At 39.4% G+C, this 72,089-nt stretch overlaps 1 protein-coding gene across 4 annotated transcripts; it reads right to left on the reverse strand.

The window, feature by feature from the left end:
• Positions 1–7,941: 7,941 nt before the first annotated feature.
• Positions 7,942–27,164, reverse strand: LOC124149727 (orexin receptor type 2-like). 4 transcript variants are annotated; one of them, XM_048392122.1, is made up of 2 exons: positions 27,047–27,164; positions 7,942–10,320 (listed from the first exon to the last, which is right to left on the reverse strand). In XM_048392122.1, exon 2 carries the CDS (start codon positions 10,304–10,306, stop codon positions 9,110–9,112), a length of 1,197 nt encoding a protein of 398 aa, XP_048248079.1. In that variant the 5' UTR covers positions 10,307–10,320; positions 27,047–27,164; the 3' UTR covers positions 7,942–9,109. The 4 variants fall into 4 exon arrangements, with proteins under 4 accessions (XP_048248079.1, XP_048248083.1, XP_048248081.1 ...); XM_048392126.1 differs by lacking the exon at positions 27,047–27,164 and adding an exon at positions 21,458–21,537; XM_048392124.1 differs by lacking the exon at positions 27,047–27,164 and adding an exon at positions 21,008–21,316.
• Between the last annotated feature and the right edge of the window lie 44,925 nt (positions 27,165–72,089).

Raw genomic sequence — 72,089 nt, forward strand, 5'->3', positions numbered from 1 at the left:
ATGCAGTGTTTCATCGCGTATAATTACATTACACATCTGTCCACGACGGGATGTCAATGAAATGAAATAAAAACATCAATGACTATAACTCAGCAATAAAGCATTGAAATCCTTCAGAGATAATGCAGTTTGATATCAAATAGCATCATTAATAAATATGTGCAAATTTGCATCAAAGACTTTGGCCAGTACCAACATCTCCCTGAGAGACACTGAAGCTTTAACAATTAAATATGATTGTGGAATGTTGATCACAGACCTGTTCAGCCCATAAAGGGTCAGCAAGGAAGAAGGGACACGCATAAGAACATGTGGCATGATCGTTAAAGGAAGCCATCGAGTGATTCCCAAAAGTTGGAACACCTTAAATAACACGTGACCTAGATACGACACAGTGGGTTATGTTTCTGCAAAAAATACAGCTTAGGACTTATATGTATATATAATAAGTGTTGAATTTGGGATAACACTTTCTTAGTAAAGTACAGATTATAGTACTATTTTGGATTATCCCAAATATAACATTTGTTACATTTGACCACTTTCTAAATGGCATTGTGTGTTCATAGCTTTCGGCCATGGGAGCCGTGCCAATTTACACTTGTCAGAGGGGTACCCAAAGTACGTGATCTAGACTACCAGTTGTCGGACTTCCATTTTCATTTTTTGTTTGTTTGGAAGCCTTGGTAGCTGGGTGTGTTAGATCGCTGATTTTGTGTGCTGGCGATTAGGTGATTCACTCTGGCAGTGTGGGTTCGAATACCGGATGTGACTCAACCCCCAAAAGTACTAGAATATGTATTTTACTAAGATAGTGTTATCCCAAATATAACATTTGCTACATTTTACCACTTTCTAAATGGCATTGTGTGTTTATATAAATATAAAACATCATCTCCAGAGCCTCGATTATCTGAATAAACTGACTCCATTGGGCGTAAGAGGCAAAATAGAGGTGAAAAATACATGAAGGGATCACTGAAAATCAGTAAGACCAGGTGTTGGAGTAAAGGGTACGCATGCCATGCCCATCCGTCACCACGTCTACTCAGATAAACAGATTGATGCTATAAAACAGGACGATAATATAAGCTTCGATATTAAGCAGCGCTTTGTATGGGTGCCCAATGCTTTCCTTTGAAGAAATACAAGGCTCAGTCGGTGGCAGCGCTTTTGGTGAGAGTCGTTCAAAGTCTACGTTGTTTGTCTGCGAACTAAAATATATATGATGTGTGTCATTTTAGCATTTAAATGACAATCCAGAGTACGCTGAGATTCAATATCTCACCACACTACACCGCCTATGTCGAGACTTGATATGGACGCCAGGGCTTTGTTCATGGTAAAGTATGAAAGTGGCACGGGTATAATATGAACTGACAGCTCACAAATCTCCCGGAGCCGCGTAAATAAGACATACAGGACATACAGAGTCGTGAGTGAGTGCGTTTCGTTTAAGGCCGCATCGAACTGTTTCAGTATTATCTAGGTGTTTCAGCTTGATGTGGGAGGACAACACGGAGTGATGCTTATCTAGGCATGTATCACGTCTTGTCGTGGTTCGAGTCGATTTGTCTATTGTATTTCAAAGAATTAACTGCACATGTCTTGGACACAAATGTGGAGATGATAAATTGTAATTATCTTAAAAAGTCCAAGTATTTGTCACATTACTGGAAGCTGCCAAATATCGATTTGCATTGGGAAATGGACTGTGACTGTGTTTGGTATCTTATCCCGCACGAGATGAACCTACAATTTAGAGTTTACACTGTGTTATACTTAGACAAAACGTATTTATTTACAGTGTGTCCTTCAGACACAAACAATGTCATAAACCGAAACTAAAAACAGATTTTCCCCACGGAACAAACAGAAGCAAAAGAGGATACATTCCGTGGAGAGGTGCAACTCACAACGCCCAACAGGAGAGGTGCAACTCCTAACGCCCAACAGGAGAGATGCAACTCACAACGCCCAACACGAAGGGTGCGACTCACAACGCCAAACAGGAGAGGTGCAACTCACAACACCAAACAAGAGAGGTGCAACTCACAACGCCACACATGAGAGGTGCAACTCACAACGCCACACAAGAGAGGTGCAACTCACAACGCCACACATGAGAGGTGCAACTCACAACGCCAAACAGGAGAGGTGCAACTCACAACATCACACAAGAGAGGTGCAACTCACAACGCCACACAAGAGAGGTGCAACTCACAGCGCCACACATGAGAGGTGCAACTCACAACACCACACAGGACAGGTACGACTCACAACGCCCAACAGGAGAGTTGCAACTCACAACGCCACACAGGAGGAGAACTCACAAAGCCACACAGGAGAGGTGCAACTCACAACACCACACAGGACAGGTACAACTCACAACGCCCAATAGTATAGATACAACTCACAACACAACACATTCGAGGTGCGACTCACAATGCCCAACAGGAGAGGTACGACTCACAGCACCACACAGGAGAGGTGCGACTCACCACACCACACAGGAGAGGTACAACTCACAACGCCCAACAGTATAGATACAGCTCACAACACCACACATGAAACTTGACCTCACAATCAGTTTCACCTGTTTTCCATTTCTTTTCGATTTCGGGAAACTAATCTAACAACTGAACCGACAGTCTGATCTTTGACTTTGTGGAACGTAGATCTGTCTATGCCGAAGTGAGGAATGGCGTTGCATTCCTGATAACGATGTATCTTTTTACCTTGAAGGTGTACATTCAAAAGCTGGCATGTTGACGCCAAAGTTGCAAGTAGTTCATACCTCATTTGCTTTTCTAACAGAAGAAGTAGAAAGAATCCTAGATTTCTGAGATGTTAGTTAGGTTTTCTTTGGGAAATCATGAAAATCTGTTGAATCCAGGAATAGAATAAACGAGACCCAACTTTCGGAATCAACAAATTTGAGTGATTTCACTGACTTAAACCATGTTCTGGTTGATGTACAATTTCTCTACAATAGTTGCGTCAGTTTTACACAAAATGCGCGTTCAGAATAGCCAGTGAGTTCCTGACTCAGAATATCAACTGCAAGAGTAATAGCGTGACGTCATCATAATGATATAACAGAGTTTCATGTGCACAGATCCTGATCACTCTGTTTATTCCCTATGGTATGTCAGCACCAGGTTCGTGCTCGTGGGTTTCAAGTCGGGAAGGAGTTCCACCTGTGGCAATGCTGGTTCTCCCACACACCAAGACGACACGGCGTGACGAGATTCAGACACCGTTGGTTTTAATCCCAGCTCACTAAATCACTTTCCACAAAACAGATGCGGCGAAATAAATACTTCATACATTAAACGTGAGTCCACACTAAGAAAACATAGATTCTCATTTAGAACAAGTACGAAAACTGATAGAGCGTTGATCAGTACTGGAGTAAGATGAATGGTAGGTGAGAGAATTGAAGATTAGTATTTATGTTCATAAAACGCGGATGCTCACTGAGAAAAAGAAGGTATATGTGGAGATATCATGGGTTCGTTTTGGGATGAGTTGGATGCACACACAGCGCAGATGCATATTTTAATGGCGCGATGCATAAGAGTGTTGGTGCATACTGCAGAAGCGCAGATGAATACTGTTGCAGCGTGGGTGCATACCATGATTGAGCAGATGCATACTGTAATAGGATGAGTGCATACTGTAAATGCATGAGTGCAAAATGTAATAGCGGAAGTGCAAAATGTAATAATGATGATACATACTGCAATGGCGTGAGTGCATAATGTAATTGCGTGATTGCATACTCTGTTATGCACAAATACGTATTTTTAGTGCGCGGATACATACTGTGGTAGCGCGGATGCAAAAGGTAATGGCGTGGATGCAAACTGCAACACCCACGGACGAACACTGGGATACCATGGGCACATACTAAGATAACATGGAGATAGCATGGAGAGCTACTGTGATAGCGAAGGTACATACCGGGATGACTTGGACTTATACTGAAATATCAACGACATATACTGAACGAACGAAGACCTACATAACTTCTTTGCGAGGCATTCATGTACAGCAAATGCAAAATGAAGTATCACACCCATACCCACGGTGTAAATCCAATTTGGTGTCTGGAATCTGCTGAAATGGGCATTACATCCACACGTTCTGATTTACACGGGCATTCCAGTACGTATGCGCAAACACGTGTTTCTGATATGTTTATGCTTTGTGGTGACACTCATCTTGTAGTCCACACAAACATGTTGGTAGACTAATCCAGCGAGCACAAACATAGCACTGACGTGGATTTGAGGAGACAACGATAACAAACAATTATTGGAGGAGACAGCTTTTAGCCAGAAATGCGTAACACGCAGCTAACGGTTTGTTGGAATTCTGAAAGTACCTAATGTGTCATGCTGTCTTCACACCGGCGTACAAGTACCTCTGTCTGTGTTGGTACAGAAGGAGTTGTAGACGGGAGTTGGATGTCTCGTGTGTGTGGTCTTGGAAATCTTCAGATAATTTATATTTCTGATTCCGACCAGGGTTATTTTTATCAAGTTGCATGTAGCTTTTGTTTGTACTTACAACATGCATCGGTGATATTTTCTAGCATCAGGCCCGTACAGAGGCCCAGCTGAAATATTACTCCCCACCACCCTACTGATTGTCGTGGGGGGCGATTCTTATTGAGATCACGCGGTCAGTCTTATTTAACTGCTCGTCTCGTATCCCGACAGCTTGTTTCATAATATCAACTACTAGCTTTACAGGCCTCCGTGAATAATGCTGAAATATTCTTGACTGTGCCTTCACGAACAGTTTCAAAGAAAGTAATCTTTGAAGCTGTTACTGAGTATATTAGACCTCCGCGTTTGAATGTTTAACGTACAAAGCTAACGACTCAGAAATAGTCCAGTTGTCGACGGGGTCAATTACTCCCGGCCTTCGTGACTCAGTGTAGTCATATACCGCGCAATTTTGTGACAAAGTATTTTCGAACTCACTTTCGAACTCAATTTATTCATTAGTTTATGATGGCTCATCGCCGTAAATGATAATGAGAATACTCAAAGTGCACCGGCTCCTATGTTTTCAAGAGCGAAATGGTGACTTGTTTAGCATAGGTTTAGTTAGAAAGATTAGAAACTTTGAAGTGAGATAATGTTTGATAGAGTCTCAAAAAAGGAAACACCATTACAGAACATGATTGGAGTCTTATGATTGATAAGAAACCCTCAAATGAACTAGACGTACGTATTGTCTTTCTTCGTTTCAGAGTCTAGCTACATTCAGCCAAATATAGACCATATTTTTGTGCTACATACCCAGATCACCATGACATTATTAATCATTGTATTATGTTTTCTAGAGAGGCATTCAATTAAGCCTGCGGATTGTTTGCCAATCCAGTATCAAATTTATTTTGGTAACAAATATGTTTAGCACAAATATAGATTGCTTGTTAGCGAAACTAATTGCACAGTATTGTTGTATTCAGCGCGTTTTTCTGACAGTGTTCTGAATTTCCAAAGCCCCCATCAATCTGCTACAAATGGACAAATGCACAATGATGGATGGACTGGAATTCAAGGCACGGATATGGTAAGCATGTGATCCGATTACAGTGTTAACGCATCTTTATGTGAAGAAGATGTGTTCTCTATCTCAATCTGTTTGCATTTTTTACATTGTTATGTTTTGATTATTATTGGTCAGACTGTTTGTGAGTAAAATCAGGACTTGGCTAAAAGAAAACTCTCTGAAGCTATAGAAATCCGCCGTCACGAACCTTTGATCAACAGAGATACAGGGTATTACATCTCGTCTGCCAATGATGATCTAATCAAGCAATAGACTAAAAAGTACCAATCAACTTGGACATTTTTTAAATCCTTATCTTTACTGTACATCTTACTTCATTACCTATGTGCTATTTGTTATTCCTACTGTAATATGTCTTCATCCAATTATCTGTGTGCTACTTGTTATCTGTTAATCGTTGTTAATGTTAATCTGCTGCTTATCAGAACGCATACATACCCCTCATCACTTGGTTGTAGTCAATCCAGCCTTACAACGGTGTAAGAATATACGTCGAAACGTCACTAGACGCAATAAACCAGAAGTTTTTAATCCATAAATTTGTATATGTTCTTATTTGAGGCATCAGTGGCTAAAATTATGTCCGATGCAATTGCTATTCTGACTTGTATCACATGCTCTCGGGTTTTGTCAGGTTAATTGACTTTCCTTTGCAAGTGTTTCTGACGGATGCCTCCATCGGGGCAGGTTAGGCTCACCTTTTCGCGAATACCTCGCGTTATCACTAGAAGTGATTCATAAACACATGCGTATGATATAGTCGAAATCGTACAATGGACTATGCTTTCAGCAAATATTTCTTATCATCATGTTATGGGTTTTGTCGCTTTTATTATCACAGCAACCCACACCATCGGTAACTAGTTTCGAAATGATATTATTATTACATAAATTGCCGAGCAAAAGAAAGTATACACTTGAAAATGGAATTTGACCAAAAAATACAAACGTTAATATCAAAACGTTACTAGGCTCGCCTTAAGTGAGATTCTCATTGACATGATACATGGTCTAATGTCGCCTATGATACCCATATGCCATGGAATTACCATTTCGTGTTTGTTTCATTTTTAGCAACTATCAAACATGGGTGAATACTTTCTTTTGCCCGTCAGTTTATAAACGCATCATACAAAGTCCTTTCTTTTTGAAATACACCGAGACAATTCTGTTTCATTTATTAAGTTTGGAAAATAATTATCGAGATTCTTCGATAGAAATGTCGGAAATGTGACACTGACAGATAGTAGACACGGCCCCTGAAGATCTTGACTGTCAAGAGGATTGTCAATAACCATATTCTGTGGGTTAATCATTCCGTCACATTATGAAAATCAATAGTCAAAGGTTGGCGTTGAAGACATGATGACGATGGCCACTACTGGAACGTGACAAAGTGTTACCCAATGTGCAGTGCAGGCAATAAATGAAACCTAAATACATCATTGACAGAGGCCACAGAATGTAATTATGTTGACAATTATGGATATCCGGATGAATGGATCACATTTATCAGATTTGAATTTGATAGAACAATGTAGATATTTGTTTGAATGATAATTATAAACTGACAGTGTTCTTATTATCACATTGTGCATTTGTCAGACACCTACACCTCAAAGCTCTTCTCTGTGGTGAGTGAGTGAGACAAATTTACAGTCGCATTGTCATCGGGTAATACAGATCCGGGTTGTCCTGGTCACTAAGTACGAGGGAGTGAGTGAGTATGGTTTTAAGCCGCTTTTAGCAATCTTCCAGCAATATCACGGCGGGGGACACCAGAAATGGGCTTCACACATTGTACCTATGTCGGGAATCGAACCCGGGTCTTCGGCGTGACGAGCGAACGCTTTAACCACTAGGCTACCCGACCGCCCCACACTAAGTACGTGGAAACGCACAGAAAAGTATGGTCGTCTCGTTTGCCTGGTTCAGTTTCATTTCAATTTAGCTGCATATTACAGAACTTAGCAGGTGTTAGTTTATATCATTTTAGATACACGCGCTACCTGTTAATATTTTCAACAATATATTTACAGTATTGAGAAAAGATGTTTTTAATAACTGCATAGTACCGACCGATATGTTTGGATTTTAATATAATTCTTAATTTCATACCCCATTAAAGGTATACATCAGTTTCATATGGTAGGAAACTCAAAACCTGCATAAAAATGACATCAAGCATCCCTTGCCTGCGACAAGTTCCTCGTTCGGCACATACTCAATCTGTAACGCGCCACATGTGTCAAGAATTCAGCAATAGCCTGGATCTCCGTCAAAGACGACATAATTCCATCAGAAAGCCGCAAAAGGGACGTAAATTATGAGAGAAATCCCACGACCGATATCAGCAGCATCACAACCATGCTCCAATTTTATTATACAGGTGATCAATGATGTATGAAATATGATTTATGTTTCATGACTTGTTACGCCTATGGACAATTGGATTTACTTCAGACATATCAATTACGAACAAGGAACAAGCTGCTGAAACTGTTATTGTGATCAGGAAATAATGCGAACAACGACGTGTATACGTGTGTATTGGAGACACTTTATAACGGCATCTTCCCAAAATGTCAAAGAATATAATATTACGTGTATAATGATAGTGTTGCGCTTAGATTGAATCTTTTTCTTTAAGGAGTGGGTGAGTTGAGTTTTGTACTGACTCCGAGACAAGAAGTTCATGTCGTGTCTCCTTAACGCCGAACGCCAGTCAGGGTAGCAACAAGTACAATCTTTTCACGTCTTTTGGTGTGATGCGGCCAGGGGCTCGAACTACCGACGTTTCGCTCGAATAATGAACCAGGTGCCAGTTTAATGATGGAGGAAAGCCTAAAGTGAAACCACGAGCATCGTAAGGTTGCTGTCAGACCAAGGATCATAATCAGGACGAATCTAGGAAACGAATCTGAAACCTGCGGATCCTGACAATGTTAAAGGACGCACAGCAAATATGGCGTCTTTCACCTGTAGACATGATTAAGATGATGTCATTACAATACAGAGATCTTAATTGTTGCTACATACATACGAACTATAATGAACCATTATAATATTATATCAATATACAACGACAAACACAAGAGAATAATCAGTCTCCATTCTCTGCCGAAATAGATTCCATTGGACATAAAAAACAAAATAGCGGCGAACATTGCAAGAATGGATCACTGATAAATCAGTAATGACACTAGGTGTTCGCGAAAATAATACTAAGTACCTGATAATGTTATTTTGATATATGACTGCAGTTTATTAGCATCGGGTTGATAAATTGCAGATTACAAGCGTGATCCCGAAAACATTTAATAACATATTTATAATCGAATAAAAGTATTTAGTAAAGAAATAATATGTGATGTTAACATTAAGCCGAAATGATACGCTTCATCGACAGAGCAAAATATTTGATCAACAATTGTTTTGATACATTCATAACGTACAAATAGCCAAATCCATCCGTCTGTGTATATATTTATAGAAATGTTTGTAAATAAATAAATAATCATTTGTTCGCCTTGAAGCGTGATGACATACAAAACAATTTACTGAGAAGGGCTTTGCATTCAGCCCTGAACTTATCGTTGCAGAAGCTGTAGATGATGGGGTTGGAGCTGCAGTTGATGAAGTAGGAACGAAGAAAGAGTTTAAAGGCCACTAACGCCGCTGGAGAACAATGAATCTTTGTCACGTACCCTGGAGAAAGGATGGACAATATCTGCAATGCAAAATGAGGAATGAAGCTTATTATAAACACCAGCGTTACCAGAAATAACATCACTGTTGTCTTTATCGTTTGCTTTTGCTGGACTTTGGACCTTTGCTTCGCTTCAGGGTTCAATAGCCGAATATCAAAAGCAGAACCGTTCTCAGGTAGCTCCGTTTCCGCTTCTACAGTTTTCACTGTAAGACAGTCCTTCTTTTTTGCTGCCTCGGCCAATGATGCAGTGGATGACGTCACTGGTGGATTCCCTTTCATAGTAAGCATATACATCCTTTTCCGTTTCTGTCTTTGTTTCCACACTTTTACAACAATGAAAACATACAAAACGATAAGTATGACGAATGAAAGCAAACACAGGGCGCCAGTAATTCCAAGATACACTTTAGGGAATAAAGTATCTCTATACTTTTTGTCGAAGGAACAATCGGATGTTTCAACACCTGCAATAGTTCCCGATTTCTGTCCGTATAACAGTATAGCCGGGAGTGCAAGTGACAGGGCCACACCGACAGCAAGACCTATCCAAAGTTTTGTTTCCTTTAAGCTCATCTGGTTCTCAAATGGTCGGCATATTTTCCGATATCTATCCACAGCTATAGCGACGAGGAGGACCACAGACGCACACGTACTTAAGGTGATTGTGAATCTCATCACCCTACAAAAGGTTGGGATGTTGAAGTGATAGTCAAATCTCAGGTCTATTATCTCCCCTGGTAGGGCTATGGTGCAGCTTAGGAGGTCAAATATCGCCAGACTCATGATGAAGTACTTGGACGTGCTGGGTGCGAATTTTAGATGGTATACAATACATACTAATATGTTGCCAAGGAAACCGACTAACAACACGATGCCTATGAACAATATGGCGGCCAGTTTTTGCTTGGCCTCGTTGTTTTCCAGATCCCACACCATCCTCTCAGCATCCTCGTCTGAAAGGTTCAGTCCGGAGACGTTCAGTCGGAACAGCTCACAAGACATCTTGCTTTCACCAACTACAAAGATATAAAATTCAAAACGTTAACGCCAGAGAAAAATCGGTCTCTGTTTACCACCGAAACAGATTCCACTGGGTCTAAAAGGGAAAATAGAGATGAAATATAGATGAATGGATCCTTGAAAATCTACGATGACACCAGATGTTCGCAAAAAGGGTAACAATGTCCTGTTCTACCATCTTCCCGAGACAAGAGAGTTAACTTACTATAAAAGTCCCGTTTCCACCCTTGGCGAGCTAGGCTGGTATTATGGAGTTACATTTTGGCTGGACTAACGAGTCTATCCATAGTCCAATCAAAATCGCACAACGAAATCGAAATCCGGTTCGTAAAATGTCGTTCAGATTTCGGTCGATTGCAGGATTAGCAAAGCATGTGCAAGGCCAACTTGTTGTCAACAGATATTTTCCAACCCTTTTCATGTTTGTTATCAAGGCCCTCGCGTGAGTTGATGCACTTCGCGAAGTAAGACCCGTTTTATCACAATATAAATCATGATTATCGATGAGATCGTCTTGACTTGGCGCCGCCATTTTGTTTTAAACAAATGCAAGTGATGGAATCGGATTGGTCTATAGGAGAGGCTCAGAAGGACATAATCATAATAACCACTGGTGGCGCTACGATCGAGCCCAGGAATTCCAGCCTAGTTCGACAAGGGTGGAAACTGGACTTTCAAAGTCAGTTAACTCTCTTGCCTCGGGAAGATATGTTCTACCGGTAGCACCCGCCACTCACACAATTTGCATAAAAGAGTGTAACGCCGCGCTATTTGCATTATTTGAAACTTGATTGGAATGCACACAGTTTTTAGTAATTATGTAACTTTAGTTTGGCTAGAACAAGGGACCAGGTCATCGGTTCACGCTAATTACAAAGGGCTACGATTGAAGCATGTTATGTACAATAATATGCACTAATTTACATAACACAGCGCTTTTGTTTGCTGTAAAAGGCGACTAACGGGATCGGGTGGTCAGGCTCCCTGACTTGGTTGATGCATGCCATCGATCCCAATTGCATGGATCGATGCTCATGTTGTCAATCACTTGATTGTCTGGTCCAGACTCGATTACTTACAGACTACCTCCATATAGCTGGAATATTGCTTGAGTGCGACGTTAAAGAACAAACAAACAAACTGTTAAAGTCAAATAATAGTTGGTGTTTTGTAACGAATATGCGATTTTTTATTGACATTTCCTCGAGTAATCAGTTTTAATCCAGACATATTTATTTCATACATGTATATCAGATACATAGTTACATATAGGTAGACGTTCGGATGGTATTATTGTGCGTGATGGTGTTAAAGCAGTAAATACCATCAACAATTTCGATAACATAGTATCCACATTTACCGCAGATCTGTGAGTTTGATCAAGCCGGCAGATCGACAAGCGATGATGAACATGGAAGCAAGTAGCCACGACAAGGCGGGGTGAGTGTGAGGGGACAACGTGGGTAAATCAATCAGTTGATGTGACGTTTTACTGTCGACTGTGGGTCAAAGGAATGATTGAGGGTCTCCCTTTTATAACATTGCTACAATTAATTGCATACCCTCGACTGTGGTCTTAACGCTACTTTGTACTACCGACAGGTCAAATCAAAGCGACAAAACTCGTTCCACATTCATAAGCAATATCTACTCAAAGCAAAGTCGATTCTACGATTCTGATTTTATCATTAAAATATGCTTATGAATCACTATCACGTAGTGAGGATACCAAGTGTTCGCAAAAAGGTGAACGTTTCCTGTGCAACAGGTGGCATCCGTTACAAACACATGCAATGGCAAGTCAATTGTTCACATGAAATAAAAACACGAGAATATAATTATGTTAAGGTCAAAATAGGGAATTGCATCGGACACCATTTTTGTCACTGACGCATGGAATTTGGAAATGTTTCCACATTTCTACATAAAACTTGTTGATAGCTCTCCTAAGCACTTGAATGTTGTAATCTTTATCAAACAAGTTAGAGCACGAGTCTTATGACGCCCTTTTAAATCTTCGTAGAGAGGACATGCTCGATTGTACCTCAAAAGTTGTAGTCATCAGCAGTAAAATCTTTCAACGCGGACCCGTGAAGATTCCGGGGTAGAATAGGTCTTCAGCAACCCATGCTTGCCGTAAAAGGTGACTATGCTTGTCGTAAAAGGCGACTAACGGGATCGGGTGGTCAGGCTCGCTGACTTGGTTGATGCATGTCATCGATCCCAATTGCGTGGATTGATGCTCATGATATTAATCACTGGATTGTCTGGTCCAGACTCGATTACCTACAGACCGCCGTCATATAGCTGGAATATTGCTGAGTGCGGCGTTAAACAACAAACCAACCAATCAAAAGTTGTAGAAATATAGACACCAAAGGCTGGAGCTGCTGGAATATTGCTCGACTAAAAAAGGGAAAGTTTGTGAACCATCTTGTCATACAGTCTTGTGGAGGGTGCATTGCCACTCCGAATCTTTATGCATATATCCTACTACGAAACAGACGAGGCGGTCTCACTGGCCTTCTTTGTTTCTTGTTCAGGTGGGTAATCAGTGGAAGGGAATGCCTATTTGATGGTAATTGAACAATATCAGATCATCCATATTCCTCATGCAGTACAACAAAAAGAGGAACACAATTGGGAGCCCATTGGATGCCTACGTGTACATGTATATTTTGCCAAAACCCCCCCCCCCCCCCCCCCACACACACACACACACCCCTCCCTCAATTTTTAACACAGATGTTATCAATGAGGAAGTCAAAAATTTTACATACTGATTTCGTAGGGATGTCAGGCGACTTGTTAATAGGAGCAGTATCTCTCACAGAACATGCAAAGTGTCTGGATTATGAGGTGAGGTGAAATTGGGTTTAACGTCGCGTCCACTGGATTATGATGTAAAAAAACAAAACAACGTGTTTTAATAACGTTCATTTTATCCATGACACGGTGCAGACGCTTGATTGTAACAGCGGAACCACGTAATACGGACTGTATTACTGTTTTACGGACTGTTTAACACCGCAATAGTCTATATGACGGCGGGCTGTAAATAATAAAGTCTGGACTAGAACCCCAGTGATTGACATCATGAGCATCGGTCCACGTAATACAGGGACACAATGACATGCAATCAACCAAGTCACCGTGTCTGACCACCCCACACATTTAGTCGCCCTTCAGGACAAGCACAGGTTGCTCGGGACGTATGTTCTTTCCCGGATCACCACAGATTCATGCTTAATGGACTCGCCCTGAATACACAGTATCAAGAAACTTGGGTACATTGCAGTTATGTCCCTTCTATTGTATATGACCATCTTGAACCGTCCATATATGGTGAAAGGGGTTCATCTGGTTGCAGGGGACCGACCATTTCATATTCTTTGGGGTCCTGGAATTTTGTAGGAAGATTAGATATTTTTTTCAGAACCAGATTATTCCTTAAATAAAACTATGAGCCTTAATATTTTGGTATCTTGCAAAATGTGATTTTTGTGGCAGACATCTTTTTCAACAGTCTGAGGCATAATTAGTTTTATCATGAATTTTCTGGGACAATAATGCTTTCAATATAATCCCAGAAAACCCAACCCCATCCAGCACACCAGAACGCGTAAGTTGCCGTCATGATAGCGACTAATCGGGTGATTCTGCAATTCGAACCACTGAGCAGCGGATCCTGGCACAGCTGGTTACGCAACTCTGGTTCCCAAATTGTACGAGACCCATTGACCACTAATTGACGTCTTTCAACCCAAGTACGTCAATCACATTTACAATTCCCAGCAATGGATCATTTACGGCAAGTTATTGAAACTGTATCGGCTGAAAACGTAAGAGCGTACTTTACAGAAAAGTCGACAACAAGGTGGCAATCTCCTGTTACAATACAAGCCTCGGTTTGTCTAAAGGAAATATGTTCTTTCACCCATGTAGAAAAGAACTCGCGAACTAAATCCCAGTGAACCCGCATACCAAAATAAACCTGAAACGGAGAGGTTAATCTCTACAAGAAATTTGCTAACTCCATGCCAGAAATACTAGTAGTACGATGAAAGGGGAAAAAGAAGTCTTAGACGATTTGATGTTTTGTGTTGGAAGCGGGGTCAAATTACACAACTGACTCTGAATTACCTGACACTGGTGCTAGGAAGAGTTACAGCTGGCACCAGAACGAACCTGGGACGTGGTCAGAGGCGCGGGCGTCGATGAAGCAGATTTACACGTACAATGTACACACTTGGCGTGTCGAAATTGTTGTTTTGTGTGGGTGTTTCAATACCCAATGGGCAGGAAAATACCAGAAACACGTTAATAGTTGAGTCTGGGTCAGAAAATGAAAGTGGCCGATAGCATGATTAAAGCCCCACGTCGGTGTACACACAGTACACACAGAACCTGACGATTCCATCACCATTTTCGCTGACTCGCACATATAAAGCAATCTGGGAAATATTCTATCGCCGACTACTTATAGATTATTGATTATAAGACTACTTACTATACGTATATATGTGGCTATAAAGTATATAGAGAATCTCACCCAAGTGTCTTTTGATATCAAATATATCAACGCAAGTTGATAAACGTGGAAAAACTCCGAGGCTTGCCGAGGGTTTCCACTTTTATCAACGAGTGTTGATATATTTGATATCAAAGGACACTCGGGTGAGATTTTATTTATCGTACAACATCATTCTTCCAACTTTTTCAGTTGTAGACAGTTATAAGCAGTGTCTTAAGTGTAAAAAGTACTGCTAACAGCTTCAGTAGCAGAGCCATTAGTGATGACATTTGATCACAATTTCATTGCAGCGATATCTCCTGTGGGAGCCAGTTTTGGATGATAAATAGAGAATCTCACCCGAGTGTTCATTTGATATCAAATATATCAACACGAGTTGATAAACGTGGAAAAACACCGAGCCTTGCCGAGGAGTTTTTCCACTTTTATCAACGAGTGTTGATATATTTGGTATCAAAAGACACGAGGGTGAGATTCTATTTATCATGCATCATCATTCTTCCAACTTTTTCAGTTTGTGGACAGTAATAAGCAGTGTCTAAAGTGTAAAAAGTAATGCTTGCAGCTTCAGTAGCAGAGCCATTTGTGATGTCATTTGATTGTGACGTCATGGTAACAATGACGTCACAATGGTCTGCAAAGCATTGTGATGCAATTTTTCGCTTGATCTCACCCACGCGATATCTCCTGTGGGAGCAAGTTTTGGATGATAATATATTTTTCGATCCTGCAACCGTGGACTTTGTCGTTTAAATGGTTTGTCTTCACGAATCTGACACACACTGTGACCTTCCAATCCTCCAATAAGCATAGGGTAATGGAACCTATTTCCTCAAGGGGTTCAGCGGTGTGGTCATATCTTGGCGTGCTGACCACTTGACCAAAGTAAACCCATACAATAACATGACCACAAGTGAGACACGACTCACCAATCGGAATTGCATGAGGACCATGAATGGCGTAATGTGTGAGAATATTTTCTGTCATGAGATTTGGAGATGGCCTTGACTAGAACTGGTCAGTGAGTTAATATACTAGTATTTCGTGGCATGAACACTTTCCCAGTTACATTGTGACGAGAGCAAGTTCTTTGCTTGAACATGCAAAAAAGCAAACCAAACTTTTAAATAAAGAGACAAAACCCTTTCTATATCCAATAGAATACAGTAATTTGACAAAGGTTAGAAATATAAGCACAATATTTATCACTGTTTACAACACAGAACACAGGCCCCAAGCAACCAAACCAAATGTACAATGTGGGCTTCCAGTGCCGCTACTGCTGACTGAACAAGAATAGAATTCGTATCAAAACCTTTGGGTTTCCAACTCTACATAGACGATAGTCTCAACTACTGGAACTTCTGGCTACTAAATCTAAATCGATTGTTTGAACGCCCAACATTTATGAACACTGTGAAGTGTCCATCAACCAAATCGTGGTCACATTAGATATATTTTAAGAACGCTTCTACGGCCCGGGGCTGAAGCTGTGTCAAATTGTGTCAAATGTTTATCGGATGAAAATCATTCTGCAAGTTTTGTACAGCCATATATAATCTGTGTAGTCTTTAATGTAACTCTTCATAATTATCACTTACTTTACATGAAACTATTTCGGTTCACCCTCGTAGTCTATAGGAATATTTATGAAAAAACAACTTCAAAATACGATCACAGTATCATGTAGCACCAGAGCGAAGCAAGTAAGCCTCATTATACAGAACACACATGTCATACATAGGTTTGTGGGACAACAGCGGCCTACATATGTCTGCCATGCTTAAACACTCCCTATCTCAATCATAGCCCTGTGTATATAATACAAACACGTCTCTCTAATGAGTGTTGATGTTTCCAGAACGTTACTAACGGGAAAACACATGATTACAAATGCACACAATCTCATAAAGCTCGTAACTTGTTGTTCTTTCTGGAACACACTTAACTCATTTGCACAAACCAAACCTACAGTGCGAGCTGTGGTATTTGTTTTCATATGCAACCTTACTCAACCTTACCTTTACGACTAGTTAAACATCAAAGCGTTTTAGCTTTGTTCACATTGATTGTTGAGATCGTGTTTGACACAGCTTCTTACCTGTCGCCTGTAGCGTCTGTGGTCTCGTACTTCAGTGCTACAGGTACTGTCTCATGAACACACGTTCTATACATATACACCACACCTGGAACTATGCCAGTTTTACAACATCCCTACATGATGGCATGCTTGATCCGGGCAGACTAACGAATACCTTCTCCCTGGAGTATGTATATGAGCTATCGTTACCTGATCTTACCTTCTCATTGCGAGCAGTTGGGCTAAATACTTGTTCAGGGCAGGTGTGTTTACTCAATTGGGAATGGCGAATTTGACTTTCGTAATGGACGCCTTTACATAAGTGTACCACGAACACGGATGTACAAAATATGTGAGAGGAGTTTTAATTGAGGGAAGTCTTAGACAAGTTATAACCGTCACGTGAAGGAACAGGAAGGATGGTCCTGAACCTGATATGGACGAGTGACAGGTGTTCTCACAGCCTTCGTCTACTGACCTGGAATGCGGAGTGAATATGGTATCGTGATATGTACTCCATGACCTAAAATCCTTATCCTTATTTTAGCTATCGAGAAATACTTGTCTTTTTACAGCCAGTGCTAATTAGGAGATAAACCTACTGTGTTTTGAAATTTGATGTAGTCCCACTGTAGAGTAGATACCTCTTTATTTCAATTTTGAACCGAGCGCTTTACTCGGCGTGTATTAGAGACCTGGCTGGTATTGAGGACCCATCGTGTATCGGAAATAAAGATTCGTTCTACAGTTTATATGGGGTTGATTGATCGTCAGCCATTTTTTATGAAAAGGCTTAATATATTTGAAAGGCGTTTCCGTAGCAAAAAGGAAACCTCTTTGTAACCAATCGAGAATCAAGCATTCATCACTGTCATGGTAGCATGGAAATTATACAGAATAATAGAGTGAGCGAGTTTGGTTTAACGCCCGTTTTAACCGTACATTTACCACTTTGCTGTTTAGCTTCAAAAACAGAATTTGTTTTAGATATCATTTAACATGTTACATGTATGCAATGTAGGTTTAAGTTTGTTTTTATATTTAATTACTAATATCTCACTAAAGATACACATAGCAGACTGCTGAAGAGACATGCATACACATTATTGCGCGTTGCATTCGAATAATTATATTCGCTTTGAAAACAAGGTTGATTCCTTCTAACCTTTAACAGTCGAAATACTTTTGAGATGGCCCCTCATGTCTCTAGCTGTATCAGCGGTTCCTCAGAACCGATGCAGGATTATCATAGGATCAGTATTTACATTACCAACATCTTGTGACTGGGAATTGTTTTGAGATGGTTGGGGGAAAGAGAATTTGAACCTTATGTGATGGGATGAGAGTATGATTCTTCACAGACGTCCTTTAGGACCAACGGTATGTCCGACGTGGAAGTTCACGCTCTCGTTTCAGGAACACAAGCAGCCATTGATGTGGGATTTGTTTACTGGTGTAAGATGTAAGTAGGGCATCAGCGATTCAGATCAGGGATTAGGCAGCAAAACAAAATGTTTCTAAATAGTGAGGAAGAAGGTAAGACTGTTAATGTTTTGTTGTTGAAAACATAAGTTTCTCACCAAGAATACTTACACACAATCGGGAACACATTGAACACAGCTCTACAATTATGAATACAATGAGAGCTGTCAAGCGTCTAAGTTTGTGGCATATACATTGAACACGGCTTTATAATGAATACAATGAGAGCTGTTAAGCGTCTAGGTTTGTGGCATATACATTGAACACGGCTTTATAATGAATACAATGAGAGCTGTCAAGCGTCTAAGTTTGTGGCATATACATTGAACACGGCTTTATAATGAATACAATGAGAGCTGTTAAGCGTCTAGGTTTGTGGATAACAGGGTATGCTTCATATGACGTGGGAAGTTTGCAAAAATGTTAACATTTGCAATGAAAATGACAGACGCGTAGGGTGTGAATCTGGCATTCTCCATTCATAATTGTTTCAGTTTATTCCAAACACACCCAAGTTCCAGTAAATCAGCCATGGGATTAAATTGGTAGCCACGACTATCTGAAATCATGATTTGATCTCTTTAATTCAACACGTACATGTATGCCATTACTCGGTGCCTAGGATTATATTATATTACTAGGAAACTGGTTTAGGGTACCAGGTACGTTTCTGTATTTTGATTTTTGCTAGGGTACATTTCTGTATACAGAAACGTACCTGGGGTATATTTCTCTAGTACCTGTGCCGACAACGGCCCCTTCAGCACCACTTAGGATAAAGGCAGTGACGTCATTGACAAACAGAACGTGAATATTTCTGAAATATATATCAGGAATATGAAATATCAAAATGATGAACTGGTTGTGAAGATCCGGTCCAAGAAAATATTGGCATGGCGTCATTGTCACATGATCTAGGAATTATTCGCTGATGAGAGGAGTGGGATGCACGTGCACCTTCAGGGAGTTTTATTTCAACAAATAGGACAATATCAATCGGGAGATGCACAGCATATCGATAACAAACGGGGAGTTTTTATTCCCATCGTAATCATAATCGTATTGATTTCTGCTTTTGTAATGAAAGCAAGTCGATGCAATCTCCATTACGAGACAACAATATGTTCAGAATAACGTCACCTTCGAAAGGCTTACACATGGAACGGGCATCGGTGCGGCTCTTTCAATCCATTTTCATTACCAATAAACAAATGGTTGTAAAATTCCTGCATCATATGACTAAAAATTCAGAGCGATGAACCAAGCATTTCTATAACATAATCTCTTCTAAAAGCAGAGTCTATTGTATGATGCTGACTATATCATAAAGCAAGTGTCTATGAATCACCATCAGATAGTGATGTTACAAGATGTGAACGTATCCTGCCAAACCGGTGGCACCCATCACAAACGCATGTAAAGGCATATCAGTCGTTTGAGAAGGGCCAACATTGACATAAACTGGGAAACGTTTATGTCCCTAACACCTTAAACATTTCTTACAAGAAGTTACCACGTGGCTGTCCGTGTCCCTAACACCATAGACACTTCTTACAAGAATTCCCACTAAGCTATCATCTGTGTCCCTGACACCTTAAACATTTCTGACAAGAGTTTACCACTTTGTTGTCTGTGTCCCCAATACCTTAGACGTTTCTTACAAGAATTTACCACTTCGTTGTTTGTGTCCCAAACACTTTAAACATGTCATACAAGAATTTAACACTTGGCTGTTTGTGTCCCTAACACCTTAAACATGTCATACAAGAATTGACCACTGGGCTGTTTGTGTCCCCAACACCTTAAACATGTCATGCAAGAATTGACCACTTGGTTGTCTGTGTCCCTAGCACCTTAAACATGTCATACAAGAATTTACCACTTCGTTGTCTGTGTCCCTAAGACCTTACACACTTCTTACAAGAATTCCCACTTAGCTATCATCTGTGTCCCCAACACCTTAAACATTTCTTACAAGAATTTACCACTTGGCTGTCTGTGTCCCCAACACCTTGAACATTTCTTACAAGAATTTACCACTTCGTTGTCTGTGTCCCTAAGACCTTACACACTTCTTACAAGAATTCCCACTTAGCTATCATCTGTGTCCCCAACACCTTAAACATTTCTTACAAGAATTTACCACTTCGTTGACTGTGTCCCTAAGACCTTAAACATTTCTTACAAGAATTTACCACTTCGTTGTCTGTGTCCCTAAGACCTTAAACATTTCTTACAAGAATTTACCACTTGGCTGTCTGTGTCCCCAACACCTTAAACATTTCTTACAAGAATTCCCACTTAGCTATCATCTGCGTCCCCAACACCTTAAACATTTCTTACAAGAATTTACCACTTCGTTGTCTGTATCCCTAACACCTTAAACATTTCTAACAAGAATTTGCTACTTGGCTGTCTGCGTCCCCAACACCTTAAACATTCTTACAAGAATTTACCACATTTCCCAAACACGTCAGATACGTCTAATAAGAATTTACCGGACTGCGGGACACTTCAGACCTTCACTATCACCATAGATGCAAGGAGAGTAATGATCGATCTAAATTATTATAAATAATGTACTAACCTTATGCTGGTGATTAGTTTTCTGCAAGTTGAAATCAGTCCTAAAGTTCTTTGAGTAACAGTCTCGCAGTAACAGACGGTTTTATTTACTGACGAATTCGTAGTGAACATTACGCCGACGCTGCCGACCACACGAGACAGACATTCCATTGTTGCTTAGCAATACGATAATAGATGTGGGCTGAAGTAGCTGACATGCTATGGGAGAAGGAAAGTTTCTCCTTCGATACTCGCCGAGCAATGTTGCCAATGTTACAGAATCACATCCATTGTTCTGCCACTGTCGCCGCGGGATGACTTGTCTGATGATTCATACTTGTATCATTATGATGACATTTGGCAATGATAAGAAATATGTGCACTGAATATTAATGAACATATATCGGGATTGTTCGTACTCGCATAGACATATTTACGCCATTCTCCATCAAGGGGACTGGTCGTAACTCACGTTGTCAGCTTGATGTCAGTAGAAAATGATGAACATCAAAGCTGTTACCCGGAGAGTGTTACTGCCCTTGCCGAGGGTGCTGTTGAATAAAGGATATGTATTATATCAAATAGTCATGCGTCCCTGTTGTGTGGTTTGCAGAGCATGTACTCTCTTTAAATTAGCAACACTTCTATATAGATTGCATATATTTAATATTCTAGGCAGCATCAATATCCTTTATGTCTTTACAAACCGTCATTTCATCAATCACTGTCATTGGTTCATCAGACACCCTCGCTACAACAGCCAAGCTGCGAATAGGTGCAAGATTGCTGAAGAAGCGTTAAGCAATATTCACTCATTCATACAACTGAAAAACTTTGCTTAAAAGGCATCTTTGCTTCATTAACCGTTATTAATTATTTTCGTGTTATACCTTCAATAACCCTTATCATTTTTAGGCCATCGTGTTTTAACCTGCATTATTTCAAGAGCCGTCATATCATCAATACCGTTACTGCTTTAATAGTCACACCAAGGATTCAGAACTATTAACGATCATTGCTTACCATATTGCCGCCAATGCTCTAATATCCATCACTGCTTTAATAAACTGCCATTGATTCAACAACAGTTATTTATTCGATAGCCACCATAGTTTTAATAACAGCAATTGCTTCAAATGTCATAGTGTTACGTTAGCTGGCTTTGCTTTAGTATCCAAACAGGCTTGATTGTTACAGTAGCCAGTCTCGCTTTAATATGCTAGATGCTTCAATATAATTGCTTGCTGCAATTTGCGAGATTGCTTCACTATGCCAGATATAAGTCAATATGATCGCTTAAAAATGAGATAGCTTCAATATTATACATTGCTTAAATATGCTAGATAGCTTCAATATTATACATTGCTTAAATATGCTAGATAGCTTCAATATTATACATTGCTTATGATACATGTAGGTTAATATTTCTGTTTCCATATATGCGATCCCGTGAAGACCCGGAATAAAATTGATCTTTAGCAACCCATGCTTGTCGAAAAAGGTGATTAACGGGAGCGGCCGAACAGGCTCGCTGACTCGGTTGATGCATGTCATTGTATACCATTTGCGTAGATCGATGCTCATGATGTCAATCATTGGATTGTCTAATCCAGACTCGATTATTTACAGACCGCAGTCAAATAGCTGGAATACCGAGGAGTGCGGCGTGAAACAACACACAAATAAACATGTTTCAATATGTCAAATTGCTTCAACTGCTTGGTCGCTTGAAAATAATGTTTACAAATCGGCAAACATTTCAATATCCATGAGTCCATTGCGTGGAAGTATGGGTGACTGTTCCATGTTGACTGATCACTGCACATGAACATGTGCGCCGGTTTAAAACAACTGATTTGCTGACTGAACTCATTCACGACCGATCCCAGATCCCACAGTTTTCAGATCAGCTTCTGATACATTGAAACTAATGGTATTGGCCATTTAAATGATTATTTAAACTCTAGTCAAGTAAGACATTTTTTAAACTGTTTATCTGTGGGTGTGTCTCTTATGGTAAAACCAGGGTAATACATCATGCCACTCCCTCAACTGCCACATACGTAAATATAAAACGTAAACGCTGGAGAACAACCAGTCTATGTTTTCCCCGAGATAAAGGCAAACACCTGTTTTAGTTCCAATTTTTGTAATCCTTAAAACATATAAGATATTAGATTTTTTGGGGTCATAATTATTCATTTGACACTTTGGTATTTGCAATAGATATCATGATCTGTGCCCGCCATCACCCTTAAATACACGATCAGAGATGATGTTTAATGTATTGCGGGAACCGAGCAGCACTGAGTGAGTGAGTGAGTTACGATTTAAAGTCACATCGGCAATATTTCAGCCATATAGTGACTAAATCAAGTTATACATTAATACATATAGACATTAAAATCTGTCGACAAGGGACAGTAAAATCACTAGACTATCACAGATATAGATTTAAAACTAGCATGTTACCATAAAAATCTGACTATTTTCAACAATACATTATAAAATGAGCTATGGATCACCAGCAACCAAAGTTAGGCCACCATACTAGGGACCATGGGGACTTACGCTACATCTGCTTCCTGCATGGTACCCCAGCAGGATTTACACGAGCAGCACCGAAGCCATCTCGTCAATATCAATCGAAACACGCTACCGAACCTTGACACCATTTTCATTAATTTTACTCTATGTACAGGTTCTAATTACTTTATATTGATTTTCCTAATTTGTTCTGACACGATTTTCGTCCTAATAGCTCGTGTTCTAGTTCATACCATTGTCGGCTTTGGTTTTAACGCCGACAGCTGTAAACAGGTAAATATAAACGTTAACAATTCAACCTTTCAGTTCAAAAAATCACCTGTATCCGGTTTCCTACTGCCATCTGATGGGGAGCGGCATTGGTGGGCGAGAAGCTACATTTCACAATTGATGTGTAATGACCCACCTAACAAAGAACAAAGGTCTTGAATATTTGCTGTGAGATCCACCTTGTTTAGTCCATCACGGATGTTCTCATGACAGAAACCATTAGTCAACCCAATCCTGTAAATACTAGATGTTTATAGATGTCATGCTGATATGTTGAGCGTGTTGAGTTCATCACTATCCTCACACGAGAAACTTTAAATTATCGGACAACCCGCGATTCACTCAGGGGATAGGAATTCCTTCAATAAATGTTTCAGGAAAACGTACATGTACATACAATTTGTACAATTTGACATCACCAGACACTATAACATCACATAACCCGCAACACCTTATGTATGAACCGTAAAATGTAGATATAGTTTGCAGAAATTAGTTAAGCAACACCCGTTTATTCTCAGACCGGGCAATCTTAATGAACTAGTGCATGAAATGTGTAAAGGATTTCCATTCCAAATAAATTATTTAGTGAAAAGTTGGTTTGTTGGTTTGTTGTTTAACGCCGCACTCACCAATATTCCAGCTATATGACGGCGGTCTGTAAATAATCGAATCTGGCCCAGACAATCCAGTGATTAATATCATGAGCATCGATCCACGTAATTGGGATCGATGACATGCATCAACCAAGTCAGCGAGCCTGACCACCCGATCCCGTTAGTCGCCTTTTACGATAAGCATAGTCACATTTTACGGCAAGCATGGGTTAAGAAAGGGTTGAGGAGGAACACAGCCATGATTACCATGAAATAATGTTTTTTGGAGATGTTACAGATGAATTAATTTCATCCAAAAAAATTACGAATGTCACTTTTGTTGCACAGACTAAACTGTCAGTACCATGCACACTTCTGGTTCACGGAATTGACGAACAATTTCCTGCAAGTCCAAATATTGACTTTCCATAAAATCTTGTGTAACCTCCCTGAACCCGAACAACTGCTTCAAACGCCTCCTCATTCTGTGTATCAATCTCTGGATTTGATTCTGAGGAATTCTGTCCCATTTCTCATGCAAAGCAGCAGTCAATTCATTGAGCGTATTGACATGTGGGTCTCTTTGTCGAGAATTGGACAGAATGGGGCAGAATTCCTCAGAATTAAATCCAGTGATTGTTCTCGCAGGATTCCAACGACACACAATGAATGGATACCACAATAGTTTCAACATACTATCCCTTGATACTGTTACATCTCATAACTCGTGCATACAGAGTTATTGAGAGAAATGCCAATAATTATATCATCATACAATATGTGATCCAAGCGTTATTAATTTTGTACTATACATTACGCTAACAACTACAAATAAAGAGTAGGTGAGTGAGTGAGCTCGAGTGTGTTGGGTTTAACGCCACTTTTAACAATATTCCAGTTATATCACGGCGTGGCAGCTTGATGTCGGAGGAAAGCCCGAAGAGATGCAGGTCTTAGACGTTTACCACTTCGGCGAAACCCACGAGCATGATGCTGACAAACTAAGAAACATAATCGGGGCGAACCGGGATTCGAACCCACAATCATATGTTTCTGGCGTCGTCAAGGAACGCAACTCTGCACAGCGAATCGCGGCGCCTTAGACGACTGGGCCATCCGTGCCCCCCAGCCCCACCCCCACCCCCACCCAGAGTGGGTGACCTGGTGAGGACGTGTTGACAGTAGTTCAGTTATAATTACTACTCTTCAAACAATAATGGCCAGGACTGTTTTGAACTTGATATGTTTGCAATAAGAGAATACTTGCAGTAAAAAACCCCAGTCTCTTCTCAACTTAACATTTCCTAAAAGCTCCCAAACTCCTAACATGCCATGTGCTTCAAACCCGAATACATTATTATTAGACCTTGACCTTAATCAAGGTAACAAGTGCAACACAAACTGGAATTGAAAGATACAACCATGTTTTGCAATTGCACCAAAAATTACCGTGACCTTTGAAAGACGTGGTAGGATTTGTAACGATTGGTTGGTTGGTTTGTTGTTTAAAGCTGCACTCACCAATATGCAAGCTACATGACGGCGGTCTATAAATAATCGAGTCTGGACCAGACAATCCAGTGATTAATATCATGAGCATCAATCCACGCAATTGGGATCGATGACATGCATCAACCAAGTCAGCGAGTCTGACCACCCGATCCCGTTAGTCGCCTCTTACGTCAAGCATAGTGGCGATTTGTAAAGAAACATGCAAATATAAAGTTATAACCTGTCTTAATATAAACCTGTCTTAAGCTTAACTAGAACAGTGTTTTCATTACATTCAAAAACATAAGCTACATTTTCAGAATGACATTGTTGATCGATTCAGATCTGAGGATGACCAGGTTTCATTGGCCTGCAGTAAATCCCCTTCCTAGAGGCTGGCATTGCCTCTTGACATAACTTATCAATGTGTCAAAATGTTTTCCCAGGGCTATAAATGACATAGACACGATAGGATATTCCTAGGATGTCCAAGCGCCACGTGGTTTCAAAAAGAAAGTGCGGTGGTCAGATTCAGACATAACTTAAAGCATACTCAGTTCCCGCTTTGGTACGACCGGATCCTGACCAGGCTAAGGGACACAAATCTGCCCAGAGCGCATTACAGGACCGTAAAACTGGTTCCTTGTCCCCCTAAGTACTATAAGCATCAGAATTTACTAGACTGGGTACATTTTGACAACGGGGTGGCATGTCGACTCATAAGGCAACTATCCTAGAAACAGTGTTATTGCAATCGCCATTACTGCAGGAAAACATCCAACAGAGCGTTGAAGATTCATCAAAACTTCTTCTCCACAGTCAAATATAATCGAAACGTCAACGCCAGAAAATATATTAATCAGTCTAGATCATCTGCCGAAACAGATTCCACTGAGAGCAAAAGGTAAAATAGTGATGAAAAATAAATGAATGGATTACTGGAAATCAGTGATGGCACCAGGTGTTCGCGAGAAGGGTCAGAGTGTCCTGCTCCATAGCACTTGCCACACATTATATTCATACAAAATTAAAGGAGCACGCAGCAATACTCCCGCCATACGCCTGAGTCACTTTGTAATTTCACATCAAATTCCCCAACAACCCTTTTACAAAATTCTGATACAACACAGATCATTACACTCAGTTAACAAACTTACCGTCAGCACGACCGTTGTTGATGGTAATATTTAGCTCTCTTCTCCTTAGAAACAGCAAACGGCATGGTCGTTCCCATACATCTACAGTGAGTTGTATGTGGATAAATAGATTAGAGATATTGTTGCCAGTCAGCCTATCGGACTGGTTACATCTGACTCTAGACTTGTACAAGTCTCTAAGGCAAAATGTATAAGCTTAAATAATAATTTCTAGGCTATATGAATAATAAAAACAAGTTGTCCCCATCAGGGACTTGTGTCCCCTGTACTGTCCACATATCTAGACTTGCCTATTACTGGATAGAATTACTGTACGCCCATGCACTTATCATTCAGTACTGGCTTGGAGCAAGGCTAAGCTTACTCGGCCTCGCCCCATGGTGGTACTAGTCTGGATAAATACACATCATTGATCGCGAGCCTTTTGGCAATCGGCCTGGTTTGCTTTCGTGTTACCATTTAACCCATGATCAGTCGCTAAGATCTACAGTGTGTAGGGATCGTGTCCACAGTTTCAGGACATTTTCATGAAACCTCGTTTAGTTTGATAAGCACATTTCAAGGAAACACGATCCTAGGCGATGTTGAGGAATGCTGTTGGGAAGTTCATTTTCTGACGCTAGGTTTCTATATAGAATGGAGTGACACATAATCTACACGTGACCAGAATTGCTTTGAATAATAAATAAAAGCGACAAAACCATTTTCTATAATCATCCCAAATATCTGCATAGTCGATTTTCGATTCCGACTATATCATAAGCCTGTGTTTATCAATCACTAAGTCAAACACAGGAACATATGATAAAAAATTACAAAAGGGAATTGAATTGGACATAATTTTTGTCACTTATATCTCAAATTGGGAAAAATCGACTATGTCTATCTTTAAGCTTTTTTGAAAGTTTTTAAATTACCAAGGCTTTGAATGCTGTAACTCTGATTAAGAAACTTTTTAACAACAAGAGAACTAAAGAGAATCTTTGAAATCATACCTTGGTTCGTGTGTAGGATGTTTATAGCCACTATACATTAGAATGCGGTTGAGTCCAATATGGTACATGTACCTCTGGCGGGTGCGGGTGCGGGTGCGGGTGTGGGTTCGAATCCCGGACGGAACTCAACCCAAAAAGTACGAGAATCTATACTTTACTAAGAAAGTGTTATCCAAAATATAACATGTGTTACATTTGACCACTTTCTAAATGGCATTGTGTGTTAATATGGTACCTGTTAGTACCACTACAACTGAATTATTAAGTATTAAGCAAAGTGCTTTCAGACATTTATTTTTCAAATACTTGATGTGCGGTAAGAAGGTCAAATGATGAACCAAAATGATGCCCAAACACTTGGCCTCCTTTACAACTTTAATAAGGTTGCCATCTAAAACTAGTTCTGGGTCCTTATGAGGTTTGTATTTTCTGCAAAAGTGGATACAGTTCGTTTTAGATTTTGAAAATTTAAAACAATTTTCTAATGACCATTTATGGATTTTATTTAGACACAATTGTAGTTGCCTTTTCACAGAATTCATATTTGTACCACGGCATGAAATATCTAAATCATCCACGAAAAGAGATCCATCAATTGAATCCTTTCAAACCTTAGATAAGCTATTTATTTTTATGCTAAACAACGTGAGAGACAACTTACTGCCTTGTGGAACACCCTGATCCTGATTATAACGATCAGACAGGGTAGAACCCACACGTACTTGAAATTGTCTGTCTGATAAAAATCTTGGATATAAATTGAGGCAAACGGCCTCGCAATCCAAAATCATGTAAATCTTTAAAAATACCATGTTTCCATGTAGTGTCGTATGCTTTTTCTAATTCGAAAAATTAAAGATAGACACTGCATGCTGCTTGTTAATAATGGCATTCACAACGAATGACTCAAATCTAACCAAACAGTACTTCGATTTTACCGAAATCCACACTGAATATTAGTAATTAAATTTCAAGTATCATGTTAATCCATTGTCGACCATGCGTTCCATGGTTTTTCAAACGCAGCTGGTCAATGAAATAGGTCTATAATTTGAGGGATCAGTATGATCACGTCCAGGTGTGGGTATAAGGACAACTATGGCATCATGCCACTAAGATGGGAAGTTTCCAGATGTCCAAATGTCGTCAAATATTAAAAGAAGGGTTCCTAAACATGTTTCTGGTAAGTGCTTCAGGAGTTGATAATGTATATTATCAGCTCCTGTAGCAGTGTCATGAGTGAGTGAGTGAGTTGGGTTAAACGCCGCTTTTAACAATATACCAGTTATATCGCGGCGTGTCAGCTTAATGTGGGAGGAAAGCCCGAAGTGATGCAGGTCTCAGACGTTTACCACTTCAGTGAAACCCACGAGCACGGGTATGGTGCTGACAAACCTAGAAACATAATCGGGGCGAAAGCAGTATCATGAACTTGCCAAAGGGCAGTATTGAAACCCATTAACAGATTTAGAATCAATAGTTTTCTTTTCTTGCTGTTTTTGATACGTTTGAAATTGGGGTACGTAGTTTGATGAGGAAGAACACGCCGTGTTGTTACGACAGAACTTGGCCCCATGAACAAACTGTTGACATTTGAAGCATAAACAGATAAGTGTGTTATTTGGTAATACTGCCATCTTCTTTCTTTTAGGTAAATCGCTTCACAGCAATTATCCCTTGATCTTTTAGCTCTGCTGCAATTTCCTCCTCACTCTTTTCGGAAAGACAAGCCCAGTCTTTAACTATGCCTCGACAGGAGTTCAGTGAACTGTGCACTGTTCACTGAGACAACAACTGGTGTATTCACAAACTGCTTTAATTTCAAGAGACTGTCAGATTGTTGTCTCCGTGCACATTCCACTAACAGTGAACCACTACGGAGGCGTGTAACGTTCTTGACCTCTCCACAGACGCCTTTAATGCCCAAGGAGATGGCAAACGGGTTCACTTTCAAGGTTGGTTGGTTGGTTTGTTGTTTAACGCTGCACTCAGCAATATTCCAGCTATATGACGGCGGTCTGTAAATAATCGAGTCTGGACCAGACAATCCAGTGGTTGATATCATGAGCATCGATCTACGCAATTGGGATCGGAGACCGTGCATCAACCAAGTCAGCGAGCCTGACCACCCGATCCCGTTAGTCGCCTTCTACGACAGACCCGTGAAGATTCCGGGGTAGAATAGGTCTTCAGCAACCCATGCTTGCCGTAAAAAGCGACTATGCTAACAAGAGAGCAGGCAATATTATCGTCCTGGGGACGAACATTGAAACGTTTGGTGAAAAAGATATTGCAAGACAAAAACACCCGAGATGCAGCCCTAGCTCGGAAAAATCCCTCACTGAAGCCATTTGGGATATTAGTATGAAAACACATCCGAAGTCAGAATTGTTCTGCTTTTACATCAGAAGTAAATAAAAAAGAAAACCCAACCCTACTACTATCAGTAGCTATCACTAAAATTCAAACTACCTGGGACAGCTTGGCCCATACATACACTGATGGATCAAAGAATCCTATCAACAACACTGCTTGTTATAGGATCCATATTCACAGCTCCAAATCCTAAAAGGGCAACAGCTGGAGTTGTGTTTGATCCAATCTCCAAGATATTCATGGAAATGAACAAGAAAGATGACATATCCCCCCGGCAGCTGTCTGTAACGTAACCACGCTATTCTGTATTCTGTGGTTTTTTTTATGCAAACAAATGACAAATTACAAGAAACAATGACTAAACAAGCGTACAGTCACGAAGTCATCTATATCCTATATATATAGAGCAGAACTACATCTCTGGCTATTACTCCCAACTATGGATGACTGTCCAAAGACGGGTACAGAAGTTCAAGCATTAGACCATGATACAGGACTTTGGCGGCTACGGTTGTGGACGTAGATCCACGTACTAGACACGTTTTCATCAGTTACAATGGTTGGGCATCTCTGTGGAATCGTTGGCTAAAGATAGATGATAAAGATGATTACTGATGGAAGAATGCGTTCAGTAAACCTTTTCCAATATATACTATTCATAACATTTATGGCATCTCGTGTAAGATTCATATGTTTTAGTGGATATTTTTGTGACAGAATATGTATGAACTATGTTGACGCATCACCAAAACAACGATATAAAAATTATATCCATGACCTGAAAGTGTGTAGGTTCAACTGCACTGTCTCATGTGTTTGCCATGGTGCATGCGTAGATGTGTGTGGGTCCTTGTTTTGTGTGTGTTCGATTTAGATTATATGAGTAGCACTACTGTTAGGTCATTGATACTATAAGCGAGAGTTTCTCTTCAATCAATCATTTATATGGAATTACAATGTGTGTTCAAAGGACAACTGAAAAGCAATTAAAGAAGAGGTTGTAGCTGTGTTTGTTGTATCTGTAAGAAACGTAACACCTATTTGCCAGGACCGCGTCACTTTGACCTGACATCAGAGCAGACTAAAACAGTAATCTTATTGGAATGGCTTGATAAAGGCAGTGAACTCTCAGACCATGTTTTGCAAACCATGTCAGCACTGCGCATAGTCACTCTAGGGGAAGGTTTTATAAGAACACGGGAGATTTTAGTTAGAAAGAAAAAGGTAAATACAAACAACACAATAATATTTTGAACACTGTCTTCATTCAAACATGTTTAGAATCGTTTTTCACTCTTATGGGATTCGCTTGCCGTGGTATCAACCCGACCACCTCAATTGAAACTGATATTCAAAATGTTGGTTTGTTGAGCGTTTTATTTGTTTGTGCGAATCTACAACCAGTGTGTCAGCACATAATTAGTGTCCTTATATTATAATTACTACTAGGTATGTTCGTTAATTAGTTTTAAAATGTATTCATTTTCAGGTTATCCATAGTTGAGAAAGAATGCCCCAGACGACTGATAAAAAGTACACTATCGACCAGTTTGGACCAAGAGACCAGAAACGGGGACATGGTAGTGTTCCGAGTTGGTACTTCCACTGAGGAAGGGAAAATCCACATCCAATGACCCTTTCCTTGCATGCGTTACGTTGTTGGGTGACCCTCATGGCGCACTTCATTCGTACCCTCCGCCATCATCGCTACTGGAAATAGCGAAACTGCCTTCATCACCTCGTGGCTTCGACCCACCAATGTCGTCATCATCAACCCGTGAAACTCCCACCACAACACCATCGTCTTCCAGGTCCGTCTTCAGTAGGCTGCAAGTCCTTGATGAACGTAAATCTCATGAGTCAATCTCCATACATCACTGAAGAATCGTCCCTTGAAGAACGGTCAGAGAAATTGGAGGGGGCTCTTAATCAGCCGAGCATATTCTTCAATGCTAACACTGATGCCTTAATTGCAACCGAAGAGTCCCTTAAAGAGGAAATAAATAAGCATGTGGGTCCATCTCACTGTGAAGATGAACAAGAATCAAGGAAATTGATAAGACACAGCCAGTTTTGGGATTTGAAGCTACATGACACCCCTCTGAACCCTAGCGATGACACCAACTGAGGTCATTATGAATGAACGATTTGCGGAAGTAGTGGCTGAATGCATTTCCGGTGTTCAACAACTAGGGATGATCTTGCCAGTGAAGTATTTGCAAGGATTTTCACACTGCGTGATGTGTATCAAAGAAATATCAGAGGGCATGTAGACTGTGTACAGGCAAGCCATGCGTTTGCCTAGGCAGAAATGAATACACTCTTTTGAATTTGCTTCAAGTTTTTCGACTCCAAACATGTTCCAGAGGACGTGGACGCGAGCATCCTTGTTGGAAAATTAAACGATTACAACAGGCAGCTGTGGTGCAGGAAGTTAAAGTTTCCCAGAATTGTAATGCAAAGGTGTATATTTGTATAAAACTTCACAGGAAGCGGGGCTGTTAAAAAGGGAATATGAGGTTGTTTTTATTGCCTGTGATCGGTGTGTTTCTGTTGTTCCCAACTGAATGTGATCATATTTAGTGCATGTATTTATAAAAACAAAGGCAATTTTAATTTCAATGTTTTACGTTATGCTTTCTGAGGATCCACACTCTACCGAAATCAATAAAACATAACAATAAAACCATTCAGTAAATATAACTGTATTTTATGAAACGGAAATAAGCATAATTGTTAAATTAACACGTTGACTAAAATCCCTTATATATGTTGCAACAAAATCATTTATAACAGACAACACAACCAACTAACAATGATTCCTACTCATGTGTACATGATATGATATGCACATTAATATTGCACAAGGATGTGGACAATAACTTGTTTACATAATCATATTCATTTATGATCTCATTTATGTGCAGATCCGGGTTAGAATTGCCCATCAGCAACCCATGCTTGTCGTAAGAGCGACTAACGGGATCGGGTGGTCAGGCTCGCTGACTTGATTGATGCATGTCATCTTATCCCAATTGGGTGGATCGATGCTCATGCGTTGTAAAAGGCGACTAACGGGATCGGGTGGTCCAGACTCGATTATTTACAGACCGCCGTCATAAAGCTGGAATAATGCTAAGTGCGGCGTTAAACAACAAACAAAAAATATTTTCATGTTCTCCAACTCCAATGTGTCATTATCCAAATGTTGATTTAAACCCAGAAGCTGCACCGTTGACTTATATAACCTGAGCAACTGCACGATTTAGTCCATCAATGAACCTGTTACATCCGGGTGCTACAAGTGATGACCACTCTTGAATCCCAGAGATCAGCTGATCCTTTGTTGTTGGTTTCACATGGCGACGCAAATGTCTCTTCATCTGAGCCAACTCCTTTTCGATCGGATTAAGGTCAGGAGACTCTGGCGGTGTTTTCCAGTGGTTAACACTACGTCGGAGACACCAGTCCAGTACTGCGGCGGGTATGTTTCGGGTCATTGTCGATTCCGGGGTAGAATAGGTCTTCAGCAACCCATGCTTGCCGTAAAAGGTGACTATGCTTGTCGTAAGAGGCGACTTACGGAATCGGGTGGTCAGGCTCGCTCACTTGGTTGATGCATGGCATCGATCCCAATTGCGTGGATCGATGCTCATGATATTAATCACTGGATTGTCTGGTCCAGACTCGATTATTTACAGACCGCCGTCATATAGCATATTGCTGAGTGCGGCGTTAAACAACAAACAAACCAACCAACCAATCGGGTCATTGTCGTGCGTTAGTCTATGACCATCAGGGTACACGGTCAATGTTAAAGGTAACAGGTAATCACGCAAAGCGTCTTGATGTCCCAAACTATCGTGGGTGCCCGTGAATATACACACATCTGTGGTCACTCCTCGAGATATTCCTTCCCATACATGCACTTGGTATGGGTGCTTGGTCTACATTTGAGTTTTGGGACTGTGCCCTTTTTCCTGTAGTACTTGCAAAGACATGACTCAAGTTTAACCGTACACTTATCCGTGAAAATAACATCTTCATATCGTTCCCACATTTCAGTTGCCCATGTACAGAATTCCGTTGGTTTAACCTTGTTCGCCTCGCGTATGACTTGGCAGTATTGGGCGCTTTCCTGCACCCATCCGAGTGCTTGGCATTCTCAATGGATTGTGGAAGTTGAAACTGTGACTGTTAATTTCTGTCGGATTTCTTTCAAGGTCGAGTGATGATGTTTCGTTGTCCTTTTCCATTTGCTCGTCGATCATTTGACGCTGGGCATGATTGAGTGTTCGAGGTCGACCTGACCTAACCAGGTCGGCCACAGTTCAGCCACTCCCTTTAGGTTAATCTTATAGATTCAACTGAAATAAAAGAAATAGCTTATCATCAGACTCCAACCGCTTCTGTTGGGCACGGAACGTCCAACCCTCTTTCCTCAATCGAGCGCTCTTTTTGTAGAAAGATGATTAGTATCGTCCTCCCCTTGCCTTCGTTCTCCTCCATTGTGACCAATATCGCGGCTCGTGTGATAATGACAGGAGGGAGAGTTGGTGTTTTATTACATGCGCTTTCCGACTTGATGCGTATTTCGTATACGGCCCCGCCAGGCCAGTTAGTGGTTTTGCCGAGGATGGCATGTCCGACAAGGAAGGGTTACTTATTTAATTTTGAAGAATGCCGTGCAAAATGTAGGGGAACTGAGGGAGTTTGTGTAGTTGTGTGTTTATTTTGTATTTCATTTTTTTCCTTTTTGATTTTTTTAATAGTTTATTTTTTATTTTTTTTATTTTTATTTTTGAGGGTTTTAGCATGGTATAGAATGATTTTGTAGTTTGTTAGATGCGGCCGAGTAAGTTTTGTAGGTCGTTTAGTGGGTTTAGAAGTGTTGCCAGGGGCATTTGTTTGTTACAGTTTAATGTGGATTTGAGGGTTGTTCTGTGTTGTTGTTGGTTGCGGGTTCAGTTGTTTCTATTTGGTTACAGTGAAGGCATTTACCTGTTTGGGACCAAGGGTAGAATAGGTCTTCAGCAACCCATGCTTGTCGTAAAAGGCGACTTACGGGATCGGGTGGTCAGGTTCGCTGACTTGGTTGATGCATGTCATCGTATCCCAATTGCGTGGATCGATTCTCATGATATCAATCACTGGTCCAGACTCGATTATTTTTTGGTTTGGTGTGGTTTGTTGTTTTACGCCGCACTCAGCAATATTCCAGCTACATGACGGCGGTCTATAAATTATCGAGTCTGGACCAGACAATCCAGTGATTGACATCATGAGCATCGATCTACGCAATTGGGATACGATGACATGCATCAGCCAAGTCAGCGAGCCGGACCACCCGATCCCGATAGTCGCCTTTTACGGCAACCATGGGTTGCTAAAGACCTATTCTACCCCGGATCTTCACGGGTCGCGTGCAAATGAAGTAAAACAGATATATATTTAACTATTGATAGTAACCATGGTCGTTTATTGCGACGTCATGTGAATAAAACCCACTGTTTCCAGTTACATAATTAATATTTTATGTACAAGTGGAAGAGGGACAGGAAAACCCAGATTCGAACAAAGCAAATACTCTAAATGTACTCCATATGATATGATCAGATGGGTCCTATTGAGCTTGTATTTCAGAACAAATAGAACGTTGAACATTGCATACTGAACCGCAAAAGAAACGTCACCTCAAGTAGCATTGCATGAATAGTTGTCATTTAAATATCTGGGTAATTTTTGTCAAAGTTTCTAAAATTTAACATAACCTTGTCCGGAAAAATGAAATTTGATGATTAAGAGAACAAAGCAGATGACAATAAAACCGATCGCCCAAACGCATCACGGCAAAGGCCATGGTAACCCGATGCACGTGAAATGCACATGCGTTTCCCCATTTCTTGCCCTATAAAAATCTACTCAGATCGGATAACATTCATTCTTTATTGCTACCACATGCTAAGATTGACAAGAAATCAGCGACACCAAGCCCTTGGAAGATTGCAAGCTGGACAAACCGCCCGGCAAGTAGCCAATGCATTTCAAGTCCACGTAAGGACCATATGCAGGCTCCAGCAACGATACCAGACCACCAACGCTACAGATGACGGACCACGTAGTGGAAGACAGAGGGTCACCACCCGACATCGGATTGTCAGATTGTGCGACAGCATCTTCATGATCGCTTTGTTACTGCTGCGGAAACTGCTTGACAGATCATGGGGGCACACCAGCGACACATTAGTGCGGACACCGTGTGTCGACGATTGACGAGCAGACACCTCCACTATCACAGGCCACACCGAGGACACATTCTGACCATCGCCGGGACCGTCTTCAGTGGGCAACACAGCACCAGCATTGGCGCCACCAGGACTGGAGAAGAGTCAACAGCAGATGGCAGAGAGAGAGAGAAAGAGTTTGGCGACGCCGTGGGGAACGTTATTCGGATGCGTGTGTTGTTGAGAGAGACTCGTGGGGTGGTCTGAGCATCATGTTGTGGGGTGGAATTGGTCTTATACAGAGGGTCGGCCCTGTGGTCTTCCAGAACATCGGTCCAGTGAGAGGCAATGGTGTTACAGCAGCTCGGTACATTGGTCAAGTCTTGAGACCACACGCCATACCTCATTTGGCACGTCGCCACAGCCACGACTTTCAGCATGATAACGCTCGTGCCCACACTGCGAGAGCAACAAGAGACTTCTTCCAGCAGAATGGCATCGGAACCATGCAGTGGCCTGCCCTCAGTCCCGATATAAATCCCATTGAGCACCTGTGAGACGAGATTCAAAGACAGCTGAATGACGTCCGACCAAGGCCGACAACTGCAGCTGAACTGCATCAGGCGTTCCTCAGAGTGTGGGCTCAAGTGCCTATGGCTTTCATCAACCGCCTTATCCATTCCATGTATCGACAATGCACGGCATCAATGCACATGGTGGACACACGAGATACTGACTTGTGATGCCATTTTCTCAGAGACTAGTGTTATGTTTAACATTTGACACTTTAATTTCAACCTTGATGACCAGTTTTGCCAAGTTTCATATTTTAAATATGTCTCAAAGTATGTTTATAGTGTTTGAACAAATAAGGCTTCTCATACATCTATCCATGGTGACGTTCAGTATATATATTATACCCACATGTAATCATGGTAATATTTATTGTTGGTATACTGATAAAGTTTGTTTCCAGTGTTAGTCTCATTTTTGTATTTAGTGCTACCTTGCATACATCGTTTCGTACGAGTCCAGTTTTGATGTAATTGATCTTTTCATCGAAAGGGGACACAAACATGAATGTGTAAGTTAAATGAGTGGAACAAACTCTGTACATTACTTAATTATGTATGTACATCGTGCTTTTTGGAACAGAATGTAATATAAAATCGTGTATTTTACCACCACTATTGAAATGTAGTGGGTCTCTTTTTCAAAGTAAAAGACACTAAATACTACATTACATACTACATAGTACATTTGGTTTTATTCAGACATTCCATAAGAGATATTACTAGAATACAATGTATATGTACAAAAAACAAAAAGGTATGATCTTTGTTTTGTGAAACTCCCTTATGACGTGTTCAGGAATAATTGCAATCAGTTTGCTTGTTTCTATAATTTGTGATATTTTAACTATCCAAAGTAGATTTTTGGTATAAAAATCTCCTACTCTAGTAGGTGAGTGAGTGTTCACAAAGGTTTAGTGTTTTTAAGGGGATCGGTCTCCATAAATAATGACCACACAAATTGTTCCTGATGGTATGATATATATAGCCTTTGTCTCCATGACCTTATGCCAATTTTTGAACAGTTCGTGTAGAATAGGTACAATATCGTAACATTTACATATATAGTCGTATTCAGATGATGTCTTTACATATATGTAGACCCGTGAAGATCCGGGGTAGAATAGGTCTTCATATAGCTGGAATATTGCTGATAGCGGCGTTAAACAACAAACAAACAAAACATATATGTAAGGGCAATCTTGTTCCCTTTATTCAATCAGTTTTCCTCCTGGCTCTGCAGGTGGAACACATACTTTAGGATTACATATGTATCTTGTTATCATTGTATTTAAATGCGATTTGAATATTACTATTTACTATCTAACCACATTTCTTACATGAGACGCCGGGGTAGAATAGGTCTTCAGCAACCCATGCTTGCCGTAAAAGGTGACTATGCTTGTCGTAAGAGGCGACTATGCTTGCCGTAAAAGGTGACTATGCTTGTCGTAAGAGGCGACTAACGGGATCGGGTGGTCAGGCTCGCTGACTTGGTTGATGCATGTCATCGATCCCAATTGCGTGCTCATGATATTAATCACTGGATTGTATGGTTCAGACTCGATTATTTACAGACCGCCTTCATATAACTTGAATATTGGTGAGTGCGGCGTTAAACAACAAACCAACCAATCTTACATGAGACGTTATATATTTGCATGTTACCATAAATTACAATAAGCTCACAAGAATTCACAAATACTCTTAAACACATGATTGTAAACTATTAATGTGCGTTGAAACATATGTTGTGAATACCGAAATGATGTATCATGGATCAAGTAGAAGATATATTGACAGTTGCGAACATGATCATGTACGTATTTTTATATACGTGAGCATCTGCGTATACTCAGCTATATATATGCTTATTTGGCCAATTGTATGCATTGATGGGCTTGTTCGAGTTGCTCAGTCAGTTTAGAAGCTCTCTACACTGAAAAATAGGAAAGCGTACGTATACTCTACACAGAAAAATAGGAAAGCGTACGTATAATCACTATTCTCAACAATTCCACATGCACTTCTTTGAACAACAAATCTGTAACAAAAACGTGTGAATAAAAAGATTTTACAGGCGTTTGCAACATCATTGACTACGGACTTGATATCATTTGGTTCCGTTGTCGGCATGCGTTATCGTCAAGTAGGCAAGGCACATTTGAATGTTTGTTTGTTAGTTGTTTGACGCCGCACTCGGCAATATTCCAGCTATATGACGGAGGTTTGTAAATAATACAGTCTGGACCAGACAATCTAGTGATTGACAGCATGAGCATCGATCCACGCAATTGGTATACGTGCATCAACCAAGTCAACGAGCCTAACCACCCGATCCCGTTAGTCGCCTAAAGACAAGCATAGTTCTAACCCGGATCTTCACGGGTCACATTTGAATGTAAGCGAATGTACAATAGTGACAGAAGCTGTGTCGACCGCACTGTTGCACATAATATCAATGTATCAAATTTCCAGGCCTTGGATTCTCTTAACCTTTCATGTTTTGAAAACACTACATCAAATGTAGCCGTGGTGCCAGACACCCTCCTAAAGAGCCAGTCTCGTCCCATCCACCTTTTCAGACAAGAAGTCGCACGACGGGACAAAACATCATGGCAACACATCATGACACAAGTTCACTACATCTTAGGTCCTCGTGAGGCACCAATAACTGTGAAGTCAACGCAACCTGTAGAAAACATAAAGACAGATCAATAGTCAGACAAACACTAGTCTCTGAAAATATAGAATTTATGACTAAATTTTCCCATCATTCCATCAGTTTGAGGTAGTCTGAATGGGAAAAGTAGTAGCACCAATATAACAACAAAGATCAACATGTCTGTATTTGATTATCAGACCTTTGCATCAATGTGTATTAATAGATACGTGGGGGCACGGGTGGCCCAGTCGTCTAAGGCGCCGCGATTCGCTGTGCAGAGTTGCGTCCTTTGGGCACGCCAGAAACCTATGATTGTGGGTTTGAATCCCGGTTCGCCCCGATTATGTTTCTAGGTTTGTCAGCACCATACCCGTCCTCGTGGGTTTCACTGAAGTGGTAAACGTCTGAGACCTGCATCACTTCGGGCTTTCCTCCCACATTAAGCTGACACGCCGTGATATAACTGGAATACTGTTAAAAGCGGCGTTAAACCCAACTCACTCACTCACTCACTCTAAAATACCAGAGAATAGGCATACCATGGGTATTAGTCCTTCTCTTGGGGGCGGCTGGGTCGTCAAGTTGTTAAGTCGTTAGTTCGGATTTGCTTCCCAACTTGGGTCCAATATAGGAAGCCAATTCTAGGTGACCCCCACAAGGATGTGGATTAATCATAGGTGCAGGCGGGGAACATAACCATTGACTTCTTCGTTTCACCTTGGGAGAGGTCCTGGGCATTTATCGAAAAAGGATTGTTCCCGAAAATTCTTGAAAAAACATTTTATGCTTCAGACTCTAAAAAAAAAAAGAAATTGCGTGCCACAAAAATAACATTGATGCAAGGTGTTTTTCTCAACAAAACTTTAGGCTCATGGTTTTAAAACAAAACGTCTGGTTTTGTCGCTGTAGCTCTAGCTGAAAAAATATTTAATCTCGATACAAAATCAAAACTGTTTGACCGTTCCCTAGTAAAGGTATGTGGGAAGTTGGACATACTCTTTGAATTCTAAGACTGCAACTCTCACGCAGTAGCGTAAGGTAAAGAGTATAATATGGTGGCCGAGAGTGGACATCGCTTTCTCGCCTTCAATTACGGCCGCGAAAAAACAGAAAGAAAGCGATAGCACAAGGCGATAAAGCGATAGAGCGAGAGTGATACTTCCCAATTGCCTAACATGGTTTTTGCTGATATTCAGTGATCCATTCCTATAATTATCACCGTTATTTTGCCTTTTATTATGCATATGGTGGCCGACAGGGTCATCGCCTTCAATTACGGCCGACCTTATCCTTGGGGGCTGTGGTGTTTTTTCTTCGTAAAAGAGAGATGATATTTTTTCCAGTTACATTTCAAATTATACCGATGGAGGGAATGTTAAGATTTTAAGACCAAAACACCGGCAGCGCGTGGCGGGTCATGGCAATCCTATTCAAAAGATGTTAAAGACCACCCGATCCTTTCATACGTCTATGGTTAATCAGTCATGGCTGATTTTATTGCAAAACACAGACTTATAATTGTTGGTGTTCTTTAACTCGTTTTGCGTGGCTTAAGATGATGTAGTGTGAATGCCATAATACTGTTGTCCGTAACTATTCTTTTTGTCATTTGGTTTATGATAAACATCTATTGTGTCTCTTGTCTCCTAAAATCACCTACGTCTGTAAGTTATTGTTTAAGTGAAGAGAGAGAAAACTTTAACATTCCCTCTATAGAGGAAATGTGAATGGAAATAATCTGTGCTCTCTTTTATGAAAAAATAAGACCTAACCTCAACAAAATGGCAAAAATAACAATATGACCCATTCCCCCCACCTTATATCCGTGAACAAAATTGTTAGCCCCTTATTCATACCAAGGTATGGTAAAACAATTCATTACTTGTTGTTTAACGTATACTTCTTATTGAATAGGAACACATGCGACCCTTACAGTGGCCAAGAGGGAATACTGCTCTACCGCGAGAAGGCGATCAAGCGATAACACGAGACGAGAAAGCGTATATACACAAAGAAATAAGTTAAGCACACCCCTATTTCAGAACCATGACAAATGGCAAAAATCATGGCACGGGATGACCGACCACAGGAGCTGAGCGATATCAATGTCATCGAAGAGAACAAACATTTGACAACAAATAAAGAAGATATTGGTGAGTGGTGATTGAAATGTACTGACAAAAAAATCATGGTAACACAGGTACTGTTTTTGACCTTAGCCAATACCTCACAGAAGTATGGAGCTGCAGGATTAAGTTCACGAGTAACGTTTGATGTTACATGTGAAAATGTTCCTTAAAGTCTCTACTTGACATTACACATGAAGCAGATCAGTAACGGGTATAACCGCCACGTGCCCGGATGACGCATTCCACCCTACGTCTCATGCCTCCAGTCAGACGTTGGATCTGTTGAAGGGTCAACACCAACCATTCCTGATGCAATGCTGCTTCCAATTGGCGTAAATCATGTACAGGAGGATCTCATGCCTGTATGCGTCGCTCGAGAATATCCCAAACATGTTCAAGGGGTTTCAAATCTGGGTTCATTGCTGGCCAGGGTAGAGTCGTTATTGCATTGGCCCTCATGTAATCCACGACTGCATGCGAACGATGAGGCCTGGCATTGTCATCCATGTACTGAGGCCGAGTAGCTAGAGAATGGATGTCAAAATGAGGAACGACGACTGGCCTCAAAACGTCCCGGATGTACTGAGCCCCTGTTATGTTGCCCCTTATGGTGACCAAATCCAACCTGCAATCATGTGAGATACACCCCAAAACCATTCCCGAGCCACCGCCGTATACAACAGTCGGTTTAATGTCCCTGGGGGTGTAGGCCGTGTTCATGTGCCTCCAAACTCATGTTCTCCCATCAGTGACGTGGAGCAGAAAGCGACTTTCGTCTGACCAATGGATCCGTCTCCAAATTCTCCGATTCCAGTTCTGTCGCGAATTGCCACGCCTGTCCGAAAATGAGCGTCTGTGAGCCATTGGTATGCTTGAAGCAGGATCGAGTCGACGTGATGTTGCAAGACAATTTAACGCCCACAGAAACACAACTTGCTGTTTATGGCAACGTTGGCAACATACGAATGCAGTCAGAGACCATCCTCGGAGTGGCAGTCCACGCGTAACCAATAATCGATAAGACAACTGGATTCGAACAACACACCAACGAAATCGATTCCAGCCAGCAACAGTAACTGCAAGAAGCATCCCTGGACTTCGACGAATATCTTCACAAACCGTACGTCGTCACCTCAGATGTGCAGGGATTGTCGCCAGGAGACCCGCCAGACATCCCATTCTGACAGGAAACCACCGTCAAGCACGTCTACAGTCGTGCAGACAGCGTCTACGCTGGACGGCCATGCAGTGGGGACAAGTTCTATTCACTGACGAGTCTCGTTTTCACCTCAGCCACAGCGATGGACGGATTCGAGTGTACCGACGTCAAGGTGAACGTTACGTCAATCATTGTGTCATGGAAGAAGATCGGTTCGGGGGCGGCAGCGTTATTGTATGGGGTGGGATTACAGCAAGACAGAGGACCCGTTTGATAGTGGTAGAGGGAAATCTTAATGAACAGCGCTACCGCGACGAGATCATCGGCCCTGTTCTTCTACCGTTTTTGCGTCGTCATGGCCCAGGCATTACCTTTCAACATGACAACGTCCGGCCTCATATTGCTCGACCTGTTCAGGATTCCCCTGGCCGGCTCGCTCCCCTGATCTCTCACCAATCGAGCACGTGTGGGATGAGATGGATCGACGCCTTCGACATCAACCACTTGTTCCACAGACACTCCAGGAACTTCGAAACATGCTCCAGCAGATATGGACAGATATCCCACAGGACTTTGTGCGACGCCTGGTCCATTCCATGAACATTTAAAGGAGCCGTTTATCTGTTGCAAACCGAATTTGTTTCAGATTTGGTAAAAAATGTAACTTTGCTTTAAATCTGATTCGATGTCACAGGAACTTTTGTTTTCAGTATATATTAGGGTGTGCTCAACTTTCTTCTTTGTGTATACATATTCGCTTTCGTGCTATCGCTTTCACGTCTCGTGTTATTGCTATATCGGTTTCTCGCAGTCAAGTCGGGAGAAAAACATGGGCTTAAAATATCAAGAATATATTATTTTCTTTCACTCAAGGTGTTGTGAGACTGAATGGTTTTTAACAGAATTGATCTGTAGGGTTAACGATTGTCACACACAACATGGCATGTTCTGAAGTGTCGAGTTATTCAAACTAGAATTATATTCAGTTTTAAAGACTTCGCTTAATATGAGAGCCATTATTGTCAAGTATATTATCAAAAGAAAATATACGTATGCTTACTTTATTAAAAATTGGTGACCCGGAAGTAATGCATAATATTGGGAGGAGTGCGGGTATTGATAAGACACTTCGGTTTTGTCTATTATGTAACTTACATATAATTGAGAATGAAATTCATTTTGCAGTTTGATATGCCTAATATATGTTAATATTCGTTCAAAATATTTCATATTTTTCTTTGTCTATACTTATGCTAATCCCAGGGATAGTTTGATAACAATGCCTCGTTTATGTAAACATTTAGCAAATTACATATTGATGCCACCAATCTCCGATCTTCACAATGGTAAATATTTACTGTTGCACTTGTGTTCAAAAGGCTTTCATTGTATTAATTGTACATTGGTTTGGATCTTTAATAGTGAAATAAATAATTGATTGATAAATGTTCTGGATGTAATCATATTATCAATATGAATATTTTTGTTCAGATATAACGCCACATATGGTCTTCTTAATTTGTTTGTTTTCTTTGTGTTGTAATATGAAATCGGCCATAACTGTTATATTCTAATGCTAGTTTTAAAACAAAACTGCAATATACTTGTTGTCATTCTGTAAAGATTGTAATAGTTTAATTAATGTCCAATTTATTCTTGTCACGATATGCCTGAAATACTGCCGATGTGACTTTAAATTTAACTCACAATTCTTAATTTCTATGGTGTATAGAAAAATGCGACATATATGGTTATATTTAATGAAAGAAATTAATTTAGACCCAACCTGACATTTATATTAATCAGCTTAATGTCACCCGACAATTATACTTGTATAATGTATGATGTGTTAACCTGGAGTTGTGTACTTACAGTGAGAATGTTTGGATTGTGTAAGTTGTAAATATCCACACCCAAATAAGTTGGCATTCAGTTGTCATTGATCAGTATTTCAATCCAACAATGATCCCGAAAAAAGACAGATTCTCGTGGGTTGTGACTGTATGTTTCTTCGTCCGCCTGTGACTAGTTACCGGATAGTCCCATAGATATAGATGTACAAGATATAGAGGATATTTCACGTGTTGAGTGAAATATCATGTTTCTCTTATCGAGTGAAGGGGGAAAGGAGATATTTTCACGATTGGCCTAGCCCCGTCACGAGTGCAGCGTTACAAAAGTAAGAACAATATTTGAGATCACTAAAATCCTTTATCATACAATCATATATGACCATACAAAATCAACTTAAAAAAAAAATGTTCTTGAAAGCTACGAGACCGCTCTTGGGAACGAAGGAATACACACTGGTCAACTGCGTGGATCGATGCTCATGATGTCAATCACTGGATTGTCTGGTCCAGACTTGATTATTTACAGACCGCCGTCATATAGCTGGAATACTGCTGAGTGCGGCGTTAAACAACAAACAAACAAACAAGAAACTGGTCAAGTAACAAAAATGACGCTTTGCGATACGAACAGTATCGATTGACGAGTTGAATGAGACATTAGCAGTTTATAACGAAACATTTTTATGAAAAAATTCAAACTGCAAGAAGTAATATTAATTCCATCAATGGCCATCTGTCATTATTTTGCCATGACAATGTTGAACTAAGTTCATCCAGTGTAGAATGTCTTCTGACAGAGCGCTTGGGTAGGTCCTGGGTGACGTCATGAAAGAAGCGACTCGACCGTGGTCGGGTTGATCGGGAGTGTCATCCCCCCACGATGCTCATTGCTGCTGAATACATGCTAGCATTTCCGTCATTGTTTGTCGGCTCAATCTGTATGAGCATAAAGTCCATGTTGGGGGGCAGTGTCTCAAATACCCAAAACCTATTTCCAGACTCTGCCACATACTTAACGTCCCACCTATACCCCGCGAATCTCCATCAGCGGCTCTGTTCTATGCATGCCACCTTCAGGTAATTACTTACAGAACATAACACATATTTGTATTCTCCCGGAGCAATAAGAGAAATCTTGATTGCCCTGATGATAATATTAATTTTAATTACTTGCTTAAAGTTGTTTCAAATTCCAAGTGGGGAGGGGGTAAAAAAAACACATCCTCCAACTGTACAGAACACTTATCCGATCTAAACTGGATTATGGCTCCATCATCTATGGCGGAGCCTGTAAAAGTGATTCCTGGATACAATTCATCACAAAAATATACATGTACAGGCTAGGTATTTGCCCACAGCAACACCTGCATAACTGTTTATTCACGCGTGGTGTTGCAGATTGTAATTGACCGACAACAAGTATTAGGGGATCACCTGTAAAAAGGGCCGACACTGTAATTAGACACAACGTACTAATGATAATATGAGAATTATCATAAGAAGGCTGTTACGTTTTTCTTAACTATTACCATTTTCATACCAAAAGTGACAATGCAGTTAAAAGTTGCTTTAGTGTCACAATATTCACTCACGTTTTCCGCAATCGCATTGAAACATAATTCCTACTGGTCAGTTCGACACTGCTTGTAATTAAATAATTATTTCGAGATTTCGTTAGAATGTAAGATATTCAGCCAAACGTTATGCAATAAAAGACGAATAGTTTCTTTCCATTAAAATACGCGCACGCGTACCTGTCACGTAATTGCACAGTGGGATGTATCAACGGGTCATAAAATGGGAAATGAAATAGAAACTAAAATTTAATGTTGTACACGCACATGAATTCGTATGATAAACTGCCAAAACGTTTTGAGAGATAAGGCCGGGTTCATTAAATATGTTGGGTGCGGTTAGGACCAAACTTTTTCAGCTCAGAGTGTTAGTGGTCCTGGAACCCATAGTGTCAAACAGGTTCTGCACAATACGTCAATCAGATTCTACTGTTCAACAGCATTGTCACTGAATTTCAGAACTCTGGCATGATATAATAATCAAGGATTTCGAAGGCAAAACCTTTTCTCGCCCATGGGCGAAATATTTCAATAAATCTGTAAAATAGCTGAATTGAGTAAAATTGAGTTACATTATGTGCCATGAAAATAGTAAGAACACCTGCATGTATTTGCGAAACAAAAACATAAGTTTTAAGTAAAGGAAAATATTCTCGCCCATGGGCCAAACCCTTTTCTCGCCCATGGGCGAAATATTTCAATATCGCTATAAAATCGTTGAAATAAGTTAAAATGAGTTAAATTTTGTGTCATGATACTTAAATAAATACATTTAATGTATTCGCGAAACAAAAACATGAGTTTTGAGTAAAGGAACATATTCTCGCCCATGGGCCTACCCATGGGCCAGACTTCGCCCATGGGCAAGCCCATGGGCGACATAGTCTAAATATTGAGTTTTTGAACATTTTTTTTTTCATTTTTTCATTAAATTTTGTGTCATGATACTTGAATGAATACATTAAATGTATTTGCGAAACAAAAACATGAGTTTTAAGTAAAGGAACATATTCTCGCCCATGGGCCAAACCTTTTTCTCGCCCGTGGGCGAAATATTCCAATATCGCAATAAAATCGTTGAATTAAGTTAAAATGAGTTAAATTTTGTGTCATGATACTTGAATGAATACATTAAATGTATTTGCTAAACAAAAACATGAGTTTTAAGTAAAGGAACATATTCTCGCCCATGGGCCAAACCTTTTTCTCGCCCATGGGCGAAATATTTCAATATCGCTATAAAATCGTTGAATTAAGTTAAAATGAGTTAAATTTTGTGTCATGATACTTGAATGAATACATTAAATGTATTTGCGAAACAAAAACATGAGTTTTAAGTAAAGGAACATATTCTCGCCCATGGGCCAGACTTCGCCCATGGGCAGGCCCATGGGCGACATAGTCTAAATATTGAGTTTTTAAACAATTTTTTTAAATTTTTTTTCTTCCTTGGTATGTTCCCATGAAAACGGCATGTTTAAATTTGTAAATACCTTTAACCGAGACTGGGCAAAGAGCGTAGAGTTTCTGGACTTTTGGGTTTCCAGAATTAAAATGGGACGTGTTATGAAACTAAACCAAATATCGGTTATACCTACTTGGGTTGTCAGTCCAGATTTGATGAGGTCATTATGCGACGATGTCGTATTGGCCATTCAAGATATACTAATGAATATATATATTGAAAGGTGAGGATCCTCCATTTTTTATCCCTTGTGATGAGAGAATGTCCTGCTTGACTGTATTGATTTTTCCATCGCAAGGGATAAATATTTCAGAGCAACATCAATAATGGATCTTTTTAACGATGTTCCATCTCATTTAATAATTAACTTTTTAAAAGAAATTGAACTGTTAGATAAATTTTGAATCTGTGTACATAGTTACCATTTTATTGCATCAGTAGTGTTTAACTTGTAACGGAGATTGCTAGGGTCTGTATCCTCAAAGGGGTTTGAAGTACTGTAAAATTATTGTCCCCCCTGAGAGGGCATGTAAGACCACATCATTCGAAGTAAGTTTATTCCTACTATCATTTTAGTCGTAGTATGCTTTTTTGTTTTAATTTTGGCTAAACCTGATGATATTCGCCAGCGGCTAAGGGATGGTGTAAATCCTGCTGGGGAACCGTGCAGGTAGCAGAAGAATTGAAAGTCTCCACGGTCCCTAGTATGGTGGCCTACCTTTAGTTGCTGGCGACCCCCAGCCCGTTTTTATAATGTATTGTTATTTATCGTGATATGTTTTTATGGTTCCATACTAGTTTTAAAATATATATCTGTGATAATCTAGTTATTTTACTGTCCTTTGACGCCAGGTTTTATAATCAAACCGTTTGTATTATGTATTATTACAGTCTAACTTGATTTAGTCACGATATGGCTGAAATATTGCCGATGTGACTATAAATATTCACTCACAAATTACTTCAACTGAATATGCTAAACAAATGCTAAATAGGGTTGTAAAGTCTATTCACATAAAACAGAATGCATTTAAATGAGGTCACTTTTTAGAAAAAAAACCCCTAACATTGCAAGGATTTAATCAATTACATTAATAGTTTGTGAATAAAACCTGATTTTTCAGTGCACATAACATTATCATCATGATATTGGCAGATGTTTTTGTGAAATGCATTATTACTCAGGTGTATTACAAGTATTGACACAAAATCACAACAATTTACATTGCCAACATGCAAATAATAGGTCTTCTTATGACTGTAGTTTGTGTCATCTCCCCTAGACCCATAAATTTAATTCCTTATCAGGGCTGAATAGTAATATTGGAAATAGGCTCGGGATAGATGTAATCTATCTTAATACAGAGTTGCTCACGTACCCAGTCGATATGTAAGATTGATGTAAGATTCTCAATGGGAAAAAGAGTTGATTAAAGAGTCGATAATAGCATGTGTTTACTGATCCTAAGTCAGCATCGATCTATCCAAATGTGATGACGTGCATTAAACTGTGAACAAATAACAAAATACATTTTTCGTATGACTATAGAACCGAAAGCGTACGCCTTTTCAGTTGATGGTCTCTGGCCATTAGCCCATTACGATCTATATTAATTAACTACCCCGATAATACAGTGGACTATGCAACCCAAAACAGCAATCTATCAAACCTTCAATAAAAAAACTGTTGCATTTACCACAATAAAATAATAAAGTCTACCATGTATTTGGAAATTACTCGATTCTTATTGGTCAATCAGAGGTTATTAAATCACAATAAACCCCCTCTGATTGAAACAGGTGATTTGACAGGCGCATAACCGCGGTAACTAATATTTCCTCCTCTACCCAATGGGTAATTCATCTGTTGGATAAATAAAATAAATCTCAACTGAAAGCTCCCATGTCGGGAATAACTTGTACCAATGCAGTGTCTTCCTTCTTGAGACATTATATCAATTCGACTGTATGAAAAGGTGTTTAAAGTTCTTGTTGATCAAACGTTTCACTTTTTTGTCAAACGCTTCACAGTAAGATAGAAGAGACGAGGAGGAGTCGACTGATGTAATTATTTCAACTAACCATCATAATGTACACGTGTTGTCCAAACATAGCTGAATCTATATACTAGTATACATATATTATATTAACGACAGCATCATTTAATTAAAATGATCATAAACATTGAAGATATGACAGTTTCAAGGTTCTTTGTGTACCATACCACTAAAGTCAGACAGAACAGGTAAACACATGGCATTGTTGTGACAGATGGATGCTAATATACGATACATATATACAACAGTAGCATTGCATTTTATTAAAATTTATAGAATTTCTATACTTTTCAAATTTCGTGGGCATCTTCATTTGCAGTATACTAGTATATAAAGGAAACAAATTTCACATGCCACAATCACGACAGTCGAGGAGAACGAGGTAAGTATAATTTGATTGTCCATGTTACTCAATCAATCAATGGTTTATTGTATGAAAAGCCATTGGCCCATATACAAGTGAGTTACATAGATATACAGTTATATTAACAAATATTGTAGTGTACGGGGTATCAAGACAACAACAACTGACGTAACACAAAGGCATGATGAATGTATAAAGATACTTGCAGTTGAACGTTATACCTTTTGCTTGACAGCAGACGTTCAAAGTAATTAGCAGATATGCATGAAAAGGACCAGACGGGTAGATATTCCATTCTTATTTTGTTATATACAGGGCAAATAAACATAAAATGAAATTCATCTTCAGCACCAAGGTTACAGACGGGGCAAATTCCGAGTGACTTTTCAATATTTAGATATCTTCCTCTATTCACTTTTAAGTCATTCAGACCAAGCCTAAAGCGTATAAATGTGTTGCGGAGGTGTTTGAATCTTAAATTTGAAAGATACGACTCTGGTTCAAGGAGAGACATAATATTACGATATGTGTCGTACCTCGAACTTCCTGAAAGTGTAGAATGCCAATCCTGTCGGAACATGTCGATAGCGCGAGTACGAAATTGTTGTAAGACTGAATGTTCGAATGCTCGCTGAAAACATGTTCATACTTATACAGCACTGTTTAGTACAAGGGATGGTTGCATGAGCAGGTTTGTAGGTAATAGATGTAATCAATGAAAGTACTAGAGAAATTGCGTAGCTGTAATTCTCATTCATCTGATACTCATTTTTACTATTCGTATAGTATTGCATCGCCTGTTGTATAAAATAATTGAAAGAGTTTAACAGTCCAGCTGAAACCCTGATGCTTGCATAATATTAAAATCGTGTCATTAGAATGTACTGAATAACATGTTATGTTTTTAAACTTATGTAATAATGAACTGCGCTTATCATATTGCGTAAAACTGGATATACAATGTGTATGTTTATTTTCAGTCACCAAAATCAAGACCGCAAACAATGAATTTCAGTGCTTTATATATGGCTGTGGCGTTCGTCTTTCTCACTGGAAAAACAACAATGGTTTGTAGCAAAATGCAACTGACTGTCATCGCATATTCTATTTATATTAGTATAAATTTTAATGTTTTATGTTCTTAATAAAAGATAGCAACGCCATAAATCGTAAAGAACAATGAAGAAGGAGTCGTGGTTTATTTCACGATCAACCTTTGTTCTGATATGACGTCATTTCTGGAGCTTCGATCATACGTTCGCAACTCGATGACGTCGTAAATTGGACGACGCTATTTTTTAGAGGGTAGTGAACTGTTCCCCTTAGACGTAGCTGGACAAGGCAGATAAACGCAATGAGCGAACGATCAAATCAAATAGAGCGCGAGATATGGCAATGTGTAATGGGAGAATATGTACACATTGTGGCCGTCAGCTGGTTTTGTGTTCGTGAGAATATTCAAAAAATACTAAACATAACCACCCTGTTAATAAAATGGGCTTGTCCGACATTGCCGGGATCGGATTGTATTAAGGGAGTTACCATCATTTAATGCGTGAAAATATTTTTAACGCTTGTCAAATTTATCAACATCTTCAAAGAGGCTGTACATAATGTGGATATCTCATATGAGAAATAGACGACTCGTCGTTCATTATCGTATTAAAAAACACACCTGATATCAGTCACTCACGGACCAAGTTTGATTAAACCTGGTATGTGTGTTTCCGATTAAAATGTATATGTGTGAGCATTGTAGTAGTTTCACGTTGATAAGATTCATGCAATATTTTTTCAGTTTGCGTTGCCTTTGGACAACTTTTGCAAATCGGTTAATGACATGGGCGTAAGTACATGAAACATTATTTTGCAAGTATCTTTTAGTTCTGATTAGTTTTAAGGCTGTATATTTTATGTTTATCTATCAGAAAATATCCGTCTGACTATTTCGTCTTTACACATGCACATTGTGTGTATACGTTATGTACACTCATTGCTCGATTGGGGCGGTCGGGTAGCCTAGTGGTTAAAGCGTTCGTTCGTCACGCCGAAGACCCGGGTTCGATGCCCGCCATGTGTTACAATGTGTGAAGCCAATTTCTGGTGCCCCCCGCCGTGATATTGCTGGAATATTGTTAAAAGCTGCGTAAAACCATACTCACTCACTAACTCATTGCTCGATTGGTCGACATGTAGTTTTTCTTCAATATACCAGTATGTACAGTAACCAAAATGGTGCAACCTTATTGGACTCTTTAACTTAAAACAGACTGCGTTTATATTTGAACCCCTGAGGGGATTCCGGGTTAGAATAAGTCCCTAGCTTCATATATATGTCGGTAAGAGGCGACTCAATTGACTAGGTTTGGCGATTTAGTTGATTGTGAGTCAACAACATACCCAACGGCGTGGGACGTTGTTCATGACAGCAACTACAAGTTTGTCTTGTCCATTCACAGGCAGCCGTCATATAGCTAGAATATGGTTACATTTGAGTGTGGCGTTAAAAACAATTTGAACAAGTTTTACAATGTTTAAATTGTTATATCAGACGCAAAATAAGTTTTGATTCAGAATTACATCGCATGATTATTAAAACTTGCCATCCTATGGCTTTTGAAATTGTCGATGTCAAAAGCAGTGTTGGGTTTTTAGCGTCGATACACCAATGATTCCAACGACCCCGCTCTGTTGCAGTATCCCTATTGCAGTACGCCTAAACACCATCACTTGGAGATAACGTAAAGGCGTTTTCTAAGTAATATATCGAAGGGTTTTTGAAAGTTCCCAGCCTATTGGCGTTTGATATTTTCAATGGAAAAAAAAGCAGTCTATGTACAATCAGCATTGTAGAGTAGTCACAATAGACCAATGATTTTAACGACGAAGATCTCCCTACTCTATTGCAGTATTCCAATGCAGAAAAGACACTGACGGATGCAGTGCACGCACTCGGAAGTAAGGATTATACAATAATATATTTTACACCTGGAAACAAATCAAATTAAGTACCATCCCTCCTTTTCATATATCCTGAACATATATTTTTTGGATGTATCTACATGTACATGTGCAGTTGACCCGTGAAGATTCCGGGGTAGAATAGGTCTTCAGCAACCCATGCTTGCCGTAAAAGGTGACTATGCTTGTCGTAAAAGGCGACTAAAGGGATCGGGTGGTCAGGCTCGCTGACTTGGTTGATGCATGTCATCGATCCCAATTGCGTGGATCGATGCTCATGATATTAATCACTGGATTGTCTGGTCCAGACTCGATTATTTACAGACCGCCGTCATATAGCTGGAATATTGCTGAGTGCGGCGTCAAACAACAAACCAACCAACATGTGTAGTTGGTAGGAGAAAGTATGTCGCTCCGGGTGGGTGCAAATGTTAATATTGGGATCATAGGATACAAAGACAAACAGTAAGCAAAGTGACATTATATTATTAAATGACATGTCATCAGAGAATCGATTTTGGTTTCTGTGTTTCGGTATGAGCTTGTAACCTTGTAAACAAAAGTAAATGTGTTTTGTTCTAAAAGGTATAAAGGATACGATTTAAAAAAAAATCTATTTTATTTGGAAATATGAACAAAGCTATGCCTACCCTTTTCCCAGGTGTATATACATGCACTGTGTATACTGTATTAGGTGATAAAGGCACCAATTCGAGGTTAGAATTGTCACAGCAACATATGCTGGTCGCACGAACCGGCTACATGGATCGGTTGGTCAGACTCGTAAACTTGGTTGATCGTTATCGTAAAACCAACGGATCGTTGCTTACAAAATCATTCACTGAATTGTTTGGTCCAGATTCGATTATTTACATTTTTATATTTGAATATTATCTTAACCTGACGAAAAGAATTACTAGAACACTGATATCAAAGTCAAACATATAGTTTAGACTTTCATAAATAGTGAATGAACTCTCTTGTGACAAGCAATAAAGACTCAGCAATGATCGTAGTGTTTATATGTAGAAGATGTCTAATATACATATATATGTTATTGTTGTATCTTTATTTGTAGAATACGTGAGTACACAGGCCAAGCCTTTAGCATGTCTGTCAACACGTTGATACTTTCTGGACTGCGTTGCAGTAAGACCTCATTGAACTGGACGGTTTGGGCTACACAACGTGCTTTGAAAATTGTATTTGTGAGTTAATGTGACCCGATTATAATCCTTGGTCTTGGAGCAGTAAACAATGATGATGGGTTCCAGAACATAATGGTAATCACCTGCATCACATTTGCTTTGAGATTGACTTGAGATAGTTTTACACAGGTCTATAGTGAACATTGAAGAATTCGTTCTCGCATGAATTTGGTATGTTTACCTAAGTACATCATTTTTCTTAAATATAGTTTGTTTGTTTGTTTTTGTTTGTTGTTTAACGCCGCACACAGCAATATTCCAGCTATATGACAGCGGTCTGTAAATAATCGAGTCTGGCCCAGACAATCCAGTGACTGATATCATAAGCATCAATCCATGCAATTGGGATCGATGACATGCATCGACCAAGTCAGCGAGCCTGACCACCCGATCCCGTTAGTCGCCTTTAATATAGTACTGTGGCACTGGTACTGACCATATATATTGTACAAACCCCTGTAGCTGGAATATCGATGAGTGTGGCGCTCAACAATAAATACGCAAACATTTTCCTTCTAAACTCCTTCCACAGGTACCTATCAGATGGGATTCTATCAATAGGATGTAGAACTCATCAGACCTGCTCTCTTTAAGTGATCGGTATATCTTACTGAGTGCGACGTTCGAATAGGCAACACAGAAACTGATTCAAACAGGACAGACATTTTATTTTTAGGCCTATCATATGGTCGTAGGTTATAATAGATAGAAATAGATTTCCATTACAGCCCTGTTCTTGTCCTTTTCAGAACGAGACAAACACCGAGACAGCAATGGAAACTGTTCTGCAAATGGTAGGTTCACGTCAAAGTTGTGTACTGGTCTAATGTCTGTTAGCGTCTTTTCCGAGTAAAATGCCTTGTTTGGCAGTTTAGCTGAACCGATGGTCCATACTATTTGGTAATGCAGATCTAATTGTTATTTATATTTCACTAGCTAATTAATCTAAAAATAACCAGTGTGCTAACCGCACCCTAAACAATCAGGCAAGAATTACAGCTACGATATTGCTGATGGTGACGTTAAACAACAATCAAAAGAAACAAATTGATTGTATTTTATATCATCCGAACTTGGGTACATTTTAGATTTTTTTTTTACCCTTTCACAGTTGGCAGTTAGTCACATAAAATACTGCAGCGAAGTGGAAGTCGCAAAGAAGGGGAGCTAGGAAAGGCATGTTCTTCTATGGAAACCCGAGTAAGTAAGTTTTCTTTTACCGCTGTTTCGAATACTGTGTCAGTTATATTGCGACTGAATGAGGAACATTGTACAGAATATATATAGTAGGTGGAGGATTAACAGAAGAGGATAACGGTAACAACAATTGCATACATGGACGGGATAACATGAGTAAGTAATGACAACTGGAGGATAACACTCTCTCAACATGATGGACAGAGAACACATAGGTGGAAGCCAATGGGACATGAAGCCAACTAAACAGGATAAGTTGCATAGGTGTTGTGATTAGTGCTTAATGAGTTCAGGTGATGAAACAGCCTTGATCTCTGTTGATTGATGGCTTGAGGTGGCGAATGTGGACAGCTTCTGATAGTTTTCTTTTCTTGACATCATGGAGGTTGCCTTCTGTTAATCCTCCACCCACTTTATATATTCTGTACAATGTTCCTCATTCAGTCTTGCTTCACAGCGGTATAAGGATTTATACCGAAACGTCGCCTTTACAGTATTAAAGAAGTTGTTATCCATAAATTGTGTCTACTTTGTCATCCGGCAACTTCCAAATAAAGCCCATCAAACAATTCAGCTCACGAAGTTGTCTTAAATAAGATCACTTTCTAGAAATTATGTGTTCGGATTGGAAGTACGTTGCATGTTAAGAGTTTAGGAGCATTTAGGGAATGGTAGTTAAGAAGCGTCTGTTTCTGTTTTTGCAAGTGATTGAAAACATCTAAAGTTCTAGACAGTCATATGACTGCTCTCTGAATCAGTGCATGGTTATGACATGGGGCAAGGGGGTACTAGGGATGTAACTGATTTGATTATCTACTATCCGTTATCTTGTGTGAAGAGTAGGACTTATTACCTCATGCATGTTTTCTTTTTTTCACAGGATACCAAGCCAAGCTGTTGACTTCGTGTTCTTGAAACCTGAATAAAAAGGCATGCACATTACTTTCTATGGTTGTGTTTGAATGTTCTCATAAAATATCGTCCCCACCTACAGTGTCTTGTGTATACATTTATATGATCATTGAATGAGTGAGTGGACGTTAACTTTAATTGTTATAACGTAGAACAAACTTGCAGTTGTGCAAATGCAGATGTTAATCACGTACCGTTAAGGCATTTTGATAACAGCTATGTAGCCCTATCGCTTTTCACTGAAGCACCTTGAAGTTCTAAGAGACGTTGTCAGATTTTAGCGTTCTTTTTAAAACACAATTTGTTTAAAGTGACGAAAGTAGACATTAAACACTTTGTAGAATATTTGTCATCCTCAAGCAAAGGTTTGGTTATGTGGTTGGTTGTAGAATAATTAAGAATTACCCATATTAGTGAGAAAATGCGTTTGTCTTAAAGACCCTTTTCAGTTAAATAGAGAGTTATGGAGAGCCCTATCGGCGTTATACACCAAGTACTGTCGCACTGAAGGCATGACACATGGTGTATACATCTCTTGTGGAACCAGTGCTATTTTATGGATGAGGTGTTTTGGGTGTTAACATGTACAGAGAAGTCCAGTCGAATAAAACGTGCCTCTTGGAGGCGGACGAAATGCATCAAATATAGCTACACGAGGAGATATTCAACGAACAGAAGTTTGCGCAATGCTTACGTGATTAGACCATAGGACAACAGACAGGATCGCCAACTTTATACATGAGTATGGGAAACTTTAACCAAAGTTATTGGAGAAGAAATTCTTTAAACTTTTAGAACAATGCAACGCACCTTGGATCTTTGAAAGTAATTTAAAACGAGAGCATATCGGGACTTTGTTTTAACTTGACTGACTGTGATATGTGGACTCGGGAATCATGGAATGATAGTAACACAGTAAGATAGAGAAACTTGTTTCTACTTATTAGTGTGAGTGTGTGTGTGTGTGTGTGTGTGTGTGTGTGAGTGTGTGTGTGAGTGAGTGAGTGAGTTTGTGTGTGTGTGTGTGTGTGTGTGTGTGTGTGTGTGTGTGTGTGTGTGTGTGTGTGTGTGTGTGTGTGTGCATTTAATGCGAGACACAGAAATAAAGTGTAACGTTTAATTCTTTGAATCTCTCTATATAACGGCGTGTCAACTTGTTGTGAAAGGAAGTGCGAAGTGATGCAGGTCTTAGACGTTTGACATTTTCGCTTGGGTGAAAGTAACGAGCACGGAGATGGTGATGACACACCTGGAGACATTTCTTTGTTAAAATGATAACCTTTGCATGCATAATTGAGGCATTAAGTTTGTTAAGCGAACACATTTCAACACATCGCAACAAAATCACTCACTGTACGTGTGCATACACAACAATAAAATAGAAAAGCGGAAGAGAGTTTGTTATACATTGCGATACATTACATATACGAGGTTTTGCAACTTGAATATAAGACCAAGTCGCAGAATATCTTTTGCACTGTTATTTTTCAATATAATCTCTATTCAATTCAATACACTTATTCCATTTGTTTTTCAAGCTTTTAATACCACTTTTATGGAAATCCGCAGATTGTCCCTCTAACCACGCCTCTGTGGCAGCCTTTATGTCCTCGTCATCCTGGAAACGTCTTCCATGTAGGGCAGATTTCATTTGCCGGAACAGGAAATTGTCACTGGGGGCTAAGTCTGGGCTGTAGGGAGGGTGATTTAACTGTTCGATTCCACATTCACATTTGGCGGCCTGTGCAATTCTTAACTTGTGAACCGGAGCGTTGTCATGTAAAAGTAGAATATCACGTGTTAACATCCCACGGCGTTTCTCGCGAATAGATTTTCGCAATTCTGTCATTACATTAGCATAATACCGTCCATTCGTTGAAGTTTTGGGTGGCATGTAATCAATTCGTAATATGCCTCTTGCATCCTAAAATATGGTGGCCATTACCTTGCCAACCGATGGGGTGCTTCCATTGCATGGATTCCAATTTAGTTTCTGGGTCCAAGTGGTGGATCCATGTTTCATCACCTGTCACTAGACGAGAAAGAAATCCGGCTTCATCAGCAGTATGGTGATCCAGGAGGCCTCGACAACTTTCAGTTCTCTGATAGTGATCTTGAGCCCTGAGGTTTCTAGGTACCCATCTTGCAGATACCTTGGACATACCAAGTTGCTCACGAATAATGGTTCCAACAGTTCCAGCTGATATTTGGAATTCCCTAGGAAGTTCAGATACTTTCACTCGTTGGTCAGACAAAATTCTTCTTTCTATAGCAGCAATGGTTTACGGTTGGGTGGCATCTGAAGGCCTGCCTGACCTTGGGTCATCGTCTATGGACTCCCTACCCCTTTTAAACTGTAGAGACAAACGGCAAACTGTGGAATAGTCAGGAGCATCCTTACCCATCACTTTACACATACGATCATGGATTTCTTTTGCTTTGCATCACTCCTTGGGAAGGAACTTTATTACAGCGCGCTGTTCATGTTTGAGAGAATCCATGATTGTGACCACCCTTAGGTGAATGAAGCCATCACATTTAACTTATTGTTGTGTCTGTAACTTGTTATGACACGTGTCAACCTGATGTTATGACTAGTGTCACACCTGCCACAAGTTGACATTGTTTGTGTAAACACAAATGCCTAAGTTGCAAAACATATTGAACGCCCCTCGTACGTCCACACGATACCAGTGTGCATCAGTCGCAATGAGCTATCGAGGTAGAATCTGCGTCTATTGTTTCAGCATTATGGTGAACAGGAGGAATGAACTTTGATATTTCACAAAGCGTACATCTCCAGAACTAGAAGTTTCAAATACCGTATTCGTCGAAATAAGGGCCCCGCTCTAATAAGCGCCCACGGCGATATTTGCTAATTTATTGGCTAGAGAACAATCTCAATTAGCACCCCTTCCGATTGATCGATGACTTCGTTGAACCAATTTATTTTTAACAAAAAAGTACAGTCACACATTATTTTACAAAATGTTGCAGGATTGAGTGACGGTTAAATACACACAATCAAATTTAACAACAGTTCAATTTTCAATAAGGAGATAACTTACTGTGTTTTGAAATTTGATGTAGTCCCACTGTAGAGTAGATACCTTTGATTGTAATTGGGAACCGAGCGCTTCAGAGGTGCCTCCATTCTACCATGCCGACAACAACGCTTTAAAAACGGTGCTCTCTTGCAACGGGTAACTACACAGGGTACAAAGGTCCGCTATGTTTGAACATTCCGAAAAGTGGTCAAAGGTAGTTATATATGTAATAAATATTACTAAAGTTCAACATTAAAATACCCATAGCCTTGAATAATTCAAAATAAGCGTTTAAAACACAAAGTTTTTCAAAAAGAAGTTGACAAATAACCCTCCCACCTTAAACCAAGGATAGATGTTTTAATGTTATCCCAACCTGTTGTGCACTGTTTGGAAATCAGCGAGAGAAGTCATTTCTTGGAAATGGAATACGCCAATTCCATTGTAGGGGTGACATGTTGTAGGAATAGTTATAAAAATGCTAAACGAATAAATTCTCCAACAAACAAACTACTATTTATTTTACATGTGTAAGTCTTATTTGTTAGTAATTACCCCTCGTAAATAATTTTAAAAAATCAAAATAAATGCCTCATCACCCTGAACTTGGATATGGCAGATACGTTGACAATGCATGTATTTACCATTCAATTATAACACATAGTCCTACAATTATCATGGTCAAAGACTCTTGCCGCCTCAGGTGAGAATAATGGTACATGCAAAATGGCTGGGAAATGACGAATGCACCACTTCAATACCGCAGCACTAACCGCTCATGTTCATGATCAGATCAGGATTAAATTGTATGCAGGGGTTTAAGAGATCCAATTATCTTTATTGAATATATAGTACATATATATATATGTGTTTTCCAAACAACTGGAAATACCACATATATACGTGTATTATATCAGTAATGATATCTTATTCCCGTTTAATGACAGCATCTTTTAATTAAAGTGATCATAAAATTTGAAGATATGACGATTTCAAGGTTTAATGTGCAACCTGCTACAAACGACAGGCAGAACAAAAGCGCTGTTGTGACACATGGATGATTATTTAATAGAAAATGTAAGTGCAAGAGAATAATCGCACTAGATAATCCGCCGAAACAGACATACAATGCATATATATTCCAGCAGTTTTGTATATTATCACAATTATTAGAATTTCTGTACTTTTCAAATTGCGTTGACATCTGCAGTGTGGTATATGTAAAGAAACGTATTTACCCATGCCACAACCAACAAACGAGGGGAACAAGGTAAGTATAATTTGCTTGTCCATGTTTACTCAGACTGTGATATGTTCGAATTCTCGTTGAAAATATGTTCGTACTCTTCCCACCACTTGGAATAAGAATACAATCTGATATTTCTGCTGCTAAAATAAATCTTAAAAATATAGCCCCCACTCAGCTTTTGTCTTCTCTACCATGGCAGTTAGTAAAGCCAGAGGTGGACCTATGACTAACTTAACTAAAGAAATCCGAAACAAACCAACTGATTTATCAACAACAATAAAATGAATTAAGAAACTCATATGCTACTTACAAATCAAACTTTACAGATGGATCCAAGGATGGTGACGCTGTTGCCAGCGCCTCAAGGATCAAGGACTATCTCATCCTGATTACCTGATAACTGTTCTATTTTCAAAGCAGAAGCCAATCCCATTCTAGCAGCTCTCAAATATATCAGTGAACAGTCAAAACATCAGCAGTTTCTACTATTTTCTGATTCTCTTTCATGCCTGCAGGCTATTCATAACATGTCATATCAACATCCACTTTTAATCGAAATTATTGAATTGTATAATGCCCTTGCTACTAGTCAATACGACATCGTTTTTTGTTGGTTACCCAGCCATGTTGGAATCATAGGTAACACAATGGCCGATGCTGCTGCAAAATCAGCACTCACCAAATCTGTGACACCACTTCTCATCCCATACACTGATTGTAAACCCTTGATTAGATTTTACATCCGTGATCTAATGTAGAAGTAGAAGTAGGTATCAATAAATTACATGAAATTAAACCAAATATCGGTTATACCTACTTGGGTTGTCAGTCCAGATTTGATGAGGTCATTATGCGACGATGTCGTATTGGCCATTCAAGATATACTAATGAATATATTGAAAGTTGATGATCCTCCATTTTGTATCCCTTGTGATGAGAGAATGTCCTGCTTGACTGTATTGATTTTTCCATCGCAAGGGATAAATATTTCAGAGCAACATCAATAATGGATCTTTTTAACAATGTTCCATCTCATTTAATAATTTAAAAGAAATTGAACTGTTAGATAAATTTTGAATCTGTGTACATAGTTACCATTTTATTGTATCAGTAGTGTTTAACTTGTAACGGAGATTGCTAGGGGCTGTATCCTCAAAGGGGTTTAAAGTACTGTAAAATTACTGTCCCCCCTGAGAGGGCATGTAAGACCACATCATTCGAAGTAAGTTTATTCCTACTATCATTTTAGTCGTAGTATGCTTTTTTGTTTTAATTTTGGCTAAACCTGATGATATTCGCCAGCGGCTAAGGGATGGTGTAAATCCTGCTGGGGAACCGTGCAGGTAGCAGAAGAATTGAAAGTCTCGACGGTCCCTAGTATGGTGGCCTACCTTTAGTTGCTGGCGACCCCCAGCCCGTTTTTGTTTTTGTCATATGTTTTGTTATGGTTCAGTACTAGTTTTGAAATATACATCTGTGATAATCTAGTTATTTTACTGTCCTTTGACGACAGGTTTTATAATCTAACCGTATGTATTATGTATTATTTCAGTCTAACTTGATTTAGTCACGATATGGCTGAAATATTGCCGATGTGACTATAAATATTCATTCACTCACTCACTTCAACTGAATATGCTAAATAAATGCTAAATGGGGTTGTAATGATCAAGTCTATTCACATCATACAGAATGCATTTAAGTGAGGTCACTTTTCAGAAGAAAAAAACATTGCAAGGATTTAATCAATTAGATTAATAGTTTGTGAATAAAACCTGATTTTTCAGTGCAAATAACATTATCATGATGATATTGGCACATGTTTTTGTATAAGTCTCTTTGCACAGCATTATAACTCAGATGTATTACAAGTATTGACACAAAATCACAACAATTTACATTGCCAACATGCGAATAATAGGTCTTCTTATGACTGTAGTTTGTGTCATCTCCCCTAGTCCCATAAATTTAATTCCTTATCAGGGCTGAATATTAATATTGGAAAAAGGCTCGGGATAGATGTAATCTATCTTAATACAGAGTTGCTCATCCAGAGTCGATATGTAAGATTGATGTAAGATTCGCAATGGGAAAAAGAGTTGATTGAAGAGTCGATAATAGCATGTGTTTACTGATCCTAAGTCAGCATCGATCTATCCGAATGTGATGACGTGCATTAAACTGTCAAAAAATAACAAAATACATTTTTTGTATGACTATAGAACCGAAAGCGTACGCTTTTTCAGTTGATGGTCTCTGGCCATTAGCCCATTACGATCTATATTAATTAACTACCCAGATAATACAGTCTACTATGCAACCCAAAACAGCAATCTATCAAACCTTCAATAAAAAAACTGTTGCATTTACCACAATATAATAATAAAGTCTACCATGTATTTGGAAATTACTCGATTCTTATTGGTCAATCAGAGGTTATTAAATCACAATAAACCCCCTCTGATTGAAACAGGTGATTTGACAGGCGCATAACCGCGGTAACTAATATTTCCTCCTCTACCCAATGGGTAATGCATCTGTTGGATAAATAAAATAAATCTCAACTGAAAGCTCCCATGTCGGGAATAACTTGTACCAATGCAGTGTCTTCCTTCTTGAGACATTATTACAATTCGACTGTATGAACAGGTGTTTAAAGATCTTGTGGATCAAACGTTTCACGTATTTTGTCAATCGCTTCACAGGGTTCAGTCCTTGGACCTCTGCTATTCACAATTTACATCCTGCCAATTGGAGATATCATCCAGAAACATGCTCTTAACTTCCACCTCTATGCGGACGATAACCAGGTCTACATTTCCTTTAAAACTTCCGAACTGTCTCTGAACCTCGCCGCCCTTGAGCGCTGTATTGATGACATACGATCCAGGATGAGCTTCAATTATCTCAAACTCAATGAAGAGAAGACTGAGTTTTTAATCCTTGGTTCACGACAGCAAGTCAGAAAGCTTCACCCTGACTCTGTATACCTTCATATTGGTGATACCACTGTGTACGCAACTGCCAGTGCCCGTAATCTAGGAATCACCTTTGATTCAACAATGGCCATGGACACTCATATTTAACTAACCAGCAGACCATGCTACCATAGCATCTATAACATCAGTAAAGTCCTCCACCTACTTGATACTCCAACAGTTAAATTGTTGATGCAATGACTTGTGACCTCCAAACTGGATTACTGCAATGCATTGTATGCTAATCTTCCCATGAAAGCCATATCAAAGCTACAACGCATTCAGAACTCTGCGGCTAGATGCATCTCTAAAGTTCCAAGATCCAATTTACAAATCAATCATTATTATTATTATTATTATTAAGATAGAAGAGACGAGGAGGAGTCGACTGATGTAATTATTTCAAGTAACCGTCATTATGTACACGTGTTGTCCAAACATAGCTGAATCTATATACTAGTATACATATATTATATTAGTAATAATACATTATTGCCATTCAACAGCATCATTTAATTAAAATGATCATAAACATTGAAGATATGACAGTTTCAAGGTTCTTTGTGTACCATACCACTAAAGTCAGGCAAAACAGGTAAACACATGGCATTGTTGTGACAGATGGATGCTAATATACGATACATATATACAACAGTAGCATTGCATTTTATTAAAATTTATAGAATTTCTATACTTTTCAAATTTCGTGGGCATCTTCATTTGCAGTATACTAGTATATAAAGAAAACAAATTGCACATGCCACAATCACGACAGTCGAGGAGAACGAGGTAAGTATAATTTGATTGTCCATGTTTACTCAATCAATCAATGGTTTATTGTATAAAAAGCCATTGGCCCATATACAAGTGAGTTACATAAACATACAGTTATATTAACAAATATTGTAGTATACGGAGTATCAAGACAACAACTGACGTAACGCAAAGGCATGATGAATGTATAAAGATACTTGTAGTTGAACGTTATACCTTTTGCTTGACAGCAGACGTTCAAAGTAATTAGCAGATATGCATGAAAAGGACCAGACGGGTAGATATTCCATTCTTATTTTGTTATATACAGGGCAAATAAACATAAAATGAAATTCGTCTTCAGCACCAAGGTTACAGACGGGGCAAATTCTTAGTGACTTTTCAATAAACTTAAATATCTTCCTCTATTCACTTTTAGGTCATTCAGACCAAGCCTAAAGCGTATAAATGTATTGCGGAGGTGTTTGAATCTTAAATTTGAAAGATACGACTCTGGTCCAAGGAGAGACTTAATATTACGATATGTGTCGTACCTCGAACTTCCTGAAAGTGTAGAATGCTAATCCTGTCGGAACATGTCTATAGCGCGAGTACGAAATTGTTGTAAGACTGAATGTTGGAATGCTCGTTGAAAATATGTTCATACTTATACAACACTGTTTAGTACAAGGGATGGTTGCATGAGCAGGTTTGTAGGTAATAGATGTAATCAATGAAAGTACTTGAGAAATTGCGTAGCTGTAATTCTCATTCATCTGATACTCGGTGAAATTCAGGTTAATAAAACACTTTATTGGCACATATACAACAATATTGTGCATTTTTACTATTCGTATAGTATTGCATCGCCTGTTGTATAAAATAATTGAAAGTGTTTAACAGTCCAGCTGAAACACAACTGATTGCATAATATTAAATTCGTGTCATTAGAATGTAGTGAATAACATGTTATGTTTTTAAACTTATGTTATAATGAACTGCACTTATCATATTGCGTAAAACTGGATATACATTGTCAATGTTTATTTTCAGTCACCAAAATCAAGACCGCAAACAATGAATTTCAGTGCTTTATATATGGCTGTGGCGTTCGCCTTTCTCACTGGAAAAACAACAATGGTTTGTAGCAAAATGCAACTGACTGTCATCGCACATTCTATTTATATTAGTATTTATTTTAATGTTTTATGTTCTTAATAAAAGATAGCAACGCCATAAATCGTAAAGAACAATGAAGAAGGAGTCGTGGTTTATTTCACGATCAACCTTTGTTCTGACATGACGTCATTTATGGAGCTTCGATCATATGTTCGCAACTCGATGACGTCGTAAATTGGACGACGCTATTTTTAGAGGGTAGTGAATTGTTCCCCTTAGACGTAGCTGGACAAGGCAGATAAACGCAATGAGCGAACGAACAAATCAAATAGAGCGCGAGATATGGAAATGTGTAATTGGAGAATATATACACAAAGTGGCCGTCAACTGGTTTTGTGTTCGTGAGAATATTCAGAAAATACTAAACACAACCACCCTGTTAATAAAATGGGCTTGTCCGACATTGCAGGGATCGGATTGAATTGAGGGAGTTACCATCATTTAATGCTTGAAAATATTATTAACGCTTGTCAAACGTATCAACATCTTCAAAGAGGCCGTACATAATGTTGATATCTCATATGAGAAATAGATGACTCGTCGTTCATTATCGTATTAAAAAACACACCTGACATCAGTCACTCACGGACCGAGTTTGATGAAACTTGGTATGTGTGTTTCCGATTAAAATGTATATGTGTGAGCATTGTAGTAGTTTCACGTTGATAAGATTCATGCAATATTTTTCAGTTTGCGTTGCCTTTGGACAACTTTTGCAAATCGGTTAATGACATGGGCGTAAGTACATGAAACATTATTTTGCAAGTATCTTTTAGTTCTGATTAGTTTTAAGGCTGTATATTTTCTGTTTATCTATCAGAAAATATCCGTATGACTCTTTCGTCTTTACACATGCACATTGTGTGTATACGTTATGTACACTCATTGCTCGATTGGGGCGGTCGGGTAGCCTAGTGGTTAAAGCGTTCGTTCGTCACGCCGAAGACCCGGGTTCGATTCCCGACATGTGTTACAATGTATGAAGCCCATTTCTGGACGCAAAATAAGTTTTGATTCAGAATTACATCGCATGATTATTAAAACTTGCCATCCTATGGCTTTTGAAATTGTCGATGTCAAAAGCAGTGTTGGGTTTTTAGCGTCGATACACCAATGATTCCAACGACCCCTCTCTGTAGCAGTATCCCTATTGCAGTACGCCTTAACACCATCACTTGGAGATAACGTAAAGGCGTTTGCATTATTTTCTAAGTAATATATCGAAGGGTTTTTGAAAGTTCCCAGCCTATTGGTGTTTGAGATTTTCGATGAAAAAAAAGCAGTCTATGTACAATCAGCATTGTAGAGTAGTCACAATAGACCAATGATTTTAACGACGAAGATCTCCCTACTCTATTGCAGTTTTCCAATGCAGAAAAGACACTGACGGATGCAGTGAACGCACTCGGAAGTAAGGATTATACAATAATATATTTTACACCTGGAAACAAATTAAATTAAGTTACATCCCTCCTTTTCATATATCCCGAACATATATTTTTTGAATGTATCTACATATGCAGTTGGTAGGAGAAAGTATGTCACTCCGGATGGGTGCAAATGTTAATATTGGGATCATATCATAGGATACAAAGACAAACAGTAAGCAAAGGGTCGTTAAATGACATGTCATTAGAGAATCGATTTTGGTTTCTGTATTTCAGTATGAGCTTGTAACCTTGTAAACAAAAGTAAATGTGTTTTGTTCTAAAATGTATAAAGGATACGATTTCAAAAAATACTATTTTATTTGGAAATATGAACAAAGCTGTGCCTACCCTTTTCCCAGGTGTATATAAATTCACTGTGTATACTGTATTAAGTGATTCTACAATTAATTCGAGGTTAGAATAGTCACAGCAACATATGCTGGTCGCACGAACCGGCTAAATGGATCGGTTGGTCAGACTCGTAAACTTGGTTGATCGTTATCGTAAAACCAACGGATCGTTGCTTACAAAATCATTCTCTGAATTGTTTGGTCCAGATTCGATTATTTATATTTTTATATTTGAATACTATCTTAAACTGACGAAAAGAATTACTAGAACACTGATATCAAAGTCAAACATATAGTTTAGACTTTCATAAATAGTGAATGAACTCTCTTGTGACAAGCAATAAAGACTCAGCAATGATCGTAGTGTTTGTATGTAGAAGATGTCTAATATACATATATATGTTATTGTTGTATCTTTTTTTGTAGAATACGTGAGTACACAGCCCAAGCCTTTAGCATGTCTGTCAACACGTTGATACTTTCTGGACTGCGTTGCAGTAAGACCTCATTGAACTGGACGGTTTGGGCTACACAACGTGCTTTGAAAATTGTATTTGTGAGTTAATGTGACCCGATTATAATCCTTGGTCTTGGAGCAGTAAACAATGATGATGGGTTCCAGAACATAATGGTAATCACCTGCATCACATTTGCTTTGAGATTGACTTGAGATAGTTTTACACAGGTCTATAGTGAACATTGAAGAATTCGTTCTCGCATGAATTTGGTATGTTTACCTAAGTACATCATTTTTCTTAAATATAGTTTGTTTGTTTGTTTTTGTTTGTTGTTTAACGCCGCACACAGCAATATTCCAGCTATATGACAGCGGTCTGTAAATAATCGAGTCTGGCCCAGACAATCCAGTGACTGATATCATAAGCATCAATCCATGCAATTGGGATCGATGACATGCATCGACCAAGTCAGCGAGCCTGACCACCCGATCCCGTTAGTCGCCTTTAATATAGTACTGTGGCACTGGTACTGACCATATATATTGTACAAACCCCTGTAGCTGGAATATCGATGAGTGTGGCGCTCAACAATAAATACGCAAACATTTTCCTTCTAAACTCCTTCCACAGGTACCTATCAGATGGGATTCTATCAATAGGATGTAGAACTCATCAGACCTGCTCTCTTTAAGTGATCGGTATATCTTACTGAGTGCGACGTTCGAATAGGCAACACAGAAACTGATTCAAACAGGACAGACATTTTATTTTTAGGCCTATCATATGGTCGTAGGTTATAATAGATAGAAATAGATTTCCATTACAGCCCTGTTCTTGTCCTTTTCAGAACGAGACAAACACCGAGACAGCAATGGAAACTGTTCTGCAAATGGTAGGTTCACGTCAAAGTTGTGTACTGGTCTAATGTCTGTTAGCGTCTTTTCCGAGTAAAATGCCTTGTTTGGCAGTTTAGCTGAACCGATGGTCCATACTATTTGGTAATGCAGATCTAATTGTTATTTATATTTCACTAGCTAATTAATCTAAAAATAACCAGTGTGCTAACCGCACCCTAAACAATCAGGCAAGAATTACAGCTACGATATTGCTGATGGTGACGTTAAACAACAATCAAAAGAAACAAATTGATTGTATTTTATATCATCCGAACTTGGGTACATTTTAGATTTTTTTTTTACCCTTTCACAGTTGGCAGTTAGTCACATAAAATACTGCAGCGAAGTGGAAGTCGCAAAGAAGGGGAGCTAGGAAAGGCATGTTCTTCTATGGAAACCCGAGTAAGTAAGTTTTCTTTTACCGCTGTTTCGAATACTGTGTCAGTTATATTGCGACTGAATGAGGAACATTGTACAGAATATATATAGTAGGTGGAGGATTAACAGAAGAGGATAACGGTAACAACAATTGCATACATGGACGGGATAACATGAGTAAGTAATGACAACTGGAGGATAACACTCTCTCAACATGATGGACAGAGAACACATAGGTGGAAGCCAATGGGACATGAAGCCAACTAAACAGGATAAGTTGCATAGGTGTTGTGATTAGTGCTTAATGAGTTCAGGTGATGAAACAGCCTTGATCTCTGTTGATTGATGGCTTGAGGTGGCGAATGTGGACAGCTTCTGATAGTTTTCTTTTCTTGACATCATGGAGGTTGCCTTCTGTTAATCCTCCACCCACTTTATATATTCTGTACAATGTTCCTCATTCAGTCTTGCTTCACAGCGGTATAAGGATTTATACCGAAACGTCGCCTTTACAGTATTAAAGAAGTTGTTATCCATAAATTGTGTCTACTTTGTCATCCGGCAACTTCCAAGTAATGCCCATCAAACAATTCAGCTCACGAAGTTGTCTTAAATAAGATCACTTTCTAGAAATTATGTGTTCGGATTGGAAGTACGTTGCATATTAAGAGTTTAGGAGCATTTAGGGAATGGTAGTTAAGAAGCGTCTGTTTCTGTTTTTGCAAGTGATTGAAAACATCTAAAGTTCTAGACAGTCATATGACTGCTCTCTGAATCAGTGCATGGTTATGACATGGGGCAAGGGGGTACTAGGGATGTAACTGATTTGATTATCTACTATCCGTTATCTTGTGTGAAGAGTAGGACTTATTACCTCATGCATGTTTTCTTTTTTTCACAGGATACCAAGCCAAGCTGTTGAATTCGTGTTCTTGAAACCTGAATAAAAAGGCATGCACATTACTTTCTATGGTTGTGTTTGAATGTTCTCATAAAATATCGTCCCCACCTACAGTGTCTTGTATATACATTTATATGATCATTGAATGAGTGAGTGGACGTTAACTTTAATTGTTATAACGTAGATCAAACTTGCAGTTGTGCAAATGCAGATGTTAATCACGTACCGTTAAGGCATTTTGATAACAGCTATGTAGCCCTATCGCTTTTCACTGAAGCACCTTGAAGTTCTAAGAGACGTTGTCAGATTTTAGCGTTCTTTTTAAAACACAATTTGTTTAAAGTGACGAAAGTAGACATTAAACACTTTGTAGAATATTTGTCATCCTCAAGCAAAGGTTTGGTTATGTGGTTGGTTGTAGAATAATTAAGAATTACCCATATTAGTGAGAAAATGCGTTTGTCTTAAAGACCCTTTTCAGTTAAATAGAGAGTTATGGAGAGCCCTATCGGCGTTATACACCAAGTACTGTCGCACTGAAGGCATGACACATGGTGTATACATCTCTTGTGGAACCAGTGCTATTTTATGGATGAGGTGTTTTGGGTGTTAACATGTACAGAGAAGTCCAGTCGAATAAAACGTGCCTCTTGGAGGCGGACGAAATGCATCAAATATAGCTACACGAGGAGATATTCAACGAACAGAAGTTTGCGCAATGCTTACGTGATTAGACCATAGGACAACAGACAGGATCGCCAACTTTATACATGAGTATGGGAAACTTTAACCAAAGTTATTGGAGAAGAAATTCTTTAAACTTTTAGAACAATGCAACGCACCTTGGATCTTTGAAAGTAATTTAAAACGAGAGCATATCGGGACTTTGTTTTAACTTGACTGACTGTGATATGTGGACTCGGGAATCATGGAATGATAGTAACACAGTAAGATAGAGAAACTTGTTTCTACTTATTAGTGTGAGTGTGTGTGTGTGTGTGTGTGTGTGTGTGTGTGTGTGTGTGTGTGTGCGCGTGCGTGCGTGCGTGTGTGTGTGTGTGTGTGTGTGTGTGTGTGAGTGTGTGTGTGAGTGAGTGAGTGAGTTTGTGTGTGTGTGTGTGTGTGTGTGTGTGCATTTAATGCGAGACACAGAAATAAAGTGTAACGTTTAATTCTTTGAATCTCTCTATATAACGGCGTGTCAACTTGTTGTGAAAGGAAGTGCGAAGTGATGCAGGTCTTAGACGTTTGACATTTTCGCTTGGGTGAAAGTAACGAGCACGGAGATGATGATGACACACCTGGAGACATTTCTTTGTTAAAATGATAACCTTTGCATGCATAATTGAGGCATTAAGTTTGTTAAGCGAACACATTTCAACACATCGCAACAAAATCACTCACTGTACGTGTGCATACACAACAATAAAATAGAAAAGCGGAAGAGAGTTTGTTATACATTGCGATACATTACATATACGAGGTTTTGCAACTTGAATATAAGACCAAGTCGCAGAATATCTTTTGCACTGTTATTTTTCAATATAATCTCTATTCAATTCAATACACTTATTCCATTTGTTTTTCAAGCTTTTAATACCACTTTTATGGAAATCCGCAGATTGTCCCTCTAACCACGCCTCTGTGGCAGCCTTTATGTCCTCGTCATCCTGGAAACGTCTTCCATGTAGGGCAGATTTCATTTGCCGGAAC

Source organism: Haliotis rufescens, unplaced genomic scaffold (assembly GCF_023055435.1).
Source record: "Haliotis rufescens isolate VD_foot unplaced genomic scaffold, xgHalRufe1.0.p SCAF_1, whole genome shotgun sequence".
Lineage (NCBI taxonomy): Eukaryota > Metazoa > Mollusca > Gastropoda > Lepetellida > Haliotidae > Haliotis > Haliotis rufescens.

Excerpts from the sequence above, each read along its gene's own strand:
- LOC124149727 (XM_048392122.1), bottom strand. The coding sequence starts at position 10,306 with ATGTCTTGTGAGCTGTTCCGACTGAACGTCTCCGGACTGAACCTTTCA.